Source organism: Mytilus trossulus, chromosome 2 (assembly GCF_036588685.1).
Source record: "Mytilus trossulus isolate FHL-02 chromosome 2, PNRI_Mtr1.1.1.hap1, whole genome shotgun sequence".
NCBI classification, from domain to species: domain Eukaryota; kingdom Metazoa; phylum Mollusca; class Bivalvia; order Mytilida; family Mytilidae; genus Mytilus; species Mytilus trossulus.
This window is the reverse complement of record NC_086374.1, coordinates 10,898,474-10,970,562: the sequence shown is the minus strand read 5'-3', so window position 1 is coordinate 10,970,562 and position 72,089 is coordinate 10,898,474. Positions and strand designations below refer to the sequence as shown.

Below are 72,089 nucleotides of genomic sequence, written 5' to 3'. Positions count from 1 at the left end.
ATAATCAGACGAGATGACGGGTAAACGTCAATTAAATAACAACTCAGTGTCATGAAAAAGTTAAATATAAATACATCCGCTGCTTAATTCTATCTTCCTATTTTAGAATTAAATTTTGTTAAACTAAATCTTTTCTTAATAAGCTATGATGATACAACTTTTATTCCACCTTTTCCCCTTGCGACATAAAAAATCTTAATAAGAGAACAGAATGTATAAACGAAAACGTACTGTAACAAAATGAAATAATAAAAACGAAAGCAAATAGGATGTTATACAATAAAACTACTACGGTACTACTATTATACATGTATTAAACACAAATACTCTAAATATACGAATGTGCTAATGTGTTTAATTGGCTTCAATAAGATTCTGATTCGTTATTACTTAATATGGCCTAGTGTACGCATAACTCGTTCTCCTCTTAAGAAACCCGATGTAACACAACATTTTTCACCATCATATAAACATTGACTATGAAAACTAAAGATACATTGTTTATGAAATAAAACGAAAGAAACACTATTACTAGTAACACAATAAAAATACTACTGGTGCTTTATTACTACTATTAAACACAAATTCTCTTAAATATTACAATGTGTTTACTTGACTTTATTAAAATTAGGATTATTCAGTACTTAATACATAATTCGTTTATTGGTTTAACTTATGCCACTTAAGAAAACGGATGTAACGCCACATGTTTAAACATCATATAAGGATTGTTATAATGATGATATAAAAACTAAAGATTGCTTTGAGCAAAACTATTATAATGAAGTCATATGTTTTTGTCGACATAATACCTATTAATCCGTGAATAGATACCTTACTGCTTACGGCAAAACACCAGTTTCACAGTGGTAATTCAAAACATTCCGGATTCAACTGAATTAAATCTATTGTTCACAGTTGTATTTACATTGTAGTGTCTTCGGACTTTTACTTTTAAAAATCAACTAATTAAATCAAAGAGATATTCGCTTCAGAACAATAGAAAATTAACCCATTATTACATACCAACTTTCGCATAGTAGTTTTTCAACTTGACAATAACTACAAGATCAAGATTCACCAATTAACCTTACACTTCAGGTGGGTTTAAGCAACCATTTTCACCCAAGAAAATGTATGTACCAAGTCAGAAATATTACAGATGTTGTCTATTCGTTTGATGTGTTTGATGTTTTGATTTACCATTTCATTAGGGATTTTCCGTTTTGAATTTCTTCGGAGTATAGAATGAGTTTGTAAGACAACCTTAGACTTAACCTGGCTAGCGTAACCTCTCACTTGTATAACAGTCGCATAAAATTTCATTATATTGACAACGATGTGTGAGCGAAACAAACATACATAATATGTGAAATTGTCAAAAATGTACAGCAGTCAACATTGTGTAATAATATTAATAACTAAAAATTCAAACAAATGTGTAACAAAGAGACACAAAAAAAGCAGTAGACAAAAGCACATTGGCAAAAATGAAAGACAAGAGAAACATGTACCACAATAACATAATGACGGGGTGTATAAGAACAGAGCCACGTCATGTGTATCAAGGCATATAGGCAAACCAAATTAGCTACTAAGATAGGGAAAATAGAAATCGTGACGATAGTTATAGATTATGGTACTGCGATGACTGTGTATGTCAAATTCGAAGTATGCGTCTAAAAATGAGGCGGAGGAAGCAGTGTCTATTGTTTCGTAAATCTCTAGTTCTGGAGAATATATTAATTTAATCTATTAAGAAAAATTCGGATTGTTAATGGAAAGAACATTATCAAAGTATCTAAACGTGAAATCAAATATTTACCTGGCTTCTTCGGTCTTTTTGTTTGTGACAAGTGACTATATGAACTTCAATTCATATGACGCTAAGAAGAGGTTGGCAAAGAGAGGCGCACTGTATATTTCCATAAGAATACCGACAATATAAGTAAAAATGTGGGTATATAAATATATTTTTTTAAATAGGAATATGGGTTTGAATATATTAACAAATACACATATGTGACTATTCTGATATACCAATTTAAAGTGGGTATGTAAATAATAACGATTTTGTTTTAAATATAAATCTTATAATTTTCATTTATAATATTTGTAAAAGAACAATTATTGTACCAACATGTTGCTTTTTATAATAAGCGATGGATTGTGGTATCCTAATTCTTCTATGTGTAGTTTGTCGATAATAGAAATGTGCATACATCAGCAAAATTATGTGTCCAAACTGTCAGGAGAGAGTCTATACTGATTCGGGTTAAATTTATACTGGTTAGATAATGTGGAGACATCCTCGAGATAGCAAGGAATGTGTTGACGTATGTTCAAAGACAGTCAAGAATATGTAAAGACTTATTCAGTCATAAATAAGAATTTCAAGAATATGTCAAGACTTATTCAGACACAATTAAGAATATCAAGAATATGTAAAGACTTATTCAGTCATAATTAAAAATATCAAGAATATGTCAAGACTTATTCAGTCATAATTAAAAATATCAAGAATATGTAACGACTTATTCAGTCATAATTAAAAATATCAAGAATATGTCAAGACTTATTCAGACACAATTAAGAATGTCAAGAATATGTCAAGACTTATTCAGTCATCAATATGAATGTCCAGAATATGACAAAAGGGTGCAAAGTAAATCAGAATAACGTCCAAGACCTTAGAGTTTTGCATGAATGATTAATAATCAGAATATGTTTGACCTTTTTACTTATTATGTATGTGTGTTTTGTTTACATATCGTTGTCAACATAGTGGAATGTGATGCAATGGTTGTACAAGTAAAAGGTTTAGCTAGCTATAAAACCAGGTTAAATCTGCATAAAAAAATGCCTGTACCATGTCAGGAATATAACAATTGTTATCCATATTCGTTTGATGCGTTTGAGCTTTTGATTTTGCTTTTTGATTATGGAATTTCCTTTTTGAATTTTCGTCAAAGTTCAGTATGTTTGCGATTTTACTTTTTTTTTTGTGGTACAGAACGGTGAAGAAAACCATGTAGGTTTATTATTATTGAACAGAACAATCTTTGAGTGTTTTAGATAGTATAGATATGTTAGAAAATACAAATATCGCTTAACATAGCACACAGCTTTGATACGAAACATTCAGTCAAGATATACATATTTACTCTATCATATCAACATTATTGTAACAATTCAATTAAAACACAGAATGAAGCATTCCAGTGAGAAACTTGAACGATCATACAAAAAAAGAAATTAGAGCAATGCCATTGAATTCCGTATGGATATAAAACTATTGATTACTAAATAGACTATTCCGTCTAAATTTTATTACTTACATAAAACTTGTATTTATCATCGTATTTAATTTAATTATAATTACTGCTTTATATATATCGAATCAATATATTTAATACATTTGTGACGTAGATGATATTTCATTACACAAAAGTTCAATTTCGGTCGCACTCTAGAATTTAATATTTTCAATTCATATAGTTTTACATAATATCTTTAACAGACGAAGGCATTTTGGACACAGCAATTTTTGAGTGGGCACAAAATGATATTTTAATATATGCAATTTTAAGTTTTTAATAAATAAACTCATCATAGATACTAGGACTAAATTTTGTATATACGCCAGAGCATAGATAAAACAAAAAAGCAAAATCCTTCAATTGATCCCATCTCCTTCTCAAAAAGTGAGAAGGAGAGGGTGTTGATCTGCTAATGTTTTACATATGTGGCAGTGCAAATATGTAAGAAGTAAAAGTACACCTATCATCCATCTGAAAACATCGTATTATACGTGTTCTAACAAAATATGCTACGCTTCAGTTCACTACTTCAATTAAAAAACAATATTAATCTTAGAAATAAATTAAGCCTGTTTTTAAGGGACTTCTCTCCTATTTTTATTTACATTAGAACTTGGTATTTTGTTACATATTCTAAGCGTTTAAGTAATCCTTATGGATACAATTTGCACTTTATATTTATGTTGCATAACATCTATTGTTATAATCATAGAAATACAACTGTCTTCTTCAAATTGTATTCATTGCGTTATAAAGCATTCCTTTGATTAAAAAGCCCTCACTTATAACAAAGAACCAATATAACTAGACAGGGCGTGAACAAAATGTCAACATTAAGACACGGCGACAATTTCATAAAATTGAAATAATGCGGACTTTGTTAAATGAAATTATCCGACGACCTGATGATGTAGAGGATGATCAATAACTAAGTTAAAGTATACTCGGCATATGCTTCAAACAGTAGGTTAATGAACAATAAAACTTCAGAACAGCAAATAGGTTTATTTAGTCTTACCATATATTATGTTGAAGAGGGTACATTCAAGAACAACCCCTCCCCCCAAAAAAACCATCAACGACATAACGTGCAATTATGTTAGCAAATTTGGAGAAAAAAATCATTCATTATGTTTTTCGGTCCCTAATTCTTTTCATTATGTTTTACGTTTATAAACACAAAAACAAATAGATTTTATACTAAAGCATTAAATCTTAAATTTTTGCGTACAACATTTCCAAAGAATTAGATGAATAGTGATCGTAACAATAAAACCCTAAAGACAAGACATTAGACGATTATATTGTCCCTATTTTATGAGTGTTATTGATTCCGTAGAAATCGTTTTTCTCTCATCATTAATATAGCTATAATTGTTTTTATCACCTCGTTACAAATAATAACCAATACAAGATACGAAAACAGATTTCCTAATCTATTAAGTTTCCGTCTTATAATTACGTTTGGTGATAGAATCCATCTCCTGGTGTATAAAAGAAGTATTTGACGGTCTTCCATTAAGACGGATTTGACAGTGTTTTTACATTGTTAATCATAACACTGAATAGTTGTTTATTAAATGTGATAGTAAAATAAATAGCTTGTTGAAACCTAAGAATTTTTATGAGTCAATTGTTTGGACTAATGACAACCACTAGTCCTACATAATGTACATCTAATTGTTAATATATAAATATAGTTGCTGTCCAATAGAGCCAGTATCCTTGATGATTTTTATGCTTCCTTTTGCAAACTAGAAAGTTCCTTTGAAACGTTATTACACAATAACCTGACATGAATCGTGAACGAATTTTCAAACAAACTTTTTGACGAAATGGTCTCTTTGGAAACTAATGTTGATTTACAATTATTTTCGAGGGTTGTTCGCAATTAACATATGGCATACATGTATTTGTTATTCATACAACCACGAACACAAAACTTATCATTGATGGACGAACACGATCCCACTTATAACAAAATATTAAAATGTAAGAAGTTGATGTTTGAACATATTTTTTTTGGTAATTTTAGAATATGAATTATATTTTATTCTTCAATGGAGAAATAAAATGTATATCGTAAAAAATACACATATATCGGAGAATTACTGGTCTATACAACTTTTAAGTTAATAGAATTGTAGTCTGTTGAAAACACAAGACAGCTTTGTCACTCAGGAAATTAAGAAACAGATTACTGTAAATATATTTGTTAAACATGAAAATGTTGACGTCATCTGTTGTTATTTATAATAGTAAATATTATTCTGTAAAATGTCATCTGTTGTTATTTATAATAGTAAATATTATTTTGTATTATGTTATATGTATATATATAATGTATTTGAAGGTACGTGTCACAGTGATACTAAAATACCCCGTGCTTTTAAACTTCTATAATAAATTTGACTGTAGGAGGAATACGTACTTGTTTAGAAAAGGAATTAAATCGGACTAGGTTGTTAAAACATTAAGTTAAATGACGTTAGGTTATTATCCATAAAATCCCTTCATTGTTCAATCCGTTTGATAGTTGAAAGTTTAAGTAGCAGAAAATTATACAAAAATGACAACACTATAATCGTGTTTAATTGAAATTGTTTTAAAACCTAAAATATTTCTTTTTCTATAAACTCCAAGATAATTTCAAATTTAAAGATTCTAAAGATAAAATAAAATAACCAAACATATCAAACAAATGAAAACAACTGGGATATTTCTGACTTGGTACGTGCATTCCATTGATAGAAAATAGGGAAATAATATGTACAGAATTTTTTCAAGATTAAACAACACTATAGAAAATTCGTCTACATTTTTATAAGTACATTATTTACTGTTTAAGATATTTACAATACGACAACAGGCTTTTTCACAGCTACAAATCATATATCTATATCTGGGAATAAAATACGTATTTTCATTTAGAATTATAAAATAACTATAAAAAATAAAATCACAAAAATACTGAACGCCTGTGAAAAGTAAAAATGGAAAGCCCATAATTAAATGGCAAAATCAAAAGCTCAAACATATCAAACGCGTTGATAACAAATGTCGCATTCCTGACTTGGTACAGACATTTTCATATGTAGAAAATGGTAGGTTGAACCTGGTTTTGCACCTAGCCAATCCTTAGGGCCGATGACACTTTTTGACCCAACTGTGATTTGTTTATAGACATATGCATGCAAGAGCGAAAAAAAGATACCATAGGGAAATTCAAACTTATAGGTAGAAAATAAACTGTCAACGCCATTGCTAAAAACGAAAAAGGCCAACAGACAAACAATAGTACACAAAACACAGTGTTGACAATTAAAGACTGAGCAACAAGGACCCCACAAATAACATGGGGTGATTTCATGTGGACACTAAAATAGGTCAAATTGACATATTAAACTTAATAAATTTCAAATCATTTGATTTATCTCCTATCATTGAATATTTCTTCTCGAATGGTCGGTTTGAATTTCAGAAAAACCACTTCTAGACCAAAGTATTTATACAAGAAACAGCTAAACGTACAGTAAATTAACAGTTTACTGTCAGAACATGCATACATTGGACACCATTAGTAATTACTTTCACCAAAAACATTGTCTCCATGTAGTCTTATAGCAAGTGTTGTGACTAATCTTTTATCTTTATAATACGCTTTCACACGAATAAATGCATAGTATCAACGTTTCAATCATATATATAGACAGTGTCTGTTAGTACATAAATTAACAAGCTTTTTCCACTTGCAATGGTGTTAAATTGTTTGACTTTTCTACTTGTTCAGGTATTCGCAATTACAATCTTAAAAGACAAATTAAATGAATTGAGCCTGCTTTGTTTCATATAAAAGAAAAGCTAACGCAGATCATATCTTGTTTTAGGATCAATCTTGATTTAAAAAAAAACACTCTGATACAAACGAAGAATTATTTTGACTGTCCCTTTGGTGTCTTTCGTCCCTCTTTTAAAACTGTTTATTAATTCGCATGTTTTACTTTTACATTCCAATGAAACTCAGCGCCGACTTGTTCCTTTATGCCTTTGGGGCTGACTTCAAATCTGAAGGAAGAATGATATGAAACAGGCCTAACTTAAACTTCACTTTCCGTTATATAAATGATGACAGCTCACTGCGCACCTCGAAGTGTGGTGACTGTTGAACACAATAAATAAGGAGCAGTATCTGCTGTTGGGATTTTTCTCTGAGTTTAGTATTTTTGTGATTTAATTTTTTTCCAGAGCACATATGATCCCATTTGGACTATGACAGTTGTTATTCATACGTTTGGTGTGTTTGAGTTTTTGATTTTACCATATGATTTCGAACTTTCCGTTTAGATTAGTTTAAACATATTTATTTATTGTGGATTGGGAAACAAGTTTTGCAACTCATATTAATTTCTTTCCACTTTGCAAGTGCTGCTTTGTAGCGGCATTAGCCCGCTCTTCTTCGAAATCTGCAAGTGTGTCTTTAACGTGCAAAAGATACGACTCCCTCTTAACACGGGTCAGCCATTTATTGTCCCCTTCAAATGGACTATCATCGTTTCTTAAAGTCCATACGCGCAAATGGTGTAAAGGGAGAGCAGAAAATTCAGTCCCTGAAATGTTTATCCCGGACGAGGAATCGAACCAGGAACCTTTGTGTTAGTAGTCGTCCGATGCAAAAACCATAACACTACAGCTCTCCGTTACAATTTTTGCTCTGAGTTCGTTATGTTTGTTATTTTACTTTTCGATAGGATTTGTGTTGCTGAGACTTCTTCAGTTTTTGATGGGTTTATTGTAGGTGGTTGCTGGAATTGTGTTTGTTTGTGCCATGTGACTCTCTATTCGGTTTGGATACATGGGTTCCATATCCCTTTGGCATCTTTAACCTCTCATTAACAGTGTACATGGTTGTATCTAATAATATGAGTTCAAGATACGGCGTAGTAGCCAGAAGGGACAAGAGGACAATGTCCTCACTTCTTACAGTTGGGGTTGCTCATATTATAATCTGTGATTAAACTATCTGATTAAACGTCAAACCTGTGTCCACGCTTTGCTCAACAGAAAAGCGTTTACAAAGGATCTGAATTTTTATTGTTGCAAAAAAATAGTGGAAGATGCAAATAAAATATTAAAATTGATAGCATTGTGTTGACCTTGTATGGTTCGTCAGTTATGCTGCAAAATGTTTCTTCTTATCTATCATAGTTGTCGAGAAAATTGACAAACTTATATAAACAAGTAATGAAATTAAGAATATGTAATGTGTACTGAAAACAATAGAATTTAGTAAACTATCGTCATAATTCATAACAAAATGATTTACGAAAAGAAAATATGGTTGGTGTTGCTCAGACTTTTGTTTTGATGTTTTTGACAAAAATGAACAAACGACAATCATTAAAGGCTAAGTGAGCTAAGAAGGCAAAAAGAAAAACACCATTCCACAAAACAACACTCTAAGATATTAAAGTGCCTGGATATTATTCTTTTGGGGTACAGGTATTCAATAAATAAAGGCAACAGTAGGTTACCGCTGTTCGAAACTCATAAATCGATAGAGAAAAAGCAAATTTGGGTTACAAACTAAAACTGAGGGAAACGCATCAAATATAAGAGGGGAACAACGACACAACAGAAACACAACATTAAAATGTAACACACACAGAAACGAACTATAATATAGCAATAGCAATTTTTCTGACTTGGTACAGAACATTTTAAGAAAAAAAAGTTGGTCGAACCTGGTTTTGTGGCATGCCAAACCTCACGCTTTTGTCGCAATGATAGATATAACATTAAAATTACAACATTTCATACCAAGACTACAATACAAATAGATAAGAGAACAGAAAAGACAGAAAAAAACAAGAACAAAAGGTACCAGGTACTAAAATTTAATACGCCAGACGTGCGCCTTGTCCACACAAGACCAACCAGCGACGCTCGGACGAAAAAGGTCAATCAAATGATGATATCATCTAGATATTTGCTTATATCAGTTGTTTGTGAGGTTATTTACACCGAAATATATTGCATCGTCAAATACAAAAGAAATAGAAAACGCCAATAACTAGGCTAATTTTATAAACATTATATGTCATACCCGCCCACCTTAATTACTGTCATGTTCCCCACACTTGTGCAACATTATTGAGTAGTACTTGTTGCTTCAAATACGAAATAACTAGAGGCATTTACCATAGTTTTGAAATAAAAGTTGATGAATGTATTGACTCGTGAATTATAGGAATGCATTTGGATATAATCTTATTTTGTTAACAAGATTGTGTAACCGTTATAAACTAATGATGCGTTGTTGGTTATGCAATTATTTTAATTTTGTTATAAATAAGGCACATGCAATTGCAATTCAACACTTTTAATAAAAATGTGAACTTTGCAAATACTTCTGAAATTGAAAGGACTGCATTTTGTTATTACAATAACAATAACAATATCTCCTGTAAATGTGTTTACATTCGTTTTTGCTCGACATAAGGATAGTAATCCGGCGGCTGCTGTGTTAGCTTACTTCGTAACAGCTTAATATTTTAGAAGTTTGAAGACTGGATGCTTCATACTTTGTTTATAGATGCTTCGTGTTACGAAGTTTCAGTCTGTTATATGTTCAGTGACCTCATTTACATGGTTCAGTGACTACTTAAAAAAAGTTGTATTTTTTTGTAATGTCAATTTCTCTCTTATTATGTGTAATAGGATGGATAACCATATTTGGTATGTGCGTATCTTGCAAGGTCCTCGTGCCCGTCAGACAATTTTCACTTGACCTCGACCTGTTCTCATGGTTCCATAAACAGGGTAATTTTTTTTGTGGTCAAGTCCATATCTCAGATACTATGAGCAATAGGTCTAATATATTCGGTGTATGGAATGATTGTACATGTCCAACTGGTAGGTGCCATCTGACCTTGACCTCATTTCCATGGTTCAGTGGTTATAGTTGAATTTTGTGTTTTTGTCAGTTTTTATTATACTGTATGCAATAGGTTAACTATATTTAGTGAATGGAATGTTTGTAAGGTGAACATGTCTAGCTGGCAGGTGATATCTGTAGTTGACCTCATTTTCATGGATCAGTGGTCAAAATTAGGTTTTGAGATTTTGTCTTGTTTTTTTTTACACTAAATGCAATAGGTCAACTATATTTGGTATATGGAAATATTTAATGATGTGCATGTCAGTCTCGCAGGTTTTTTTTACCTTGACCTCATTTTAATGGCTTAATGCTTAGTGTTAAGTTTTTGTCTGTTTATCTTAGAATATAAGAAATAGGTCAACTATATTTGTTGTATGAAAGAATTGTTAGTCCGTCTATTATTCATCTTTGTATTCATACTGTAAGGTGTACATAATTTTTTTGTTTAATTAATATGACCTTGGCATCATTTTCTTGGATCATATTAAGTTTATGTGATAGTTGAAGTAAAGTTTTATATTTAGGACTATCAAAATAACATCAATGATAAGGAAAGAAGGCATGACAATCTAGCATACTTTGTCCATTACTTGTGTTGACAATCTTGCATACTTTGCCCATTCCTGGTGGTCACAGTTTAACATACTTTGTCCATTCCTTGTGTTGACAATCTAGCATACTTTGTGCCTGTCCCAAATCCGGTGCCTGTAATTCAGTCGTTGTCGTTTGTTTATGTGCTACATATTTGTTTGTCGTTAAATTTTTTTTTTACATAAATAGGGCCGTTAGTTTTCTCGTTTGAATTGTTTTACATTGTCTTATCGGGGCCTTTTATAGCTGACTATGCGGTATGGGCTTTGCTCATTGTTGAAGGCCGTACGGTGACCTATAGATGTTAATGTGAGTGTCATTTTGGTCTTCTGTGGATAGTTGTCTTATTGGCAATCATACCACATCTTCTTTTTTATATTTGTCCATTACAAGTGTTGACAATCCAGCATACTTTGCATATTCATTGTGTTGACAAACTAGCATATTTTATCCATTTCTTGTTTTGACAGTTTAGCGTACTTTGTTCATTCCTTGTGTTGACAATCTAGCATAATTTGTCCATATCTTGTGTTGACAATCTAGCATACTTTGTCCATTCCTTGTGTTATCAATCTAGCATACTCTGTCTATTCCTTTTGTTGACAATTTGGCATACTTTGTTCATTCCTTGTGTTGATAGTCTAGCATACTTTGTTCAGGCCTCGGGATGACAATCTATCATACTTTGTCCATTCCTTTTGTTGACAATAAAGCAGACTTTTTCAATTCATTTTGTTGATAATTTAGCATATTTTGTGCATGTCTTGTATTAACAATCTAGCATACTTTATCCAGGCCTTACGATGACAATCTAGCATACTTTGTTCATGCCGTGTGATGACAGTCTAGCAAACTTTGTTCAGGCCATGTGATGAAAGTCTAGCATACACTGTCCAGGCCTCAGGTCGACAGTCTAGCATACTTTGTACATTCCTTGTGTTGACAATCTAGCATACTTTGTTCAGGCCATGTGATGACAATTTACCATACTTTGTCCATGCTTAGTGTTGACAGTATTGCATACTTTGTCCATTCCTTGTGTTGACAGTTTAGAATATTTTTTTCATTCCTTTTGTTGACAATCTAGCATACTTTGTTAATTCCCTTTGTTTATAATGTAGCATACTTTGTTCCTTCTGTGTGTTGATAGTTTAACATACTTTGTCAATTCCCTTGTGTTGACAGCTTAGCATAATTTGTCCATTCCGTGTTTTGATAGTCTAGCATACTTTGTACATTCCTTGTGTTGACAGTTGAGCATACTTTTTTTTATTCCTAGTGTTGACAGTTAAGCATAATTTGTCAATTTCGTGTTTTGATAATTTAGCATACTTTGTTCAGGCCTTTGGATTTCAATCTAGCTTACTTCGTCCCTGTGTCATGGTGTAAATTTCTGTGACTTTATTTCATAATCAAATAAAATAAATGTAATTTCACTAACCTGAGAACAATCCAAGAGAAACTTGAAAAATAGATGTCTATTAATTGGAAACGAATCAGTAAGTGATCTGTTCCCAAGCAATAGTATTTTAATTTGCTCTAGGATTATTTTATTTATTCATTTCTTTACTTTCATAGAAAATTTCCAATTTAAGGTTGTCAAGATAAAGATTTATTTATATCTTATATAATAGGTTTGAAGTTAACATTTTGAAGCGTTTAAGACGGAACTAAGTTTTTATTGTATTTACTTTGATTCTTGATAGTAGATTCCTTACGGAATATTTTTAATACCTTTTTTTAGAATTTTGTAAAATAGTCTTTGTCATGAGATTAACACCTTTGACTGAACACTATTTAGCTTTGACAGATACAAACTTGTAGACAGAGATTTAATTAAGTTGCTATTGTTATCGACCTGAATTTTAGGTAATTTCAATTAGCACTTTTGACCAGGACACGCTATTTAAGGACCGCCCTTATTTTTTTTTAAATTGACAAGTCCCCCTATTTTTCTAAGGATCTAGAAATCCGATTGGTAAAACAGATTGAATATAAACCTAGTTGAAATTGAAATACTATTTCTTGGGTACAAATCACTTACTGATTTGTTTCCAATTGATAAACATCTATATTTCAAATTCTCCATTGATTGTTTTCAGGTTAGTGAAATAACATTTCTTTTATTTGATTATGAAATAAAGTCACAGATTAACACCATGACACATGCCTTTGGATGACAATCTAACATAATTTGTCCATGCCTAGTGTGGACAGTCTGACAGTTCTAGTGAAGTAGAAAATCACGTTTCGTTATTAAATAAATGTTTACTTAGAAAGATACATTAGTTGTATCATAAAACATCTAAACAGTTATTCCAGTAGTTATCACTTTGGAGACGTGCCTTCGAGCTGGGTCGATTGTCTGTCGGCAGCTGGACAAACCAAAAACGATAGGAAACCAATTTGAATGCATACGCTACGTGTGTCTTGAATGTCCATCATCAAGTACATTGTAGATGTAAGTCTTGGAGAGTTCTTTTTGTTTGCCAACCCTCCGCACGTGCACGGGTATGTGCATGTATCAAGTACGCTGTTGATGTACATGTATGTCATGGAGGTTTCTTTTTGTTTGCCTACCCTCCGCACGTGCACGTGTTTATGCATGTATAAAATATGCTGTTAATATAACTCCTGGAGAGTATCTTTTAATTGCCTATCCTTCACACGTGTATGTGTATGTGCATGTTTCAATTCATGAACCTTATATATATGTATTAGTTGTTGACTTTTGTCATACATTTTTCTCACTTGTTTTGTTATGTTGCCATTTTCGAAAAATTGTTGTTGATTGACGGTATTAAATTTTATTCACTGCATATCCAGACACATTATCCGTCAGTTATTACAGTTTTTAAAAGATATTGGATTGGTCTAGGTACATTAATTGTATGCTTAGCTATATTCTTAGATCAATATATATTCATATTTTGAGTCTAGACATTATATATTCTGTCATGTGTTTTCAGATTTCTGACATTGTACAATTTGCTGTCATTGACATAGTGACATTTGAATGCAGATTAGATTTTATTTTGGTAGTGATTTATTTGTATTGCAATAGTCATATTATATCATTATTGTTATTTGTCAGAGTTTTAACATGGGATGTGAGACCGTATCCCTTGTGAAGCCTGAACAAAACCTGTTTTATAACGGAGTGTTCTGATATCCACGTTGAATTATTCTAAATTCCTTTTTGTTTTGTTTACATGAAATATAGGTGTATATCATAAAACCAATCAAATGACAGGGAAAGACCAAATATCAAATTCAAGAAAAGGACATGTTAACATTAGATTTGCGTAAAGTCCGATCAATGAAATAAAATTTCAGTACTACGATAATAACACAATGCTTGATTGTTTGAAGCAAAAATGTGATCAATTAGCTAATTTCTCTTTCAATTTAATACACTTTACACAGATATTAACTGAGGTAACCATGAAGTGTAAATCACTACACTACAGGAACATACATATTATCTACGGTGTGCAGCTGATGTCCACAACCTGTCGAGACACAGTTTATAAGTCTAAAGATCGGGATACAAATCCACTAAGATTAAGTGATCAAAGCAAAGTAACTCATCCTTATTAATCCCTGACAATCATCAGGTTACAATTGTCATAGTTTTATTTACCAATCAAACGGTATTTAAACATCTTATTATTTTTTACAATCTATGATAATTATAGGAATAGAAAAATAAAATGCGGACTGAAGAATTAGAATAGTGTCATTGACCATTGCATAATTTGGAATTTTAAGTTTTAAGCTTTGGACTTTAATTGATGACAACAATAGTTAAGTATAAGACATTAATGCTTTATAACAAAGACTTATGGACGTAAAACAGAATGTATAGCCATGATAAGTATAATGTGTAGATAAGAACAGCAAGGTATTTATTCTAAAGTATTCGAGAAAAAAAACAATAGATAAAGTCATACCTTTTATTAGAAACATTTCTTCAATTTGATAAATATGCATAAAATATTTGCCACTGGACGTTAAGCAACCAGCAATCAATCAAAGCTGGTCTGTTTAAACTTTTCTTTAAGTTTATTTTATGTTATATTTGAAAAGAATATTTCATGCGTACCTGAGAATATTCTATTGACGACATCTATTAATACAAACAATATATAACTAATAGGCTTTTCTAATGATCAATATTGATATAGGAATGAATACAAGTTATTATATATATTCCATTTAATAAGAATACAAGTTATTATATATATTCAATTTAATAAGAATACAAGTTATTATATATATTTAATTTAATAACACGTAGGTTTCTTTTCTGCGTATTTAAATAAATGAAATACACAAATATTTATATTTATATTTGTTAACAAGAATTATCTCATTCATTTCAAATAGAGAAAAAAACAAAATAGTCTTGTCAATGTACAAGTAGAATTTGCGTAATCCACATAAATTTAAACTGACCACTAATATATTGTACTGATAATCATTTAGGATACTCGCCAACTGGGAAACAGAACATGTAGTGCTCAAGATCCGTGTGAGATCTGTGACGCAGAAATGAAATGAACTGATAATCATTTGGGATACTATTAGTCGATTATACGTCAACTGGGAAAAAGAACATGTACTGGTCAATATTTGTGACGATGAATAACGTACATCGCCAGCTGGTATTAAATTTGATCTGTTTGTCTTTTCTTGTAAAACTGTGTAGCACATATTCCTATACTGATGTAGACATATTATATAAAAATCTAACAAGTGGATACAATAAACAAATACGGCCAGTAATTGACCAGTCCGAAATTACGTATATAGATACGTCTTTTAACCTTATTACTGTCCAGGACATCAGTGAAGTGCAGGGGACTGTAACGTTATCTGGTTTCTTTAGATTTTCGTGGATAGACAAGAATTTAGTATGGAATCCAGCAGACCATAATAACATATATAGCATGGACTTTCCGGAAAACATTTTATGGAAACCTCCCATGGTTAATGGTAACTCCGCAAAAAACATAAAGATTATGACTGTGGAGAATATGATGTTATCGGTGCAGGAAGACGGACAAGTATATTATTTCCCAGGAGATAGTTTTACATTTACATGTGATATTGATAGTTCAAAGTTTCCATTCGATACACAGATATGTACAATGGATCTATTGACATGGGGTTATTCTAACAGTACGCTGGTGTTTAATGACGGTCTCGTAGCTACTGATCTGATGGGTACTAACAGTGGATGGGAACTATTGAGTGCAACAATTACCGGTAATGTCTTTGGACAATTAACTATTCCGGGAGTCCAAGTCAAGTTCAATTTTAAACGACGGTCTTACTTCTTTATCATGAATCTTTTACTTCCGGTCAACTTTTTAGGATTCCTCAATATCTTTGTTTTCATTTTACCACAGGAATCTGGAGAAAGGATCGGGTTTTCAATAACAGCTTTGTTAGCAGTGGTAGTTTTCATTACTATAGCTGAAGACATCCTACCGGCAACTGCTACCCCCAAATTAGCGGCTTTGTATGAATTACTCATCCAAGATATGGCTTTAAGTGGTTGTATTGTAATTTCTGTTATCATAAGCTCGAGGATATACTATAAGAAGGACCAGCAAGCCATACCTGAATGGATTCGTAAGTGCGTGGAATTTAAATGCTGCTGCTGCAAACAGAAACATCCTAACTTTAATAGACATTTATCAGAACCAAATTCTGTACATGTATTAAAACCAACAGATAAAAGCAAGGTGGACTTACAAAATGATGAAAATACCAACGAGCTAACTTGGGAGACAGTCAGTAAATTCTGGGACACAGTTTCACTTTGTTTTTATTTATTGTGGTTTATAGTAGGCAATATGAAATTTTTCTTTGATACGCTATAAAAGCTTTAAGAAGTTATAAAAACATATCTATAATATGTATTTAAAGACATTTTTCCTTAAAGAATTTTAGAGAATTTTAAAGATGTAGTTGCTTCTTCTATTTTTGTACACATACATATAACAGTTCGTTGATACATTTTGCAGATTAACCTACTTATTAGTTTGAATGTTCCTTGGTAGCTTTCGCCTTTTCTTTTTATATTCGGTATTAAATATTATGTATAGACACTTTATTACACAGAAGGTCGTATCCTTCACCTCTATATAACTGTCTCTTATTTTGATGGTTTCTTTTGAGTTATTTGTGTTGCCATCTTATTGTCAAATACCTTCCATGTCCTTTTACTTATAAACGTTTGTTTATAAGTCATATTAAAGTTTTCAGATATTTTCTGCATGTTAATTTGATATATAAAAATTGAAAATACACAGAGTTCCTTTACTTTGATAAAATTTTAATTGATATCATTCATTTATTAAATTAAAAAATGATATCCTTGTGCAAACGTTGAAAATCGTTCTGTAGAATCCTTTATATATCTAAAATTATGAAAAAGTTCAGAATTAAATAATGAATATACATTTGTGTAGCAGTGACATTAAAGAACAACAAGATGTGGTATGATTACCAATGAGACAGTTATCGACGATAGACAAAATGACACAAACAATAAGAACGAAGTCATCGAACGGCCTTCAACAACATATAACCATATAGTCAGCTTTAAAAGACCGTAAAATTAAACATGTAAAACAATTCAATCGGGAAAACTAACAGCCTGATTTATGTACAAAAAATGAACGAAAATCAAAAGCCGATATGTTACAAAGCAACAAACACAATCACTGAAATACAGACTCCTGACTTTGGATAGGCTCATGGTGTAACAGTATAAAAAAGGTACAATCACAAAAATACAGAACGCCGAGGAAAATTCAGAACGGAAAGTCCCTTATCAAATCATAAAATTACCAGCTCAAACACTTCAAACGATTAGATAACAACTGTCACATTTTTGACTTGGTTCAGACATTTTCTTACGTAGAAAATGGTAGATTAAACCTGGTTTTATAGCTAGCTAAAACTATCACTTGTATGACAGTCGAATAAAATTTCATAATATTGACAACGATGTATGAAAAGACATAAAAGTTAAAATTTCAAAAGTCAACATTATGTTATAATCTTATCACTATTACTACAAATACATGTGTAACAAAAAAAACCCACAAAAAGGCATATAGGCAAAGCCAATTAGTAAAACATTAAAGACAAGAATACAAGAATTTACCATAGCACAATAACAAAATGACGGGATGTATAAGTATAGAGTCGCGTCATATGTAACAAAGAAGAACAAAAGCATATACAAAAAGCACATTATCAAAATGAAAAACAAGAATTATTTATAACTTAAGAAAATCTATAAAAATCAGTTGAAAAAAGGCTTTCCTCGGCAGACAGATACACATAGAAATACATCTTACAAAAGATACAGTGTGGACGTGGCAAGGTAATTTTACATCCCCACAACAAAAATACATTGAGTAAAGATCTGAGAGTACTGACAGCTAGTTTAAAGCCAGTAACACCTAATAAAATAAATTATCCATCGAAGACTTAAAAATCTATTTGTCACATGTATAACAATAACATATGTGCTTCTCAATATATTTATCATATGTATGAAATGATTTATATGTGCCCTAAATCTTTGTCTCACCTAGATGACAAAGCATCATGATGTGTCTAATCTATTTTCATTATATATGACAATAAAGTTTATTATACCTCAGTATGTTTTTTTCTATATAAAAAGTAATGAAATAGTTGTGATATTTCATCTTTCCCGTACTTTTCATGCTTATTTTTCATTGGACGATAATGATGTCATTGACTATATTGCTTGGTTACGTATGATTTGCAACGTCAAACTTACCTTTATATTGTAAACGGTGGAATCTGTTTGTGTTGATTGTAATTTCACTTACAAGAAGCAATTATAAAAGAGAAAGAAAATCTTCAATGAAATGTTTTTAGAAGAACTAAAATATGTATAGATTATTACATGGCATTTTTCATATCAAACCCTTTATCGGCCCAAGGTTGTGATATCAGCCCAAGAGCCGTAGGCTCGAGGGCTGATATCATGAACGAGGGCCAATAAAGGGTCTGATATGAAAAATGACATGTAATTATCTTTTTATCATATACTTCAGCAGAAGAAATACAGACAAGAACTATTAAAATTTAATTTTGTTTGCCTTTGCACTTTCAGATAACATTCACAGACAACCAAAAAATAAATCTTAACTTTAATTGTTTTTATTGATATTACAAGCATTTTATTTATCTTTTCCCAACAATTATCATGTTCTTCAATAATATTGTAAAAAAGTGAATCAAATTTGCATTTGTTGTAATTTAATAGCTAGAATTATTATAAGCACGGAAAGTTTAACACAAGTATTTCTAGTCTTGATTGAAATTAATGAAATATTATAAATACAAAACGAATTATAAAAAAAAGTATAGTTCATCAGGTGCATGTATAAAAGTTATGTGACAATTTTCTTTTCTTTCAGATGATATATTTACACTTTTAAAAAATTAGTTATTTGGTATATGAAAACTCTTAATGGCTGTTTTGTTCAGTATAATAAAACACCTAATGACTGGTTGTATTGGTAATAGCAAGTTTTTTGTCCCTTCGCATACCAACTATTGCTCTCTGCTTTGCCTCGAGCAATAGTTGGTACTTCAGGGACAACAAACTTGCTATTACCTTCACACCCAGTCAATAGGTGTATAATAGTGTATCCTTCATATTTCTCTATGACGATAAATATTATATGACCTTTCTGTTTGATTTATGAATGACAATGAAAATGTTTCAACGTTTTCTAAGCATTGTTTAAATTATAACATGTATAAGTTCAAGTTGTTTTACGTTTTAATACAATTTTTTGTCAGTTTTAAGGCAATCCTGGATTTGAAGCAAATCCCGTTAAAGATGATGGGATTTTATTCTGATTGGATGACCACGCTGGTTTAGTTGGTTTGGTTTTCTTACCAGATGACGATTCGGGATCTTCTTCCGGTTCAGGTTGTTTGTCTCTTTTATTAGATGGTGATGTTGCTAACTCCGATTGTTTATCATTCTGTTCAAATGATGGCAATTGTTTATCCTTTTGGTTTCTTAGAGTAGACAATGAAGCTGGATCAGATAACCGATTGGTCTTTTCAGCAGTCGATACAGATTCATCTTCTTCGGTTGATGGTTGATTGGGTTTCTGTTTTTTCTTATCCGATGTCAACGCTGGCTCGGTTAAGTTGCTTTTCTGATCAGACAGCGCTTTTGGTGGCTGTTTATTATTTTTGTTTTGTGGCTTATCGATAGAATCTATTTGATCTTGATCGTCTGTTGTAAATATGCCGGACTTTGAATTACCTGTAAAGATATGTTAACGCTGAGAACAAATGCAACTGTTATTTTTTATTTATTCACTGAATTCACTAAAATTGTGCCTTCTAACAAAACAACACGCCAGCAAGTTAATGTACTTTTCTTGAAATACAAAACTCGATGTGAGTTAAAGATGTGGGGTATATACTACGACTTCTTTTTGCAAATAGATTGAGATGAATAAGTTTAAACATCGACTGGTCTAATTAGTTATCAAAGGTACCAGGATTATAATTTAGTACGCCAGACGCGCGTTTCGTCTACATAAGACTCCTCAGTGACGCTCAAATCAAAAATATTTATAAACCCAAACAAGCACAAAGATGAAGAGCATTGGGGATTCAAAATTCCAAAAAGTTGTGCCAAATACGGCTAAGGTAATCTATGCCTGGGATAAGAAAATCCTTAGTTTTTTCCAAAAGATCAAAGTTTTGTATACAGGAAATTTATAAAAATTACCACATTATTGATATTCATGTCAACACCGAAGTGTTGACTACTGGGCTGGTGATACCCTCGGGGACGAAACGTCCACCAGCAGTGGCATCGAACCATGTGTAAATAGTTATCAAATGTACCAGGATTATAATTTAGTACGCCAGACGCGCGTTTCGTCTACATAAGACTCCTCAGTGAAGCACAAATCAAAAAAAATTATAAACCCAAATAAGCACAAAGATGAAGAGCATTGGGGATCCAAAATTCCAAAAAGTTGTGCCAAATACGGCTAAGGTAATCTATGCCTGGGATAAGAAAATCCTTAGTTTTTCAAAAAGTAAAGCTGCTATTGAACATTCCAAATATTCCAAATATGATATTGTATTGACCCGAAAAGTACACAATAAACCAAACAATTAATTGACAAGTTTTGTATCTGATGACCAGTAATTGGTCTACTGCATCTTTGGCGAATCCTCGTACTAGCCTTTTTATTTTATATTTGTTACAAAAAGAAGTACATCTATGTTTATGGCTGTTACCGTTGTTAAAATTGTTTGAATGTCCTGGATACGAACGTCTTTTATGATGTAAGCTCTAAAACGGGTATTGTTTAAGAATGAGCGAAAATCGGAACTGATTTAAATATATTAATTAATTTCCTGAGACAGATTATAGGTGTAACTTGACTTGGGAAATTATGTTTATTCCAATTTTTTTTTTTAATTAAACGGCAACTTCTTTTATAGGAAAACTATTTTTGTTTTAAAAAAATGAAAGAAATTAAAAATAATCAACTAGCATCAATATACATACCTTCTGTGCCATCAGTAACACAGGTATCATATACAAATAAAGAAAAAAGTAAACAGCAAAGTAGTCCATTCATTTTGATATGATTGTTAAAATTACATTATAAACAAGCTTACTCACAAAGAAAAAATAAAGCTAACTTGTATAACTGTAACAGGTGCTCTGTAACCATTGTTCGTTTGGTCTACTTAAATTTGTAAGTATGACTGTTAAAGGTTAATAATAAAACCGTACATAATATGATCATTGGACATGTTTAGTAATGTTCTTGAAGCTGATAAGATGTATAATCGCTTACACTTGACATACATAAAACAATGTATTATACATTCTAATAATGCTTACACGTATATCATACAATGTATCTAGAGAAAATCTCCATCAGTTGTCTTATCAATAAATGAGCTGTGTTGCTTTTAATTGCGTATGGAGTATAGAGCTGTGTGGCTGTCAATTACGTTCATGCTAAAGTATGGTTTATCATAAAGACGAACGGCTTAGTATACGACTGTTCTATTATCTTTACGGCGGATGGTATGCATAATCCACCCCTAAGGCAGAACATAATTTTATTATTTTTTACCAAAATATCACATGTTTTGCCTTCTTCATTTATACAATTAAACTCAGCATAAATACCATGATTAAAATTATGTATTTACGCCAGATGCGCGTTTCGTCTACGAAAGACTAATGATCAGTGACACTCGAATCCCAAAAAGTTAAAAAGGCCAAATAAAGTATGAAGTTGAAGAGCATTGAGAACCCAACATTCTTAAAAGTGTTGCCAATTACAGTTAATTGGGTAATCTAATCCTAAGGTAAAAAAGCCTTAGTACTTAATTTGTAAACCGTTAAAAGTTAAATACCGAACTCCCAGAGATATTTTAAACGGAAAGTCCGTAATTAAAAGACAAAATCAAAAACTCAAACGAATGGATATCAACTGCTTTATTCCTGACTTGGTACATGCATTTTCTAATGTTCAAAATGATGGACTAAACCTGGTCTTATAACTAGCTAAACCTCTTGTTGCCGCTTATATGACAGTCGCAAAACAAAACATTATATTTACAACGATGTGTGAACAAAACAAATAGACGTATAAGGTAAAATGTCAAAATTAGGGGTACAGCAGTCAACATTGTGTTTTAATTTAAATCACTATAAACATGCAATTATGTGACAAAGAAACACAAAAAGGCATATATCGAAAGCACATTAGCAAAAATACAAAAATGTATATGGCAAAGATTAGAAATATTTACCATAGCGCAATAAAAATGACGGGGTGTATAAGTACATATGTACCAAAGAAACAACAAGGCATATAGACATAGCACATAATCAAAAATGAGAGATAAAAATACAATCATTTACCCATAGAACAATAACACACTGACGGGATGTATAAGTGCAGAGCCACGTCGTATGGATATCAGTATAATCAATAAAAGAAATATACATCAAGACAGATTAAAAAAATAGTATATCAAGTTATCAAGATTATAAACAACATCAGTACCAATAAATTATACTTTCAGACCATCATATATTATTTATGAACATGGTCTTGGTAACTTCCGATGAACTTTTTGTTTTAAAAAACCGACTAGACGTTCTTTGAAATAGCCTGGTTCATCAACATACTCTGAGACTGGCGACGTTTAACAAAGTTTGAGCAATAGCTGCAACTCGTGAATACCTAATACGTGTTGAGATATATTGACTGTCCCTCTGGAATATTTCACCCCATCTTTTATGTATCCCATCTGCCGGTGGAGTTTGTATATTGCTTCTTAGGTTGGGGGATTGGTAATTTCAAAATTAAAATCGTCTCTTTTGGCACAGATTCTGGTATTGAGATGACCGCGTATTTCTAATGCATAAGTCTAAAAATGAGGCGAAAGAAGCTGTGGCTGTTGTTTCTTTAATTTCTAGTTCTATGAGATATATTAATAGAATCCAATCAGAAAAGTTTGAATTGTTAATGCAAAGAACATTATCAATATAATTTATCTGAATGTCAAATTAAATGATCTGGTTTCTTTAATCTTTTTTTGTTTGACCATAGTCTTAAGGAACTATGACTCATATGAAAATAAGAAGACGTCGACAGGAAGAGGCCCACAGTTTGTTACCACAGGAATGCTAACAATTTGTTGTAAAAATCTAGCTCCAGCATACTGATCACTAGTTCCTCTGTGTAGCATGTTTTTATCTTTTGGTTCACTATTATCAAAATATACCTTATGGTGTCCCTTATTACTAGTATGCTATAATTTTTATGTTAAAATGCATCGTGGATTATTCGAGGGATTATTTCTTATAGCCGATTTTTCAACTTCACATGGGGAATGGTGGTATACAAGGTTGAAAAAACAGTTTTGATAGAACTAATTTCTGAAAAAGATTGAGATTTAAATTATTAAGAAATGTTTTGAGCTTGTAGAATCCATATATGATTAGTATCACTTCGAGAGTGAACAGTTTCGCAGTGTTTCTGAAGGCCCTTTTCACTGCAGACATAATTTTGATCATTCTAGTGTACGTATAGTAGGACCGCAGTTAACGTGAAATACTTTATTCGTCGAAGATGCAGAGGGGCCGGTAATGTATTGTTTTTTGTGCGGAAATTTGATCCTTGGGTTTAAAACATACAAGGTACGCCCTCCGATTTGCTTTTCAATGTAATGTTCATTGTGTCGTTTGTTTTCTCTTAAATTTGAGTGTGAATTCACATTACTATAAGACATGTCACGGTACTTTTCCATCCCAAATTCATGTATTTGGTTTTGATGTTATATTTGTTATTCTCATCTGATTTTGTCTAATGCTTTAATAGTCCGTTTCTGTGTGTGTTACATTTTAATGTTGTGTCGTTGTTCTCCTTTTATATTTAATATGTTTCCTTCAGTTTGAGTTTGTTACCCCAATTTTGTTTTTTGTCCATAGATTTACGAGTTTTGAACGGTATGCTACTGTTGCCTTTATTCCTTGAAGCCATAACTTATAATATATAATGATGACTATAACAATATTCATAAGTGCATGCTGACTACTGCAAATATAGCGTATAGTTGATAATTTTAAAACCCAGGGCTAACAGACAGTCTCAACAAATTCCGTTATATTTACAATGATGCGTGAACTAAACAGACACAATATATAAAACAGTCAAAATATGGTTACAGCAGTCATCATCATGTAACAATTTTAAAAGGAATAATTTAACAGAACACAAAAACATCTATCTACAAACACATTCATTCATTTGTGTGTCTAACGTCAGAAAATTTCAAGTTATCATGACGTCACATATATTTGTCGTTCAATATACATACAAACAATTTTGAAATTTCACATAGGTAATGTTAGCATACAGGATTAAAAAATCAAAAGTATGTAAGAATAAATTTCAGAAAATGACCGAGATTTAAAATAGTCCAAAAGTTCTATAGAATTTATAAGAATCCAAAAATAGTTAATTCCACTACGCGATAGAATGATTTTGAGGTTTGTCGTTCAACATATTTTAAAATAGTCTACAAGTTCTATAGAATTTATAAGAATCCAAAAATAGTTAATTCCACTACGCGATAGAATGATTTTGAGGTTTGTGGTTCAACGTATTTTGTAATTCATAATAGAAATATATCATAATGACATATAATAGAGTGATTGGTTTAACGACGTCACGTGGTGACCCCAATATGGGATTCATGACGCGTTAATGGCGACGTCATCTATTAATGTTGTTGTGTTTCATTGTTTATTTTTCAACAAAACGCAGCAGAAAAAGTCCAGCGTCCGATAAATTACTTATACGGATAACTACCGACCCCCTACGGATCCATAGAGGGTGAATAAAATAAAAAGGGACTCGGCCTCCGGCCTCACCCCCAAGGAATTTACTAACCCTCTATGGATCCGTATGGGGTCAGTAGCGAACCATATAACTTATAATATAATACGGACGGGATCTTTTAAAGTACAGAGTCACGTTATTAGAACCATAAAAATACAAAAAGTCGCATATATAAAACACACCAGCAAAAAATGAAACACAATACAAACACATTGACGGGATGATTAAGTACCCAGCCACGTTAAATGGAAATCACATAAAACAATCCAACAGTAAAAGCAATATTAAAAATGTGTAAGGGTTCCGCGGAACCCAGTGTCTCGCCTACTTTTGCTGTAAATCGCAGGCTCAACAACAATGAGGAAAAAAATCAATAAAAAAAATTCCTCTTGATACTATCTTATGATTGTAAGAACCTTCTGTCCAAGTTTGGTAAATATCTAGGATAGTTAATGAATCTAATAAATGTTTTAAAAACTTTTACTGCAGACTGTATGTAATATGTTAACTGAAAGAAAATCTAAGTCCATTTAAAAGTAAAATAATTAAAATTTTAAAAACTTTAACCACAGAGTAAATGTAATGTTTCCCCACAGAAAAACTAAGTCCATTTAAAAGTAAAATACAGAAAAAATAGATTTATTTTTTTACAAAATTTACTTCTGAATACTATCTTATGATCATGAACAAGCTTCTGTCCAAGTTTGGTACAAACCCAGGATAGTTTAAGAAAGTTATTAAAACTCTAAAAACTTTAACAACAGAGTGAATGTTATGTTTCCCCGCAGAAAAAAAACTAAGTCCATTTATAAGTAAAATACGGAAAAAATGGAATTTTATTTTTACAAAATTTACTTCTGGATACTATCTTGTGATCATAAATGAGCTTCTGTCCAAGTTTAGTAGAAATCCGGTATAGTTTAAGAAAGCTATGAACATTTCAAAAACTTTAACCACAGAGTGAATTTTTGTGTACGCCGCCGCCGCCGACGACAACGGAATGTAGGATAGCTTAGTCTCGCTCGACAATAATAGAACAAAGACAAACAAAAGAACAAAAAAAAAACGTTGTTAAGATGATAAACAACATCAGTACGCAGAATCTATATACGAGGACCACCATGTATTATTTGTGAAGTTGATATGGAATATTTATCAACAAGTGGTACCTTCCGATGAATTTTTTTAGAAAAAGAATGAGACGTTCTTTGACATACCCCTGGTTCATCCCATATGCAGGTGAAGTTGGTAAATTGCTACTAAGGTGGGGGGAATTTATAATTTCGAATTATAATTGTTTCGTTTGTCATAGATTCTGGTACTGAGATGACTGTGTAAGTCAAGTTCCAGATATAAGTCTAAAAATGTGGTAATCTATTCCTGAGGTAGAAAAGCCTTAGTATTTTAAAAATTCAAAGTTTTGTTAACAGTTAATTTATTATTATGAACATATCAATGAGAACTAGTCAACACGGAAGTGCTGACTACTGGGCTGGTGATACCCTTGGGGAAATAAATCTCCATCAGCAGTGGCATCGACCCAGTGTTTGTAAATTAACTCATCATGAATACCAGGACTAAATTTTATATTTACACCGCATGCGCTTTTCGTCTACAAAAGACTCATCAGTGACGCTCGAATAAAAAAAATGTTAAAAGGACCAAATAAAGAACGAAGTTGAAGAGAGTATGGAATGAACAAAAACATATTTGTCTTTAATTCTCAGTTTATCATTAAATTCTAAGCGTAAACCTAGAATTTAAAGTGTTTCTGTGGTATCCACCAATATAAATAATTTTAAAAAGTATACATACATTAAATAATTTAATGATGAAACCTCTGCAACTGTAGGACATTCCAGTTCATGTTTAAGCACAAGAGTGTTCAATTTCGACATGATTATTAGCTTATCGCTGAATTCAATTTACCAGATACACCACACCTTCTTATCTGGGTGAATTATAATAATACCAAGTTTCAAAACCTCAACTCCAATTAGTTGATAGACAAAACGTTAGAGAGCGGAAAATATTTTTCTATATAGCATGGTAGACTCTATTTTTGATTTATGAACCCAAATGTAGTATCTTCATCAGAACTTTGTTTTGGTGTTTACTCAAGCACAATGTCACATCCCACAAAACATTACTTTCTTGAAAGGTTTACTTTGAAGTGGTGATATTTGAGGTTAATCAAAAAGCTGCTTAACGTAGTATATACAGGTACCTTGACCACCTTGACCACTTTGCCATTCTGTTTCTAGACTTCCAACATTCTTTAAATACATAGATGTTATTTATGTTTGGCTTTGAGCGTTCCAGAAAAACGCTACGGATGCAAGAAATTAATAAACGTGTTGTTTTCATTTTTTTTATTCTGGTATAAAATATTATTAAGATTGCTTTTGTGGCATGTATCACTACTTTATTTTTCCTGTTTTGTAAAAAAATTGGCAGCCATAAATGACATAGGTATGTTTCAAATTGACCACCTTTTTTTTTTTTTTTTCAAACATAAAATGGGGCAAGTGTTGAATCATACTTTTTTCCAACTCTGATGCGAATCAGTAGGGTCAAATAATTCATCACTTTTCAAAAAAAATATTCTAACACTGTTTTTGTAGGCTGTAGTAAATAAGGCTGATATAATTCATATTTACCATTTTTTATTTTTACCAATCTATGCATTGAAATTCATCTACTGTTAACAATAAATAACAATACAGAATTATCATCTAAACATTGACCATCTAGTTAAAAGAAAGACAAAAACTATCCACAGAAGATACTTCAATGGAATGCAAAAAAATAAATATAGCTCTTCTTTTGAAATAATGATTTTTATATTCTAAAAAGCATGGCATGTTATTTTTATAACACATTCTAATATATATATATATATATATATATTCATATAAGATATTTCTTCGTTCCTTGTAATGATATTGAAATATCAGGATTGCAAATTAAGTAAAATGTGAATCATTGAATGGCCAAAATATAATAAGCAATGAAAAAACTCCAAAATCCATGTGGTAAATTTGTTTAAAAGGAATAAAACAATTTTCATATAGTCATACACATACATAGTACTGTATTAAGATAAAATGACCAAGGCTATATCAATGCTTAAACATATTTTGTAAGACTTTTCAAATATCAGCAACAAAATCCATTTTGTCACAAAGAAAACAAATGTTCAAAATTTAATTTCTGTTACAACTTTCACACTCTTCATTGTCCCAAAAAGACCATATTATCAAAACTGTAGGTTTACTTTTTCAAGTATAACTCATCCTCTTGAAATTTCAATAATATAAGGTTTAATTGCATTTTTCATTTTTTTTTATAACATGAACATAGTAAATTAGACTCTCTTGTCTCACTTTTTTCTTAAGTGCATACATAGACATACTGATACAGTAACATAACATTTTAACAAATCTTATCTATTAGAACCTGCTGTAATTCAGACAATAAAATCAAATTCTAAAGGTGCCTGCATATAAAGATATAATTATAGTAACAACTTCAGTCTACATAAATAACTGACAAGCAAAAATAATCAAGTATATATCCATTTTATTTTGGTGAGAAGTTGTAAAAAATAAGGTGTTCTCAAAACATATCTCAATTCAAACTAACATATTCTAAGATAATTTAAAAAAAAATCAATTTAATAACATTTATATATTTAATCAAAATATCAATTGCTGATTTTTAGTGTCATGATTTTACCGGAAATTTTGTCTCATTTAAACTGTTTAGGTATGAAGCAGAAAATTTATATCGTTCATGAGAATTTCAATTTAACTGTTTGGATAATAGCGGAAAGTGAGAAATGCCTTTCCAGTTCTAACCATAACAGTTATATATCTATTTAGGCATGTTCAATAAGTTTATACAATAATAAGCATATCACAAAAGGGTTTTGATTTTATAATCGGTGGTATAACCATTTACCATGCATAACCTTCTAAAAAGAATAAAAATGCTCAAATACAAACATATAAATGTGGTGAGATAGAAATCATATTATAATATCTTTAATCACCTTATTGGTTTAATAACACTTTCATATCTCTGAGCCTATACATAGAACATCATGTAAAAGCTCTAAACATTTTATGAATATAACTTAAAAAAATTATACATTTTCACTTTCTTTACATAATCAATACAACATATACAAAATCTTTAAACATTTCTATGTTTTATTATTCTTCCATCGAGACATCATATACAATAAACAAAATGAACAAATTATTTACAATCAAAATATTTAAAAAATAGAATATATGATAAAATTAATATAAAATAATCAATCAATTACATCGTTTATATAAATGGTTAGGGAATGTTTGTTTTTTCATTTTAGTACTCATTCTGTACATATTTACTTTTTTCCCTCTGTATAAAAATAACCAGTTACTTTTACAATAAATGTAAATGAATCCCTATTATAGGCAATGTTTGTATCTATATTATGTTGCATGGAACAAAAGCTAGTGATTTCATTATGCTGTTGGCAAGATCAAATGAAAACCTATACACTAATATCTGCACCTTTATATGTGAATTCAGAAATTTACAAAAACTTTTGACATCCCAAATCTTTGAATATCAACTATCAAAATAGCTACTAATTATGATCCAGTTTTAAAGACTTGCTTTTCACAATTAAATTATCCAAAGTTTTGTAGTGTGTTATTTGTGTTGAAGGCATATTCAACTACAAAGGTATTCCTAAAGTAACTGACAGGAAAACAAAAATGTGGTTTACCAAAATGTAAACAAACTAAAACTTGTCTAAGTAGACAATGAATGAGAAAAGAAATATACCTTAGTATCAAGGGCAAAATTTAAACTTGTTTTATATCCCAAATGATGCATCAGTTTTATGAAGAAGAAAAATGATATGATAGTCATTTCTGAATTCCCAGAATTCTACTTTAAAGTTGACTAGATTTGTGCCTTCAATAAAATGGCTGACACATAAAGTAATCACTATCTATTCTTTTGAAATATAATTCTTTCATTGCTGTATTTTCAAAACCTTGGAACACATCAAAAATCCTTATACTGGGAATCAGTGCCATATTATAATGCCTAGCACAATATATCAAATATACAAAGAATACATGGTATACACTGTTTACTTTTAGACTCTTTTACTGAATTTTAAGAACTTATTTATTCAGTTCAAAGTATTCTATTGTATAAAATCCTCTGAACATTTAATGCAATATATTTAATTATGAACTGTATAGCACTAAAACATACTGAATGAATGTGACTAGATTAACCACACTGTAAATGCCATGAATTATCTACTAGGATGTTCAGCAGCCATCCTTTATCAATTATCTACAGAGGTTAACGTGCACCAACAACAATATACAAAGCAAAATATGATAATGTCCTAATTTGCGTAAATTCATCTGCAGATATAACTTTAAGACTTGATATTTCAGCAATGAGGAGGGCCCTCTGAAAGGGCGTTACCTGGCTTTTAAATGATTTTTTTGTGTAAATATCATTGACAGATGAGATCCAATCTGTACTGCTATGTCCTTCAACATGTTCAAAATAAATATTATACCAACTAACATTTTTATACTTTACAATGGCACATCAGTGTTAACAAAGAGAAGTATATATCATGAATCATTATTAATAGACACAAGTTTATAAATGTTGAAATAAAGTTTGTTTTATGAATATAAATTATGTCAAAACATTACACCTGGAGAGGGTAAATCTTGAAGCAGGAGACCTTCACATTTGAAAATAAATAATATAAGCGAGTTATAGAAAGCCTGTGTGATGAACTTAAGTAAACGACTCACTGTCAACTAGGTCCCTAATTCTATTTATAAGGTATACATAACATCATTGATAAAGTTATTAATCAAAATAACAAATCTTACCATATCAATATTTCTTTTCTGTTGATTTGTTTTATGCAGGAGTTTAATCCATGAAGGGTAAACATGCAATAACTAAGTTTTTAAAACCATAAAAATTCATTTCAATAAAATAAAAACAATTTAGTAGTTGATTTTCATAATGCATGTAATGTGTCAAAATGATTTTTTTCTTCTTGAAATAGAGAGATTAATTGTAAATTTGTTAGTGGAAAGTAAAAAACTATTCATTGACTACAATACTGCACCTTACAATAAACACTTTCATTAGTAAATTTACTTTAAGCTTACTATTTACGTGATCTCCAATATACCTCTCATTTTTTAACATTTCAAAATATACATTTGAACTAGCGGTGGGAAATTCTTCTAAAATAACTTTTACAATAACAATTATTAATCTCCAAAATTCGTGAAAAATAGAAATAGGATTTTATGCTATAAATTGGACTGAAAGTATGCATGTTATGAAGTGTGTTTGGTTTTTATTATTTAATTTGATCCCTGAATTCAAAATTTAAATTAGCAGACCAATAGATAGTCAATGAACCTGATAGGTACCTGAGCCTTATATTCTACAATCCCTTAATACTGAGACAGCATGCATTCCTCAAGTCAAAGTTCTCAAAACAACCTAAGAAAATGACAATAAGTTCACTATGCAAACATTTTTCATCTAACTTGACTGGTTAAAAACATGTTTTTTAAAGAACAGAAGTTGACTGATGGAAGTTCAATTAAAACACATGTTCTATCCAGATAGGAACTGCATCTAAATAATAATGATATTGTGATTCTTCAAGCCATGTCTAATCCTTCCGCTCTTAGCTATATATGTACAAGTTGTTTAGAAAAAGAAAAAGCTATAAAATACTGCATTATTAAAAAAAATACTGATAAGTTTTCATGGAATTCAAAAGTACAAGTACATAGTATAGCATTTAATAACCATATCACCTCAAAAATATCTAATTACATTCAATTCAATCACAAATTATCAATCAATCATTACAAATAATTAAGTTGTATTAGAATGCTGACAAAGAAAGAACTGAATGAGACCACACAACAGATCTTTGTGAACTAGATAACTTCAACCAGAAGAAAACTGATTTTAAATATAACTGTTGACAATGGCTTAATAATTTAATACAGGTCATATTTTCTAGACATGACTGTATTTATGTTTTTTTTCAAATAAATGTCTGCATAGATATTCTTTAAAATACTAAGCACATTTTGTATACTATTCAGAAAAAAGTCAAGATTAAGACTATTTTGTAATAGACTTTAATACTTTTCCAGTTATATATATATTTTAATGAGTGAAACTAAATGATGCATCTAAAAGCTTTTGAAAAACAGAATTTTAATGTCAATTATCTAATGCTCATCTACTTTTTTTTACTAAAAAGAATTACATGAAAAGATTTCCAAGAAACGTTTTTAATTTCTAACTGTCAACATTCAAGTATCAGAATACCATTTTTTTTAAACAAAATTCTTAGTGTAATTGCATTACAGAAGATCCAATAATTGGTAACATTCCATATTAACATTGACGGAGGTAAACGTTCGTTGTGTGACCAAATACCTTGCCCATGATTTCTCAGTGGCTACCTTATCTAACATGAATGTCAAACTACAAATTCAAACAAGGTTAAAACTAGATAAAGAAATGTCCTGCAAATTCTTTTTCTTAAGAAAAACCATAATACATTTACATGAAAACTGAATATGTGATGATGAATTATTTCTATCCTGACTGATATGTTCTTCTTTTATCTTTACTATAACAGGTTTTTGTTTATAGAACACATTCCCTGTTCACACAGCTGTCCATCTTTACAGGACAATCATGTTTTATCCACCAATCACTATTGACGGGTAAATCACATTATTACTCCATTTTATCACAGATATTTTTTTGGAATTATTTTAACTTTTTTTCACCATTTCATATCTTTGATTATCCATTTTTGACTTTGGCTACCATCACAAGTACCTGAAAGAAGACAGCAGAATTGAACAGATTTTCGTAATCATGTTGCAATAATTCATACCACTGAAAAAATATGTTGTTACTCTTTTTAATAGACTCTGTATACATTGTAATTTCACTTTAATAAATAACAAAAGTGTACATGCTGAAATATCTGGTCTGTTTAACAATCACTGAATTCATATTGAAAGAATTTAATATGAACTTTTCATACAATAAAATTAACAGTACCAACTTTCTTGCACCAGATGTGCATTTTGACAATACATGTCTCTTCAGTGATGCTTGTGGCCAAAATATTTGAAATCCAAAGCTTATATAAAAGATGAAGAGCTATAATCAAAAAGGTCGAAAAAGGATAGCTAAATCCATAAAAGGAATCAGAGCTTTGCATGAGAGAGATACATTCCTTAATTTATAATAATTTCTAATATTTTGTAACAGAAAATTTTAAAAACACAAAAAATCCATATTTTTATGCCAGTACCGAAGTATTGGCTACTGGGCTGGTGATACCCTTGGGGACTAATAGTCCACCAGCAGAGGCATCGACCCAGTGGTAGTAATAAATACAAGTATCACGTAAACTTAACATTATCAATGTTCTTCAATAAATGAGGTCATGGTCAGATGAACCATATGCATGTAATACACTTTACAATCATTCCATACATCAAATATATTTGATCTATTGCTAAAAGTATTTGAGATGCGTACTTAAAGATGTACATCACTGAGGAGACATAAATCTTGAATTAGAACTTTTTTTCTTAACCTGATTTTTGGGCTTAAAAATAATAGTTGAAGAAAAATAGATAGGGTGGTGCTCTTTCTTTTTTATTGACGGTGATTTTAGTCCAGCAGCCAATATTACAGGACTTTATTATACTAACCCACAGTTGGTTCATTATCATTTTGTTTTCCTCCTAAACACTGTTTACTGTTAACATGCTTCAGTTCTAAGGTCTGAAATAAAACAACATCTCCATTATGTAATTCTATCAATTCAATTATCATGGTTACTTTAACAATAGTAAAGACACTGATAGTTGATAAATATTTAGTAATTTTGACTGTTGAATCCTTACAAACATTCAGAGATTGAAAAATCTCACATAGTCTTTTTCCTAGAGTGAGTTAAAATTATACATATATATGTATAACATGTACAATGACCTCTAATGAATTGAATATTAAATTTTGACAATACAATCAACTTGAACCATGCAGTATTAAGGAAATAACCCTTTGGTTGTCTAAAGTATGTGTTTAAAAATATCAATCTTTGTGAACTTAAAATAGTTTAATAAGTGAAATATACATCTAAATTAACATAAAATTTGATTAGCTAGTTACTATTAAGGATGATAATACCAAGCATATAATATAAAATGTTCCAGGAGTATGGCAATTGCCACTAAATAAGACATCAAAAACTTAATTGTGCTAGCCTTTTCTAGGGTTCAATAAAAACATATTTATATCACAGAAATACTTTTCTTCTTATAAAAGAATGAAGTAAATATATTTTTTTCATGTGTGTATGTTTTTTTCTATTTTTAGTTATATGTCATATTTAGAAAAGATGATAATGTTGGAAAAACTTATAAATATAAACACAGAAGTCTGGATTTTCTCAGGATGACATATATCTTAAATATCTAAAGGTATTAAAAACACTTCACGTAATCAATGATCCATGAGAATGGGGTCAAGGTCAACAGTTTGCAACGCTCATCAGTGTCATGACAGATGTCAATTTGATAATATAACAAGTATGTGTCCCTAGTTCAAGGAAGCCCCATCCGCATTATCATTTTCCATGTTCAGTGGACCATGAAAATGGGGTAAAAACTCTAATTTGGCATTTAAATTGGAAAGATCATATCATAAGGAACATGTAAACTAAGTTTCAAGTTGATTGAACTTCATGAAAAAATACCTGGACCAAAACTTTAACCTGAAGCAGGACAGACGTATATACAGATGGATGGACAAACGAACAGATGGACGCACAGACCAGAAAACATATAATGCCTATAAATGGGGCATAAAAATAAGAACCTGGATAAGTAGCAAAAGTTATTTCATCAACATCCAGATTATATGCCAAAAGAAACCCTCCTTAATAGATCTTTATTTTCTCAACCAAATATTAATACCTTGTTAAGACAAATGGCTGATAAAAAGAATAATGGCATTACTATTTTTTTATACTAATATCATCTTGTCGAAGCAGGCTCTCTTCATATTCTAGCTAATAAAGTCAATATCAAAAACAAAAAATGTTATTATTCAATATATTTGTCTTGCTTGATTTACAGAAAAATTAGACGGGGACTAGATGGGATGCTATATAATTTATATTAAATATTAAGTGAATGTCATTAAAATAACTTTTCAAAAAGATGCTTATTTGTACCATCTAAAAAATTCAATTTACTGAATCAGTGACCAATGAGATAGAGCCTTATATCTTGCTAGAAAATGCATCAACTAAATGGTAATGCATCGATGTACTATTTAGCAATGTTTGATCCTATTTCATAAAATAACAATGGGGTCTACAAGATAAACAGTTACAAGAGTATACACCAGATGCTCCGCAGGGCGTAGCTTTATACGACCGCAGAGGTTGAACCCTGAACGGTTGGGGCAAGTATGGACACAACATTCAAGCTGGATTCAGCTCTAAATTTGGATTGTGATTAAATAGTTGACACAGCATAGGTTTCTGACACAGAATGAATGTGTTCTAATGAACTTAAAAATTTTGTTTTCTCTTAGAGCAATTCACTATGCTGTTGAATATTAATCCTCTCAAAAAAATGTTTGAAGAAATTTTCTTTTTATTTATGAAATTTCAAATGAGAAAAATTGAACCCAATTTTTTTAATCACATCCCCCTTTCCCTTATTCCAAAACTAATCTCAATTAAAATTTCTAATGGAGTTTGCAACAATAACTACTCATTTAAATACATCATAAAATATTAAGATGTAAAAAAACTGCTTGTTATCACTGAATGGTAAAGATTATTTTAATTTATCAGTTGGTAGTAAAAAGTGAATATACATTGTATATTATATATAACAAAGATTTAAGTTGATTCTGGACAAAGAAAGATAACTCCAATTAAAAAAAAATCTTGCTATTGCACAATATTGTGCAATTAGATATTTCTTGCCATTGTGCAATACTGTGCAATTGAAAAGACTTGCTATTGCACAATACTTAATATAATAATTTAAGATCCTGATTTGGACCAATTTGAAAACTGGGCCCATAATCAAAAATCTAAGTACATGTTTGGATTCAGCATATCAAAGAACCCCAAGATTTCATTTTTTGTTAAAATCAAATTAAGTTTAATTTTGGACCCTTTGGACCTTAATGTAGACCAATTTGAAAACAGGACCAAAAGTTAAGAATCTACATACACAGTTAGATTCGGCATATCAAAGAACCCCAATTATTCAATTTGGATGAAATCAAACAAAGTTTAATTTTGGACCCTTTGGGCCCTTTATTCCTAATCTGTTGGGACCAAAACTCCCAAAATCATTAGCAACCTTCCTTTAATGGTCATAAACCTTGTGTTTAAATTTCATAGATTTCTTTTTACTTATACTAACGTTATGTTGCGAAAACCAAGAAAAATGCTTATTAGGGTCCCTTTTTGGCCCCTAATTCCTGAACTGTTAGGACCTAAACTCCCAAAATCAATACCAACCTTCCTTTTGTGGTAATAAACATTGTGTTTAAATTTCATTGATTTCTATTTACTTCAACTAACGTTATTGAGCGAAAACCAAGAATAATGCTTATTTGGGCCCTTTTTGGCCCCTAATTCCAAAACTGTTGAAACCAAAACTCCCAAAATCAATCCCAACCTTTCTTTTGTGGTCATAAACCTTGTGTCAAAATTTCAAAGATTTCTATTAACTTAAACTAAAGTTATAGTGCGAAAACCAAGAAAATGCTTATTTGGGCCCTTTTTGGCCCCTTATTCCTAAAATGTTGGGACCAAAACTCCCAAAATCAATACCAACCTTCCTTTTGTGGTCATAAACCTTGTGTTCAAATTTCATAGATTTCTATTCACTTTTACTAAAGTTAGAGTGCGAAAACTAAAAGTATTCAGACGACGACGACGACGATGCCAACGTGATAGCAATATACGACGAAAAATTTTTCAAATTTTGCGGTCGTATAAAAATAGTATCAGATGCTGTTCAATACAATTAAGGAATGACTAATATTTTTTCTGTCTATAAAGAAATAACATAGCCAGATGCTCCGCAGGGCGCAGCTTTATACGACAGCAGAGGTTGAACCCTGAACAATTGGGGCAAGTATGGACACAACATCCAAGCTGGATTCAGCTCTAAATTTGGATTGTGATTAAATAGTTGACACAGCATAGGTTTCTGACACACATGAATGTGGTCTGATAAACTTAAAATTTTTTTTTTGCCTTTGAGCAATTCACTTTGCTGTTGAATATTAATCCTCTCAAAAAAATGTTTGAAGAAATTTTCTTTTTATTTATGAAATCTGAAATGAGAAAAATTGACCCCCCCATTTTTTTTTTCACATCCCCCTTTCCCTTATTCCAAAACTGATCTCAATTCAAATTTCGAATGGAGTTTGCAACAATAACTGCTCATTTAAATACATCATAAAATATTAAAATGTAAAAAAAAGTGCTTGTTATCACTGAATGGAAAAGATTGTTTTAATTTATCAGTTGGTAGTAAAATTGAAAAATTGTATATTGTATAAAACAATGATTTAAGTTGATTCAACTACAATTCTGGACAAAGAAAGATAACTCCAATTAAACAATATTGTGCAATTAGATATTTCTTGCTATTGCGCAATACTGTGCAATTGAAAATACTTGCTATTGCACAATACTGTGCAATTGAAGATTTCTTGCTATTGAACAATACTGTAAAATTAAAAATTTCTTGCAATTGCACAATACTGTACAATTGGAAATTTCTTGCTATTGCTGAATACTGTGCAATTAAAAATTTCTTGCTATTGCACAATACTTAATATAATAATTTTGGATCCTGATTTGGACCAACTTAAAAACTGAGCCCATATAAAAAATCTAAGTACATGTTTAGATCCAGCATATCAAAGAAGCCCAAGAATTTAATTTTTGTTAAAATCAAACTTAGATTAATGTTGGACCCTTTGGACCTTAATGTAGACCAATTTGAAAACGGGACCAAAAATTAAGAATCTACATACACAGTTAGATTTGGCATATCAAAGAACCCCAATTATTCAATTTTTGATGATATCAAACAAAGTTTAATTTTGGACCCCGATTTGGACCAACTTGAAAACTGGGTCAATAATAAAAATCTAGGTACATTTTTAGATTCAGAACCCCATGGATTCAATTTTTGTTAGGATCAAACTAAGTTTAATTTTGGACCCTTTGGACCTTAATGTAGACCAATTTGAAAACAGGACCAAAAATTAAGAATCTACATACAGTTAGATTCGGCATATCAAAGAACCCCAATTATTCAATTTTTGAAAAAGTTTAGTTTTGGACCCTTTGGGCCCCTTATTCTCAAACTGTTGGGACCAAAACTCCCAATATCAGTCCCAACCTTCCTTTTATCGTCATAAACCTTGTGTTTGAATTTCATAGATTTCTATTTACTTATACTAAAGTTATGGTGCGAAAACCAAGAAAAATGCTTATTTGGGCCCCTTGTTGGCTCCTTATTCCTAAACTGTTGGGATCTCATCTCCCAAAATCAATCCTAGCCTTCCTTTTGTGTTCATAAACCTTGTGTTTAAATTTCATTGATTTCTATTTACTTATACTAAAGTTATTGTGCAAAAACCAAGAATAATGCTTATTTGGGCCCTTTTTTGGCCCCTTATTCCTAAACAGTTAAAACCAAAACTCACAAAATCAATCCCAACCTGCATTTTGTGGTCATAAATCTTGTGTCAAAATTTCATAGATTTCTATTCACTTAAACTAAAGTAATAGTGCGAAAACCAAGAAAATGTTTATTTTGGTCCTTTTTGGCCCCTAATTCCTAAACTATTAGGATCAAAACTTCCAAAATCAATCCCAAACTTCCTTTTGGGGTCATAAACCTTCTGTTTAAATTTCATAGATTTCTATCTACTTAAACTAAAGTTATAGTGCGAAAACCAAAAGTATTGGGACGACAACGACGACGACGTGATACCCATATACGACCAAAAAATTAAAATTTTTGTGGGTGTATAATAATGATTCACATAATAAGTCCCATCAGAAATGTGTCTGTTGGCATTAAGAAATCATGCTGTAATACTTGTTAATACTTTTATAATAAGAATTAACAAAAACACAGTTGGGTTTTTTTGGTTTTTTTTGACAATCGAAGAAAAATGTGATTTTTAACAAGTTGGTTTGAAATTAATATCCCTTTGAAATAGTTTACAGTAAACAGTACTTGATTGACTGCAAGCAAGACATCTGACAAGTACTGAAATAACAGCAAGTCAATACTTGAAGGACTACTAACCAGATTTTTGCACAGTTCTTGAAAGACTGCAGGCAATATTTTTGAACAGTTCTTAGTTGACAGCAAGCAAGTTTTAAACAGTACTAAATGGACTGAAAGCTCCATGTTTGAACAGTATATGATTGACTGCAAACTAGATGTTTGAGCAATACTTGATCGACTTAACACCAGTTGTTTGAAAGGAACTTAATTGCCAGAAAGCCAAATGTTTGAACAGTACTTGACAGACTGCATGCCATTAATGAAAGAACAGTAATTGATCGACTGAAAGCCAGATCTTTGGAGTTCTTATTTGATTGCAATGTCAGGCCTCTACAATAACTTATTTTTCAACTTTTCCTGTAGGACAAGTACATACCAAAATTAAATTGTCCAAATGAAATTGTTACTGGTCCAATAAAATTCTATTAAAAAAAACCTTTTTACATTTTTAGTTTGATTAAAGGTCAAAATGAATTTAAACAATATAACAGAATTTGATGTTTTTCTTTTGAAATAATTTTCAAAAATATGGGTCAAGTACAACTGCGAAACTAGTCATGTCACAAGAATGAAGTTCTACTTTTCATCAATGCTAGTCTCACCAGACTCTAAACATGAGGCACCATCTGATAGGCCTGTACACTCATTGGATTTGTATTCTGTTTTGTTGAAAAAAGTTTTTTCAAATGCAATCAATAAAAAGAAGCAGATAAGCCATCATAAGATCTGATTGCCAATGAGACAACTCTCTGCAAGAGACCAAATGACACAGAAATTAACAACTATAGGTCACCATATTGCAAGTATTGATTTTTTCTACTTATGATCAAATATGATTTTGTGAATTTTATGGTAAATATAAAAAATATTTTAGTGAAATACGCATGGTATTTATTATAAGGAACAGAATAAGGTAGCAAAATGAGGTTCTGATTTGTCTTGGTCCGAAATGTCTCCTGCCTTGTCAAACTGTCTATCAATCATGTCTACTAAATATATGTCTCCTACGGTGCCAAACTGTTTACTTGGAGCTGAATCTTTTGAGGCGACGAACTGTCCTGTAAAGTTACCTTATCTACAAAGCACATCATTGATTCGGATCAGTAAGACTGGATACCTTTTACCTGTTAAAAAGTACCCGACAAAGAACCAGTTAAAAGTTATCGATTGCAAGTAAACATGTTGAGGGAAAAGGTTTTGCATTTCAATAAACAGAATACAGAAACATGTCAAATTAATATTTGTTTTCTTGTTTTTTGTTTATAATAAATTACTTTGTTCATCAAAGTTGGATTAAATTTATTTTCTGCAGAATAATTGTACTTGTCCCGACGGACAAGCTTGATACAGCTTTTACTTATCCGACCTTTTTTCCCTCAGGTACCGGACAATCGGACAAGTGTTATTGTCGAGGCTTGAATGTTTGAACAGTACTTGATTAATAGAAAGACCAATATTTGAAAAATATGGAAAGGAAAGCAAACCAGGTATTTGAATAGAACTTGATTGACAGCAGGCCAAATGATTACTGTCAGAAATATCTACAGCACTAAATATTTTTATGTTTGTACATTTGATGCTGTTGAGATCTTTAATGCTGTTTCAGTTGTTATACATTCCTTTGTTGTGTTTGAGCTTCTGATTTTGCCATTTGATTAGGGACTCTACATTTTGAATTTCCACGAGTTCAATATTTTTGTGATTTTTACTTTTTTCAGACTAAAACTAAGTAACTTATGTTCAACCCATAATTTTTTCTTAAAATGTCCTGTGCCAAGTAAGGAATATGACAGTTGTTATCAAACTGTAACAGTTCAGTGTTTCTGTTGTTCTGCTGTTTGTGCCCCTGACCCCCCCCCCCCCCCCCCCCAATTTATGACTATTGAACAGCAGAATACTACTGTTGCCTTAATTTACCTTTGAATGCATTTTTCAGCAAAGCTTATTGTTTATATCATAAAACTTGCTCTTAAAAAGTCAAAACTGTCTGTACATGTCATTAAAATGGTTAAAATACAATATAAATAAACAAAATATAAAGACAATCAATTATAAAAAAGCCATTACCCCTGCCAGAACATGCCCTCTGCCAATGACATGCGTACTTTCAAAAGCAACATAATAAATTCTGTTAGATAGTAGGTATCAAACATTCTTTAAATGAGCAGGTAAGCATACAGCTCACTTGAATTGAGGCAAAGGGAAGGAAAGCATTTAGAATTAAAAAGGAACCAATGCTGATTTTTATCTTATTTTTAAATAAACTGTTATCACAGAGATATGTCTTGCCTTTTTGTAATTTTGATTATGCAAATGTTGAAATTAAAATAGCAATACTTTAACATCTTACACAAGTTTTGCAAATATTCAAAGTCAATGAACCATGACTGAGTTACATGGCTAAACAATTTCCATGTAAATGAGATGTGCCAATGCCAATAAAACTGCATACCAAATACCTTTGACTTATTATAAGTCTTTCCCAAACCTAAATACAAACATCAACTTGTAAACTATGTAAAAGTTTCAAAGTCAATGAACCATGAAGAGGGGGTAGGGCTATATAATCTCCATGGAAACAATACTTTCAAATGTCAATAAATTTGTATACCAAATATCATTGACTTAACATTAGCAGTTCACCAAAAACTGATCTAATCGCAAACAAAGACATGTAAACTAAGATAAAATTCAAAGTCCTTAGACTTTGACTGAGGGGCGAGGCCAAATATTCTCCATGGAAATTAGATGTACCAATGCTTATTCAACTGAATACCAATTAACATTGGCCTACCACTAATGGTTCCCCTTGAACTGACCTAATCACAAACTGAGACATGTGAAATAAGCAAAAGTTTCGAAGTTAATAGACCATGACTGAGGGGGAAGGCCTAAATAATCTCCATGGAAATGAGATGTGCCAATGCTTATACAACTGCATACCAAATATGATTGACCTGACACTTGTGGTTCCCCATAAACTAGACATTGTTGACACCATCGCCGCCGATGCTGGAAACAACATACCTTTATCTCCCTATTTGACTCAATCAAGGCGAGACAAAAATATTTATGTTTTGGACTTATCCACCAAATAATATGCTATTGACCTTGTAAAATTGAACAAATACAAAATAATCAAAATGCCCTCACAGATTTGTTTAAGATACATGGCATATGTTAGAATCTGTCTTGTTCCAGTATAATTACATGAAAAAATCCACTACAGGAACTTTTTAACTAAATTAAAAACTTTCCTCCTATTTAAACAAATGACACTTAAGTTCTATAAAAACTTTAATATACATACATGAACTGAATATGCATAGTACTTTAATTTCAATTTATCAAAAGGTCTATCGACAAGTGTTTAAGGACAGAATTACATTATAATTAGCTTTGCTAGGATATACAACAGCAATAACTTTACATAATTTACTATGTTGCTTTATGAAGTACTCCCAAGTCTAGAGATAATGATTATTGCATGTCTACCTGTCTTATATATTGCCATTCTCCATGACTGGAATCACAGTCTACCAACATTACAGAATAGTATTGCACATCGACACACATGTTATCATCTGTTCGTAGCTGTTTACTCTGGGTGTAGCTGAAAACCTAACATGCGGAGAGGAAAGAACTAAAGTTATAATCAAACAAAAGTTACACCTAGTAACACAAAGGATATGTGGTTTGTATTTGTAACTTCAGTAAGAATGTCCTACATATGAAAGCATTGTATTTACCATAAAACTTCTAAGGAATTTGTTCTTCATGTAACCTGGCCAAAATGTGTTTAAGATGTAATTGATATACAATATGTAAGTATTACCATGATTACAAGTTGTTTTCAATGCTTTTAATGTCATTTGGTACAGAAAAAATAAATTTGTTAATCTTAAATCAATGCTTTATTTGTAGAATTATTTTGTCTGAAGCCACAAATAAAACTATACAAACACACATACAAAGGAACCCAAAGCATGCAAACAGCCATCTGAAATTAAGAGATAAATATATAACATCAAACATGTCTTTGTCACAGCAGTGTTTGATGATCAGAGGTGCACAGAAGCAGATGTTTAGAGAATTAATTAATTTACATGTGACATTTGAAAAACTGAATTTTGATTGGTCATCAAACACCACATGACAAGAACATATAAGAGAACAACAGTAAACAATGTTATACCTGTTGATCATATTCCCATTTTTGATTACCCCCTAAACCGTGACACTGAAATAATTTAACAGGGCCGCCTATGGCTGACACATCCAAACAAACATCATCAGTCTGTAAAGCTTTCTTTTTAGTATAAGAGAAAATCTGAAATAGGGTTAATGATAGATAACATATAATATTTAAACACAAAAGCTTACTACTCATCTAAATCATGTCTGATGGCAGTTGATTTCATTTTTATGATCATAAGAGTGCAAAAATGATTCAAATATTGTACAAATTTTAAGACATTTTAAAAATTGGGACCGGATAGGGTTTTCAAAAATAAGAAGTAATTTTTCAGTTGTTCAACAATAGTAATTATAAATGGACTCTGTCCATCCTCTAGACCTATCACATGTATTTTATCTTCTTTTAAGCCAAGTTATGATCATATCAGATTTATTTGAGAAATCTTTTTATGAGTTTCCCTATATTTCAGTTAATTTAAATCCTCATATGTTTAATTATAAAGGACTATGTTTACATCTTAGTGTTCATGTACAGTTCAGTTGCTCAGTAAAGTTTAATAAATTTCATTACAGGTTAAATAAGGACCCTTGACATGCTTAATTATCTAATATTGATGTCTTATCATTTACAATATAAATTTTATTACCAATTAATCAAGTCAGTCTTTTGAGCCAAAATATTGATAAAATGGGTAAGGGGGACAGGAAATGATTTTAACAGAAACATGACTTCCCATATCACTTTCTTTCTTTTCAAATTTCTTAGATATGTATTGTTTCAATCATTTAAAACAAAAAAGTTGAAATAATATGCATTCATTCTTAAAATCATGAAAATAGAGAAAAATCACATATTTACAAAACTTTGATAAAACTTTGTTATATAAACACCTATCTATATTTTTTTCGAGTTGAATTTATTCTGATTGGTCCACTTCATCTTTATTGAAAGTATAAAAAAAAGTTTCTAAAAAAAACTGATTTTTTTTTCACGAAATAGACCCCAAAAACTTTAGCAAAAGTTGACAAAAAAGGGTACTTTCAAAGGGCAGTAGTAAAAAAAAGTGCCCCCCATATGATTTTTTATTCACCAATTTATTTTTAGTCAAACAAACCCAAACATCAGGTTAACAAAAAAAGTTAAATTCTAGAAATGTTTGGAACCCCAAAGGTGTACATCCTTATGGGCATGCAATACAGTTTCGATCCCATAATGAAATATTGATAAAAATTTGCCTAAATGCTAATTATTTTACCCGATTTAATCAAATATGTTATAAAAATATACCTTCATGTGCTACTTTCGGTATATTTATCAATTAAAAAAAATTACATTAATAGCGACTTTTTCATGAAAACTGGTACACATAACCTTTTGACGTTATCAAACCAAATGTCATTAAAAAAAGAGGGTTCCATGAACTCATTTTCAAGTTATATCAATTTGAATGATAACAAACAATCGAAAAATGCATCTTTGCCAGATATTATGTGTGACGTAGCAAAAATAACAATTTACATTAGCAACGTCATTACCTCCCCTGTCACTGTATTATATGCCCTTAATGTGCCGAATAATCATACCCTGGCTATAAGTACTCTGTAAACAAGAAAATTATCAACTAACAATGCAATTGTTTACTTCACTTTGCTAAGAAGGGATATAAACCATGTGAATGATTCAATAAACAAACTCCTGAGAAGTAGTAATATACAATCATATTTCAATATTTCTATTTAACTTTTACAAATTTTTTTAGTAAGTAATCATATTTATTTTAACTTGGTCAGACAACGCACTATAGATTTCTACAACCACTGTAAATATATTTTTCAGATAACCAAGGGAACAACTTAGAATTATCTCTCCTTAATGATAGAACATTTGGAAAAACTATTTAAAAATCATTGGAGAATATAATGGGATATTCTTTTGTAATAATTTAAGTTAATTTCCAAATGTTATTCATTATCCGAGAACACTCTTTCTCACCAAACCATCTCTGTATCTATAACATACGCTTACCTGATTTCCTCCTTGACTATGACAGTGGACAAGTCCAGTTTTTTCACCACTTTTTCTACCCATGCTGTCTATACATTTATTAGTTGCTTTATTTCTTATCTGTAAAAAACAAATAAATCGTTCAAGTAAGTTCAAAATATTCACAAGTCTGGATTTTTTTTACTTTTTGTTTTTATTCCAAGCAAAATACATATATAACATGAGGGTTCCTAAATTTTACATGTTTTGAAAGTTTTCTTATCTTCTTTTTAAGAAATAAACAAAGGTATCCATTCTGTGTTTATTTTTTATATATGTCATCTTCCTTTCTATAGAGAACAACAATTTAAGTTGCATCCATAATGAATCACAGAAAAATGTTTGAAATTAACTCCCTACAATAAAGATTTACTTTAAAACATTTCCCCATTCAAAAGTAATGTGTACTCTCCCACAAAACATTACTTCTTTACTCATACCAACCTCTCCCAGTGCAAAATAATCTAATGGTAACTGTGACTCAGGGTAAACATTTTCTAGGTACCATCTAAAACTTTTACATTGTAGTCTTTTTCTCATACTTTGTCTTTCTTTCACATCTCCATAGCTGGTACTTCTAACACCTAGAAATAAAACAAAAATAGCACAAGTTTAAAAAGAAAAGAATGCATCTGTATGCATGAATTAATAGCATTAATTTGATAAAAGAGATGTATATTGCCATGAAATGATTCATAGTTTTTTTTCTAAAACAAGATCGATACAGAGTCCAAATTACATAGAACTGGTTGGAAGAACTACTATCTGAGCTATATGAATGAGAAAATGTGAGAATAAACAATGTGAATTACAAATGAAGCAATAAAAATTAATGAATATTACTGTAGTTCAGACAATTCTCACACTGAAGACTGTATTATCTTGACAGCACTATAGCCAGACGAGTGTATTATCTTGACAGCACTATAGCCAGACGAGTGTATTATCTTGACAGCACTATAGCCAGACGAGTGTATTATCTTGACAGCACTATAGCCAGACGAGTGTATTATCTTGACAGCACTATAGCCAGACGAGTGTATTATCTTGACAGCACTATAGCCAGTTATAATTTATTCATAGCTAGACTTTTATGATATGTAGGTTTGTTTTACATTTTGGTAAGTATCTGAATATAAACTTAATTTGGACATTCAGGATCAAATGCAGCTTGACTTATGAAGAAAAGAAACTGTTGAAGTGTAGGATGACCAAAAATAGGTACACACTGATAACCTCAACTCTACATGAGCCATTAGTTTCTGACTCTGGCATATTACATACCTGGATTAATTTTATAAAAGAAGTCTTTATATTCATCCATCCAAACTTCTACAATTCTCTGTGTGTTGTGATTGATAATTCTAGCCACACCCCCTGGCCATGAATAAGGTGATGTTTTACGGAAGACATGGCCCACTCTGGAACAGGTAACAATATACACTTTGCCTCCACACATCCATACCTAGGGAATAATCAGATATCACATATTTGTTACGAATACGTTACGTTTTGCATATGTAATAACCTCAAAATTGCATGGGGCAAAAAAGAGTATATTGGTTATTGTGCCTTGATTTCAAATATTGTGACGTCATTGTTTCATTAATGACAATTGAAAACACTTTAATGATAAAATGTTTCATTTTATCCGTTATGTCTCATTAAATTGTTTCAATTGATTTTTTTCTCTCTCATTTCTGTAGAACTTAAATGTGATAAATAGATTATAACATATCTTTTCCATATTGGCCCTGGTATCATCCCTTGGCCCATATCAGCCCACAGCTACAGCCTCAAGCAGATATGGGAGTCTGGGGCCCATATGGAAAAGGGCATGTTATAATCTTCACACATTAAATGATTTATTTTTTTATTCGCTTTGTTCTTGATAGGCACGTACTGAACATACTGAAGAGACAGAAGGCCCCTGCAGACAGCAATCAACTTCATTACTATGTCATCTATATAAAATATCATTTATCAAGAGCACTTATTTGGAAATCATTTACAGTAAAAAGTATGTCTGGTCTGTATTTTGCATTCATTTAAAAAAAGGTGTCATATTACTCCTTGTATACTGTATATTTTGTTTTGTATATCACTTCATAAGTGTATCTATAATCTACTAAATAAGGATACTTTGCCTATTACTATGTTTCAACTTACCCTGAATGACATTTCTAAATTCTCCCCTCCCCATATGTCCATTCCTTCATCATAGGATCCTATCTCATAAAAGTATTCTCTGCTTATAGAAAATAGTCCTCCTGCCATTGTAGGTGTTCTAAAAGAGATATATCAATAGTGTCAGATAAAAAGATTCAATAAACAAGTTAATCTTTGTACTATAAAATGAGCCTGTCTATTTTAGTTACATTTGTTGACAACTTCAATATTTATATTAACATCCATTTATTTTTTCTATTAAAATAAACGCTATCCATGTTTTTGATCAGGTTAACTTACCATCCTAATGTCATCAATGATTGATATATACTCATATAATGCTTCAAGTTTTCAGTATTCTGTAGCGCGTACAAATAGTTATATAGTTATCGTTAAAGAAAACAAAACAGTTATTTCATTAAATTTAAAACTTAAAAAAAAAAAGTTAAGAATATTCCAACATACAAGAAAGAAAAAAATACATGTGTTCGAGATACAATGAGATCCTATGTTTTCCGGATTTGTTGCAATGCAGATTTTGTAAAACTGTATAGATTGTAATATTCTATTAACATGATTAACCACTTTTGAAACTTAGGCCAAAAAAAAATATATGTTTGTTTCCTGTTTCCAGACCGACCCTAACTCAAACCCCCGGCCCTAGATCTTTTTATTCAAATCCAGAAAAAAACAGAAAAAAATCGTTTGGTCCGATCCAGATCCGTATCTTACTATGCCCAAATAATCAAAATGGCTGCTCCCAGCACAAAGTGCTGCAAGTAAGATTTAAAAAATTATTCAATTAAAGCTTCTTTAAAGGGATGAAATTATTTTGGGGTACAGGACCCTAACCAAACATGACATTTGATTGACTGCAAGTCTGACAGGGAGTGCAAAAAAAAATAAAAAAATCCTCACCTACCGACCCTGATTTATTTGCTTTGGCAGTAGGAAACAGACATACATTTTTTTTTGGCCTTATAATAAGTTTATCTTGTTGATCCCATGGTTCGTTTGATATTTCACACACAGGGATAAACCTATTTGGGATAGTTGTACCTTTTAGAGTTTTTGTTAACAACCAATTGTGCAATAAACTGAATAATTATTAAAAAAACAAAAAAAAACAAAAAAAAACTATCTAGACAATATAATCTACAGATTTTTTTAAAATTTGCTTTTGAAAGTTCTACTTCAAACTTTGATTTGCCAAAAGACTTTTAAGTCATAGTGTGATTCAGAGCTTTAGAGTAGAAGCATTGTTTATAAGTTTCATTACATTTAGTTGAGGCAAACTTAAGTTAGAAAATGGAAAAGAAAAAAACATAAGCATTTTTTCAATTTGTAAAGGGACATAACTCTATAATAAAGGTAAAGCCACCCACATTCAAACGTGATCTTTGTTTTGTAGTAATAAGAATTGGGTATAAGTTTCATAACATTTGGTTGAGGCAAACTAAATTTAAAGAACAAAACCAATTGTGAGACGTACAGACAGATGGACATACAGACAAGGGTAAAACTCTGCTATGGCGGGTCATAAAAAATCAATTAAAATAAGAGTAATTTATATCTAATATGTAACAAACCTTGTTGGGTTACTCCTTTCTCCACCTCTCCTGTCCAACTCTCTCTGAGGAACTGGGTACCAGCGGAAATTTAATTTCCAATTAAACCCTCCCCATGTCATATCTGATCCAGGAATGTATTCAAATGTATCATCACTGATCACATCAATAATGGGACATACAACTGCAGTTCTGTAATAGAAAAGATATCACTGATCACATCAATAATGGGACATACAACTGCAGTTCTGTAATAGATATATATCACTAATCACATCAATTATGGGACATACAACTGCAGTTCTGTAATAGATATATATCACTAATCACATCAATAATGGGTCATACATATATATCACTAATCACATCAATAATGGGTCATACAACTGCAGTTCTGTAATAGATGTATATCACTAATCACATCAATAATGGGTCATACAACTGTAGTTCTGTAATAGATATATATATATCACTAATCACATCAATAATGGGACATACAACTGCAGTTCTGTAATAGATATATATCACTAATCACATCAATAATGGGACATACAACTGCAGTTCTGTAGTAGAAAATATATCACTGATCACATCAATAATGGGACATACAAATGCAGTTCTGTGATAGAAAAGATATCACTAATCACATCAATAATGGGAAATACAACTGCAGTTCTGTAATAGAAAGATGTCACTAATCACATCAATAATGGGAAATACAACTGCAGTTCTGTATTAGAAAGATATCACTAATCACATCAATAATGGGAAAAACAACTGCAGTTCTGTAATAGAAAGATATCACTAATCACATCAATAATGGGACATACAACTGCAGTTCTGTAGTAGAAAAGAAATCACTAATCACATCAATTATGGGACATCTGCAGTTCTGTAATAGAAAAGATATCACTGATCACATCAATAATGGGACATACAACTGCAGTTCTGTAATAGAAAAGATATCACAAATCACATCAATTATGGGACATACAACTGCAGTTCTGTAGTAGAAAAGATATCACTAATCACATCAATTATGGGACATCTGCAGTTCTGTAATAGAAAAGATATCACTGATCACATCAATAATAGGACATACAACTGCAGTTCTGTAATAGAAAAGATATCACTAATCACATCAATAATGGGACATACAACTGCAGTTCTGTAGAAGAAAATAAATCACTAATCACATCAATTATGGGACATCTGCAGTTCTGTAATAGAAAAGATATCACTAATCACATCAATTATGGGACATACAACTGCAGTTCTGTAATAGAAAAGATATCACTAATCACATCAATTATGGGACATACAACTGCAGTTCTGTAGTAGAAAATAAATCACTAATCACATCAATAATGGGACATACAACTGCAGTTCTGTAATAGAACAGATATAACTTATCACATCAATAATGGGAAATACAAATGCTGTTCTGTAATATAAAATATATCACTAATCACATCAATAATGGGACATACAACTGCAGTTCTGTAATAGAAAAGATATCACTAATCACATCAATTATGGGACATACAACTGCAGTTCTGTAATAGAAAAGATATATCACTGATCACATCAATTATGGGGCATACAACTGCAGTTCTGTAATAGAAAAGATATCACTGATCACATCAATTATGGGACATACAACTGCATTTCTGTTATAGAAAAGATATCACTAATCACATAAATAATGGGACATACAACTGCTGTTCTGTTATAGAAAAGATATCACTGATCACATCAATTATGGGACATACAACTGCAGTTCTGTAATAGAAAAGTCATCACTGATCACATCAATAATGGGACATACAACTGCAGTTCTGTAATAGAAAAGATATCACTGATCACATCAATTATGGGACATACAACTGCTGTTCTGTTATAGAAAAGATATCACTAATCACATCAATAATGGGACATACAACTGCAGTTCTGTAATAGAAAAGATATCGCTGATCATATAAATAATGGGACATACAACTGCTGTTCTGTAATAGAAAAGATATCACTAATCACATCAATAATTGGACATACAACTGCAGTTCTGTAATAGAAAAGATATCACTGATCACATAAATAATGGGACATACAACTGCTGTTCTGTAATAGAAAAGATATCACTGATCACATCAATAATGGGACATACAACTGCAGTTCTGTAATAGAAAAGTCATCACTGATCACATTAATAATGGGACATACAACTGCAGTTCTGTAATAGAAAAGATATCACTGATCACAACAATTATTGGACATAACAACTGCTGTTCTGTAATAGAAAAGATATCACTGATCATATAAATAATAGGACATACAACTGCAGCTCTGTAATAGAAAAGATATCACTGATCACATCAATAATGGGACATACAACTGCAGTTCTGTAATAGAAAAGATATCACTGATCATATAAATAATGGGACATACAACTGCAGTTCTGTAATAGAAAGATATCGCTGATCACATCAAGAATGGGACATACAACTGTTGTTCTGTAATAGAAAAGATATCACTAATCACATCAATAATGGGACATACAACTGCAGTTCTGTAATAGAAAAGATATCACTGATCATATAAATAATGGGACATACAACTGCAGTTCTGTAATAGAAAAGATATCACTGATCATATAAATAGTGGGGCATACAACTGCAGTTCTGTAATAGAAAAGATATCACTCATCACATAAATAATGGGACATACAACTTCAGTTCTGTAATAGAAAAGATATCACTGATCACATCAATTATGGGACATACCACTGCTGTTCTGTAATAGAAAAAGATATCACTGATCACAACAATAATGGGACATACAAAGCAGTTCTGTAATAGAAAAATATCACTAATCACATAAATAATGGGACATACAACTGCTGTTCTGTAATAGAAAAGATATCACCGATCACATCAACTATGGGACATACAACTGCTGTTCTGTAATAGAAAAGATATCACTGATCACAACAATAATGGGACATAACAACTGCAGTTCTGTAATAGAAAGATATCACTAATCACATAAATAATGGGACATACCACTGCAGTTCTGTAATAGAAAGATATCACTGATCACATAAATAATATGACATACAACTGCTGTTCTGTAATAGAAAAGATATCACTGATCACATCAATTATGGGACATACAACTGCAGTTCTGTAATAGAAAGTCATCACTGATCACATCAATTATGGGACATACAACTGCAGTTCTGTAATAGAAAAGTCATCACTGATCACATCAATAATGGGACATACAACTGCAGTTCTGTAATAGAAAAGATATCACTAATCACATCAATTATGGGACATACAACTGCAGTTCTGTTATAGAAAAGATATCACTGATCACATCAATAATGGGACATACAACTGCAGTTCTGTAATAGAAAAGATATCGCTGATCATATAAATAATGGGACATACAACTGCAGTTCTGTAATAGAAAAGATATCACTGATCACATCAATTATGGGACATACAACTGCAGTTCTGTAATAGAAAATATATCACTGATCACATCAATAATGGGACATAAAACTGCTGTTCTGTAATAGAAAACCGATCACTATTCACTTGTTTCTTGTTCACAGTGTTGACTGCTGTACCCCTATTTTGACAATTTTACCTATTATGTCTGTTTGTTTTATTCACGCATCGTTTGCAATAAAATGGAATTTGATGTGACTGTCATACAATAAAAAGTTCCAAAAAGTATAGCCAAATCTGTGAAAGGCATCAGAGCTTTGCCATGTTGCATATTATAAGGGAGATACATTTCTTAATATATTATATTTTGTAACATTTTGTAAAAGCAAGTCATACAAGTGAGAGGTTTAGTGCTATAAAACCAGGTTTAATCCACCAATTTCTTCCTAAGAAAATGCCTGTACCAAGTCATGAATACGACAGTTGTTGTCTTTTTGTTTGATGTGTTTGTGCTTTTTAATTTGCCAATTGATTAGGGGCTTTCCCTTTTGAATTTTCCTCAGAGTTAAGTATTTTTGTGATCTAACTTTTTTCTATAATTAATATTCCATTGTAAGGACTAAGGAATGGATACACACATTAAATCTGCCATTGGTACTTTGATTAATAATTAACTTCCTTACCTATCTTTGTGTATTTCTGATAGAAGTGGTTCAAGCCATCCCTCTGTACATTCACAATGGGCATCCAGAAAAGTAATGACCTTCCCTTTAGAAGCTGCAGCACCTGTTTTAATGGAATACACATAAATTGTACAGAAACATTGCTTACAGTAAATAGGCAAACAATTTCATGTTATATATAGTATACACTTATAATTCATTTGTTTAAAGGAAAATCAGTAGTCTAATGTACCAAGAATTCAATTATTTCTTACAGAAAATAGCCTGAATGTATATTTTTTTTAAACAATTTAGCTGTACTTCAACTTTCTAATTTTATAACTTTAGTATTCAAGACAATCAAGGCAAACATCAGAAACCAGAGCAAGTTATTTGGTAACTTAACATGAAAAAGTGACGCCCTACTTCGAAAACTTGGTTCTTCTAACTAACATTGCACATTTAAAGTGTGTAAGATTTAATCTCAACTTTAAGCTTTCATCTCTATAATAAAGATACAATATCACACTTTTCTTAAAGCTTAGCTTTAGTCATAAATCTCAGAACTGAATCTGAATACATTCTTTTAGTACGGTGACCTAATGTTTGTGTCATTTGGTCTCTTGTGAAGAGTTTTCTCATTGGCAATCATTCCACATCTTCTTTTTTTTTATATATATATGTACCTGAAATCTATGCACATGCATGTTATGCATCCTCTTATTGTAGTTATTCTTATTACCTTACTTTGTGTAAATACTTCGAGTAAACACGATAACATGTATAAATGTTGAATTATTTTGAAACACATAAACACCATTAATTTTTAGAATATATGAAGTGTTTTAAAAACCCCTTTATTTTTCAATATTTTCTTAAAACCCTGTGTTTTACATAAATCAACTATTTACAGTAATACTAACCTTTCAATCTGGCTCTTATTAAACCAGTTCTTGATTCTGATCTTAAAACATAAGTCCTAACTGGTAATTTTGCTACATAGTCATCTAGCTGTTGTCCTAAATGCTCTGTAAAAAGTAACACAATATATTGCATTTGTTTTAATGAGTCTGAAGTCTCCATCCTAATCAGACAGTAGAACTATAACTGTCAGGTATTTTACTTCATTTGTATTATAAATAGAATTAAAGCCTTCAAATGTCCCCTGCCAATCAGATATCTTAATTATATCTTCATCATGTTTTTCAAAAGTTTTTCATAAAAATCCTATAAGGAATATAGGCTTCAGAGGTCTTATAATGCAGTCTTTCATTTAAAGTATATTTCTAAGGGGTAAAATCCTTAGCAATAGTTGATCATCACTAATTTCATAAAAACAAATTTATGTGACTTATTTTTTCTAGTAAATTAAAGACATCACCTTGGCCACAAAAACTTAGCATTGGTCAGTGAACCATTTAATGAGACATGTAAACCTTGCAAGTATATCATATATAGAATGATAGACCAAAGAAAGATATTGATTTACTGAGTGAAAAATTTACATTCATTCATTTTTTAAAGCAAGCAGTCACTGAACCATGAAACGAAGTACATGTAAAGGACAATGGACACATGACTGATGGAAATTAAGGAACATAAGGCTTCAGCATATTTACAAAGTGAGAAGTATCCAGGATTTTCCCTCCTTACACCGAAAGCCTTTTTTTAAAATAGTTTACACCACTACCTTATTAACAGTGTTACCTATGTCTTACAATCTGTCACAGGCAACACAAAAAAATAAATAAAAAGTGCAACTTGTCCATTAACTTTTAAATCAGCCATACATATTTATAACCTGTTTTAAATAATTCTGTGTTGTATGATAAATAATAATAAGCTAGTATCAAACCTCACAATATTTCTCATTATTACCATATAATAAAATAATTTGTGCGTAGAACAAATAAGAAATGTGAACACACCATAAGCACCCACGCTTATTGTTAGTAGCTAAAACCCAAACAGGATAAAATCTAAAATTAGTACCAATAACTACATACAATTAGTATCAATAACTTAATACTTAGTATCAATAAATATTAAAATATAATTAGTACCAATGACTAACCTATTAAATATATCTAATGTTAATTAGTGAATATCAGATTTTTCAAGGTTTTCTTTGTCTATAAGGATGGACCATATAACTATAAAAAACAGAAATGTCTAAGGTCTGTACAAAATTATTAATCATTAGGTATATATGTTAGATTTTATAAAAAAAAAAACATTCCCTATTAACTTTCAAATTCATCATAAAGTTTAAAAAAGAATCAATAAAAAAAGGAAAAAAAGTCCAATACAAAACTTATAAAATGCATGCTATCAATTTAAACACAATAAAACTGAAAATTTAAAGCAAAATAGGACCATTGACAGTTCATTGTGAAATGGAAAACAAACATTTACATTAACAAAAATCAAATTTAAAAAAAAGCACAAAAAAATTGAACTGTAATCTGTGAATCATAGGTGAATAGAGGTATATCTATGCTTGACTCAGGCTGAACACAAGTGCTTCACACTGGGTGTTTCTCAAAGCAAACAGAGATATCTATAGAGCCACTTAAAGCAGCACACAGGACCTGTGATAAGCATGATAAGGTGTATGTCAAACTAAACTTAACATTAATCAGTAAAGACTATTATAATTAAAATAGTAATCTTTCAAAATCTATTAAATAGTAAACAAGTCATTTTGTTTACAGGTGCCATTTCAGCATATATTGTATAGAAAATAATTCAGAGTTAAAAAAAAATGGCTGACAAATGTTTAATAATTGGAATAATGGCAAACTTTAGCATTGAACTAGTTTATGTATAATAAATATGTGTGTATGGTTAATATATAATGCTAACCCTATATCACCTCTAAGAAAGAAACAATGGCATTTAAAACCTGCCTACTTACCCATATGGGCCTTTGTATTATCTATAATATTATAAGTCTTTCTTGCAAATCTTGTAAATTGTTTCAATATTCTAAAAGTATGCTCTTCTGTAGCTTGTCATTGTGTTTAAACAAAGTCATGTTTTTATCCCAATAAAGCATGAAGTATGTGTGCTGGATATTACAATTGTAATGTCAGTTTTAATTTGAATTGTGCTAGAGGTCAAAATTAACAAATTGTTTGAAGATGCTAATAATGAAATTTAAAATTAATCCTTAACAAAGTCAGGCTGTTTGTATACTTTCACTTTCATATTGTAAAACTGTTGTTTTTTTCAAAATTTTTCTTATCAAATAAAAGACTACCATGCCAAATATTCTTAAAAAGGTATGCTTTGAACAAAGAGTTGTGAATTTTAAAAGCAGAATCAATACATTTCTCTCATGTACATGTAGCATTATATTTGTAAATATTCAACACCTTGCTTTTAAAAGCTCAGTATACATATAAGATTGCTATTAAAGACTGATTTCTTGATTCAATATTTTGGAACTTTTAAAAAAGGGGTCAAAGAGTCCTACGGCTGCAAATCTACATTTAAATCTCTTTCAGCAATATCCAACAAAAATCTATCATGTATGAATTTTAAAGTCAACGTTTCTTAAATATTTGTAATACATAAACTAAACACATAATATTTTTTGCCTAATGGCTGCTGAAAACTAAAAAACACAGAACTCAATCAGCTGAGAAAAATAATGTCATCTTTAAGCAGCATATTTCTCTTATTGTCATAAGAACATAAGGCTAAACAATCACAATTATGATACAGACAACTAGACTATTTACCTCTTTCACTGGCATCATCCACCAGTATAATTTCTTCTAAATATTCTACTGGAGATCTGTTTATAATACTGTGTACAGTACGTAATAACGTTGACCAAGCTTCGTTATGGAAAACTATTACTACACTCGTTTTCGGTAAACCTGTAGGATAGGACTTTCTTTTACAACTGAAAATACAAGTGTTTGAATATACTTTTACACTGGTATTTTGTAATGTTTGTTACACATGAACATTGACTCTAATTCTGGATTTCCATAAAAAATATTGAAAGAAAAAAAAACCCACTAATGTTCATCCAAATGACCAAGTATTTGATTAACTCTTTTTTCTAGAGGTTATTGTTGGGAAAATTCAGCCTTAGCACTCACAAACTTTCTAGATACGCCTTTAGTAGATCTTTGTCAAATAAACCTACAAGTTACACATGTTTTGCAATTAACCTTTCCAACCCTAGGCAAGATACAAACTATTGCCTGGATAACTTACCCGTCCATTCTATAATCAGGCAAACTTCTATTTAAAGACATCATATCGCTGGCCAGTAAATTAAACTGATTAATCTTAAACTTTTCCTTTGATTCCGCCTGCTTATCTTGAGGTATGACCACAGCTTTACCCATCTCTCCTGGTCCTGTTGGGTTCCGCCTCAATATATCTGACAAAATATAATTAGGATAATGTGTTCATTTTCTTCATATTTATATTGGTATATATGTGGATAAACGTGACTATCTTAGTTTCACAAAAGAATGATTTTAATAAATATGCTTCATATAGCTGTGTCATTTCATTTATTAAATGGATGTTTAAAACAAGTTAAGTTGTATTTTAACAATGATTCAGTGATTAATACAATATTGTTACAGTGATTACCAAATTTTGCAGCAACTAACTAGCTAAACATATTTAAATTTGGAAATTATATAAAATGTATTATTATCTACATGATCTAGCAGTACCACACTAAAGGAGAGGTATGATAAAAGCCAGAATTTGGTCCCTGAAATCGTGAAAAAAAAAAATCATCAATTCCCACTTTAGTGATCTAAATAATAACTGGGTCAATTTAGATCACTAAACAGCAGATTCATCATTGTCATTTGTGATTTGAATAAGACCCAGAGTCACCTTTAACACATAAATTTTCAGTTGAAAATCGTTCAATGCAAATATAAATTTTGAGCAATTACCTCAAACAAAAAGATTATTTTTATATGAAAATCTTACATGAGTGATGACTTATATGACTAATAAAATGCAGCAGCAAAAATCTTGTTAGATAAAGCTTATACATGTATAAAAGTTCTGTTCGGAGTAGTAAGTGTTTGCAAAAACTTGATTAAACACATAAGAAAAATATTAAAATAATGGGTTCAGACTAGTATTTTTAGAAAAAAATTTGGTGCCGACTGTCATACATAAATTCATGGTACATGTATCTAAATATGGTTTAAAAAATAAGTATACTTTGACAGTTATTTTAAGTGTAACAAATGTCTAAAACAAATATGTAAGACAAAATTCAAATATTTGAGTATCAAAATGGAGACTTGTGTATATAATGTCAACTCATGCTGGATATTATTCCATAGATTTATTGCACTTAGTGATATTTCATTTCAAGGAGCAAAAGGGTCTTATCATACCACCAGTTTAGCAAAACCCTAAGAACAAAATATTTTAAACCCTTGTAAGGTCCCACTCATATGCATTACCAAATTAACATCTTATTATTATTTGTCTTTTATTTTTCTTCCTAAGAAAACATCAAACGTCATCTCTTCACATGTTCAGCTGTGTGCTATAAATAAATCTCATGTCAAGTGTTGAGGAATACAAAATAGCAAGAAGTTTATATAATGCAATATAAAAATCCTTAGGACAGCTGATATTTTTGATTTTTTGTCACTTTCTTTTATAAATTCCCTCCATACAAAAATACACCACACCCATCACCATATGGGAGTACAATAATTGTTACTTCCAACATGCAAATCATTAAGCCACCTTGCTTGGGATACCTACGTTGTTTTTTCTCCGGTAAAGGAGAAATCCAAATGCTTCTTGCTTCAAAAGATTTAATTTCTGGGTCTGAAAATATGAATTGGACAAAGGAAACAAATTCAAACATTTCATTTTCTGAATGACTTGCTTCAAATGTTTGTATATATGTATATATTAACCCATTAGAAAATAAAACTTAATTGGTTGTAGAACATGTACCCCACCCCTCAGGCTCACATTCTTAGAAACCGCATATATAGCATGTATAGTAAACTTTTTAAATCCTACTAAATAATTTAAATTTTGGTGTAAATTAATCAGGACAAGGGAGGATACATTATCTGCTGCAAAAGGCCTTTTAAAAATCAGATTTCTGTTTGAAGGTTGAACCACTACTTCAAAATCGTGATGATTGTGAATTCCACAAAATACAACAATGTCTGGTATACGCAGTTTGAATGACAAAAATGTATATGATTTACATACTGTCGACTGTACATCATCATGATCATATGTACATTGTGTACAGTATATCTGAACATGTATATTCTTAGAAGCTGGAAATACAAACACAAAAAACTTAATTCTGAAATATAAAAACAAACATATAAAAAGCAACAACTCATCTATAGACCACAAGTAAACATGGTAAATGCAAGCACATAAATTTACATACTTTTAGGCAGAATTTTTTCAAAAAATCCTTTTTCTTCTTTTTTGTGTTGTTTTGTATTGTCTTTATTATTACAATCACTAGAGTTTCCCATAGCAGCACAGTCAGTGTAATACATGAGTAGAATGACATCTATCAGGAACCACACCAAGGATGTGGCCAAGATGATTTTACAATACTGCAGTTTTCTGTTGCTGATCATCATTCTGAATATTAAGGTCTGTTAGATTGGTTTTTATCTTAAGTTATAACCTCATGTCATGTTGACCTACAAAAGAAAGTGTAATTCATTATGTTTTCAATTGAAGCATTTAATTAAGTACATGAATATCAATTGTTCTTTCAATTTCTTAACCTGCAACAATTGTCATATATGAATACATTGTGTATATTTCATGACCTCATATATCAACATGATCAATGACAAATAAAAGTGCAAGTGTGGTTCTAGTTACATGTACAACCTGAAAACATGAAAAAAGGGTTGGTAATTTAGAAATGATTTTTTTGGCATTGTCAAAATCCTGGGAAAAATCATGTGTTTACCATGTGTACTGAGTCAGATTCTGGTAATCCTACATTCCTACTGCAAGTTCACCTATTTTCAAAAAATTGTGTTGTAAAATAAATAGATATGTTATATTTTTTGTTGATTTTGCATGTTTAGCCATAGTGGATACATTTTTGTACTTCTATCAGAAATTCAGATGTCAGTGGATTTAACTATTCCACAAAATGGGATTGTTTGAAAATTGTTTGTCAGAAATCATTCAAAAAGAATTAAAAGTTCTAGGGTCTGTAACTGGATCCACACATGTATACATTTTTGATCGGCCCTATAATGCTTTATAAGTTAAGTATAAAGGCACATGGGAAAACATGTTTCAGTGAAATTCAATTTATATTATCATAATAAAATATATAAATCTTTCATCAAGATGTATCTTAATGTTACTAGGAGATAAATGTTCAATCTTGCTGCTTATTTTGTTTGAACTTCTGACAACCAGATGCTCCGCAGGGCGCAGCTTTATATGACAGCAGAGGTTGAACCCTGAACGGTAGGGGCAAGTATGGACACAACATTCAAGCTGGATATGTACAGCTCTAAATTTGGATTGTGATTGACACAGCATAGGTTTCTGACACAAAATGAATGTGGTCTAATGAACTTAAAATTTTTGTTTTGCCTTTGAGCAATTCACTATGCTGTTGAATATTAATCCTCTCAAAAAAATGTTTGAAGAAATTTACTTTTTATTTATGAAATCTGAACATTTGAACCCCCCCCCCCTCCCCAATTTTTTTTCACATCCCTTTCTCTTATTCCAAAACTGATCTCAATTCAAATTTCTAACGGGGTTTGCAACAATAACTACTCATTTAAATACATCATAAAATATTAAAATGTAAAAAAGTGCTTGTTATCACTGAAAGATTGTTCTAATTTATCAGTTTGTAGTATAAGTGAATATACATTGTATATTGTATAAGACAATGATTTAAGTTGATTCAACTTCTATTCTGGACAAAGAAAGATAACTCCAATTGAAAATTTCTTGCTAATTTGCACAATATTGTGCAATTAGATATTTCTTGCTATTGCGCAATACTGTGCGATTGAAAATACAAGTTTGCTATTGCACAATACTGTGCAATTGAAGATTTCTTGCTATTGCGCAATACTGTGCAATTGAAGATTTCTTGCTATTGCACAATACTGTGCAATTGAAGATTTCTTGCTTTTGCTGAATATTGTGCAATTGAAAATTTCTTGCTTTTGCACAATACTTAATATAATAATTTTGGATCCTAATTTGGACCAACTTGAAAACTGAGCCAATAATAAAAAATCTAAGTACATGTACATGTCTGGATTCAGCATATCAAAGAAGCCCAAGAATTCATTTTTTGTTAAAATCCAACTTACAAAAAAAAAATGTAGTTTAAAGTCATAAGAAACCTCAAATAAAAAAAAAATAATGCATATTTGTTTTTATAACTCAATGGATAGTTTTCATTATTAAACTTATGTCCATATACTTTTTTCTGAAGATTTTTTTTTTTAATTTATTCATATTTAGAAGAAGTTTACTTTTTTTAATATTTTCTCGTAAAAATTCGGTGATAACAATAAGCATGAATGTCCTTAAACTTAACTATTATCTGAATTTACATGTTAAACACATGCTCAATTTCCATGTTTTAGTTGATTTTTTGTCGATTGTTGACAAACAGGTGACAATCGTTAAACTTTGGCTTCAAAACACAAACTTTTAATTACCTGCCATATTTTCACAACAACACTGACCGATTGAAAAAAAATTGACAATTATACGAAATTTACACAAAAAAAATGATAAATATGTGCACAGAAGACTAAGTTTATTATGTTTGTATGCATTGGTTCAAGAATTGGAAGAACATTATTTTTCACCGGTCACTCGTTTCTTATTTTTAATTTTGGACCCTTTGGACTTTATTGTAGACCAATTTGAAAACGGGACCAAAAATTAAGAATCTACATACACAGTTGGATTTGGCATATCAAAGAACCCCAATTATTAAATTTTTGATGAAATCAAACAAAGTTTAATTTTGGACCCCGATTTAGACCAACTTGAAAACTGGGCCAAAAATAAAAAGTTGAAGTACATTTTTAGATTCAGCATATCAAAGAACCCCTAGGATTCAATTTTTGTTAAAATCAAACTAAGTTTAATTTTGGACCCTTTGGACCTTAATGTACACAAAAATTAAGAATCTACATACAGTTAGATAGGCATATCAAAGAACCCCAATTATTCATTTTTTTATGAAATCAACAAAGTTTAATTTTGGCCCCTTATTCCTAAACTGTTGGGTCCAAAACTCCCAAAATCATTCCCAACCTTCCTTTTATGGTCATAAACATTAAACATTGTGTTTAAATTTCAAAGATTTCTATTTAGTTATACTAAAGTAATGTTGCGAAAACCAAGCAACCGCTTATTTGGGCCCCTTTTAGGCCCCTAATTCCTAAACTGTTCGTACCTCAACTCCCAAAAATCAATCCCAACCTTTCTTTTGTGGTCATATAGCTTGGGTTTAAATTTCAATGATTTCTATCTACTTATACTAAAGTTATAGAGCGAAAACCAAGAAAATGCTTATTTGGGCCCTTTTTGGCCCTTATTCCCAAAATGTTGGGACCACAACTCCCAAAATCAATCTTAACCTTCCTTTTGTGGTCATAAACCTTGTGTTAAAATTTCATAGATTTTCTATTCACTTTTACTAAAGTTAGAGTGCAAAAACTAAAAGTCCTCAGACTTTTTAATTTTTGCGGTCGTATAAAAAGTCAAGACAATGGTAACTTCATGTACTTTCTATTTGATTAGGATTTTTTTGTTAAAAATCATGAGAAGCTATTAATTTCCTGTAATTTAGTACCAAGAGCACAGGATCTCATATTTTCCCAAAAAAAGCTGCAATTGGAAGATCATTACCATCCAATTTTTTTGAGTTGTTCATATATGAATGAGTTACATGTACACATATATACATTTGATTACATGAAAGCCAGCCAGATAATAAAAGTGGCACATATTTCAGCATTTATTGGGTAGAACATAAATCTAGGGTGCTCGCATAAAGAAGCTTAACTCCTAAAAAAAATGTCCTTTAATAGGAGCACGACTTATCAACATTGCAGGATATGTTAGTTTCAGCTCAGCCTGAGGCCAATTATAGTCGCCGTCAGCTGAAATTCGTAGCGGTTATCAATTAAAATAGTCTAAACTATCAACCACGTTCACTAGAGATATAGTTTTTCACATTCCATTCATAAATCGCAAAAAGAAAAACCACTACTGACCTACCTTTTAAGTGATTGCACTGTGATAATCCTGACCTTCACATTTTACAAGACTATTTTGAATGGTGGAATCCGCCATTGTTTTTTCCAGAAGTGTTCCCCTGGAGTTCAATTTCATAACATTTGCATAAAGCGCGGGAAACAGTTTCACATCAATGAAAAGAACATTTCAGGAAACTGCGTAAATGACGAATTTAACATGTAAACAAATGATCCTCATAGAAACGAAGATGGCGGAATTACAATGGAAAACATTCTGGAAAATGTGAAGGTCAGGATTATTACAGTGCGATCACTTAAAAGGTAGGTCAGTAGTGGTTTTTCTTTTTGCGATTTATGAATGGAATGAGAAAAAATATATCTCGAGAGAACGTGGTTGATAGTTAAGATTATTTTTACCGATAACCGCTACGAATTTCAGCTGACGGCGACTATAGTTACATGGGAAATTTGCTTGAAAAAAAAACAGGTATTTGTAACCAATTCCTGCATTTTTATTTGATATCAACCAATATTTAGATGAGTTATAAACCAATTGTTTTAAACAGCTCATCAGGAGCACTGGCCTCTTTTCTAGGAACATACATGCTCTGAATATCTACCCGGTGCGAACGGAAAAATAACGAAAAAATAAGTGAAGACTGAAGTCTTGGTTATGTTGTTGATGATGTATTCGTGTATGTTAGGCTCTCTGTTAAGCAAGCTAATGCTTCCAATGCAATTTTAATGCTAAAAGGGAACAAATCAAAAAGTTAGGAAATTGACTATCAAAACTTACAACAAACTAATCATTAAGTTTATGCGGACGTATTTTTTCCACGTCCGCGGTTCGACTTCTAAACAGGAAGTGACGGTCTATTGTTTCTAATCTGCAGTTAATAAATCTCAAAATTAAAATAAAAATAAAAAACATTCATTACATACAAGGTTTAAAAAATCTATATTCACTTAATACTCGGATTTATAAACGTTATAAACGCTAGTTAATTACAGTTCATATTTTGTATATACATACAACACCAATGATTAAAGTAAGGTAATATTACACCACAACGTACCACTAATATAGGGCAATAATTGTAAATGCTGAGACAACTATTTACCTGTTTACTAGACAGCAAATTACGCCAGTCAATGCTAGTTAAGGTCACATAACGGCCTTCAGAGATTAGAAAAATCCATACCGAATCGTAAGCAATTAAGATAAGACAAGATAAATGTTATCAGCCACTTGAATTTTTCAAAAAACAAGCAAAGTTTGCTTTTACAAATCTGTCTGCCTATCTATCATCTTTCTATCTATCTATCTTCCCGCCAAGGAGTGGACTAATTTTTGAGTGTATCTTCTCCAGCCAATCTGCTCTTATCTTTATCCATAAAGTCTATATCACATTCTTTTGATGTGTTTTATCATTTAATTTTGTCAATTGATTAGGAACTTTCCGTTTTGAATTTTCCTCGAAGTTCAGTATTTTTGTGATTTTACTTTTCACATATGAAGATATATTAACTTATTATTCAAAACACTGATAGGATAAAAGAAAAACAGTAAAACGGACCAAACTGACCATGGCCGAACTAGTGTATGGCTTAAAGTCCCGTCACAACAGATCGTACGATTTTTTTGTCGTGGAAGATCTATAAAATAAGTTGTCGTGGCACTGTCGTGCAATATGTCAAAAAACATTTTGAGTGGTCACATCAGCTACGACATGTCCACGATAGGTACACGACAGAGAAAAAAGAATTGTAATAGTACTGTCGAAGGTCAGTCGCAAGTCGGTCGTGCGACAGTCGTACTACAGTCGTGAGTTGTTTGGTGCTATTTTTCAGTTTTTTCATGACATTGGATGGGCGTTACTGTCTTGTCACTGTCATGCCACGGTCTTGAAACATGACAGCGTCCATCCTCATGAATTCAACACAATCACCGGCAGATTCTCCAACTCTTGCATCAGTGTATACTATTCTGCCCAAACATAAGGCGCCTTCCGATCCATAACCTAACCCACCAATGTTGGGCGTTTCGCTGGTTCCTATATTGTTCACGGGCTCAAATTAACGCTAACAGGACCATATTTTGCTCTTATTGGAGTCCAGCGAGGCGCATTTTTAGCAGGACCAAGCGTAATCGATCTGTTAGAATAGTTGTCCTCTTTAAACGGCAGACGGTATGTTTTTTTCCAAACATTTATTACCGACGAATTGTATTCTGAATAAAACAAAAGTATTTTGCACGACTAACGTACCACTGTCGTACGACAGATAATCAATGTTGTGCGAGCATCGTACGAAATTTGGTATTCGTGAGACAAGCGTGCGGACTGTATCACAAGTGTCTTGCGACAGTGGTAGGATTGTCGGACGACAGTCGTGCAACAGTTGTACGATTTTTCTTTATTAAAATGGTTTATGTTGGTACCCACGACAATGGCTTTGTGGTTATCGCACGACAGTGGTAAGACATTATCCGACGACAGCCACAAGACACTGACACGATAAAAAATCGAAGAGCAAAAAAGGTGCATGTACAATTTTTACGGTACCCGTGACGACACACGACAGCATCACGATGCTCAAAATATCGTGGGACTGTCGTACGATGATCATAAATGACCCACGATTTGACCAATTTTCATGTGGTGGCGCTGCATAGATTTATCGAGTGTTCGTTGTGACCAGGGCTTAGACGACAAAAGACGGAACATGTTCTTGGCCGAATCGTCTCGGTAGCACGAGGGTTCGGTCATGGAGATAAACTGGACCTTGGTTAGCGGAGCGTCTTTTTACCACAAACACCACAGAATACCACAGACAATCAAAATATAACACAGAACACTCAAAATATAACACAGAACATAAAATTAAACAACACAACTTAAATATTCAACATAACAAATATTAATTAGATGGTAGATTTTTTCATCACCGAACACAACCGCACATCACCGAACAACCCGAATTTGTTTTCTGTTTTATTGTGATAATTGTGACCTAAATATAATATTTCAGTTATTAATTCAACAAATCATATTAAATTATAAGATTAAAATATCAAATATCTACATTGAACACGCCGAACAGACAGGGAAAGTCCCGATGATAACCTGAAAACACATATATATATTATTCATTTTCTTCTTATTATATAAAATGGTTATACCAAGGATTTGTATAGTTATATCATGGAAGTAATATTTAAAATTCAATATTACTTCCTAGCCCGAATAATTCAGTCGTTATATTCCGCGATCTACGAAGACCACATTACCTCGTGTGGGAGAAAATCGGACACGGAAAGGGCTTGAATAATATTACTTCCATGGTTATCTATACAAATCCTTGGTTATACCAAAAGTAAGAAAAGAGACAAATATCAAAATCTTACCAACGGAAAGAGGATGAGGACTTGCACGGCATAATCCTGGTTTAATCCCACGTGGGACGAAACTTTTTTGAAGATTCAAGAAGTACATAAAAAGTGAATAATTTATTTTTAAATATTTTATTTAACATAAAAATGATATATGTTTTCAAGTTTTTATTGTTATTAAAATTGAGAATGGAAATGGGGAATGTGTAAAAGAGACAACAACCCGACCAAATAAAAAAACAACAACAGAAGGTCACCAACAGGTCTTCAATGTAGCGAGAAATTCTTGCACCCGGAGGCGTCCTTCAGCTGGCCCCTAAACAAATATATACAAGTTCAGTGATAATGAACGCCATACTAATTTCCAAATTGTACACAAGAAACTAATATAAAAATAATACAAGACTAACAAAGGCCAGAGGCTCCTGACTTGGGACAGGCGCAAAAATGCGGCGGGGTTAAACATGTTTGTGAGATCTCAACCCTCCCCCTATACCTCTAACCAATGTAGAAAAATAAACGCATAACAATACGCACATTAAAATTCAGTCCAAGAGAAGTCCGAGTCTGATGTCAGAAGATGTAACCAAAGAAAATAAACAAAATGACAATAATACATAAATAACAACAGACTACTAGCAGTTAACTGACATGCCAGCTCCAGACTTCAATTAAACTGACTGAAAGATTATGATTTCATCATATGAACCTCAGGCACAATCCTTCCCGTTAGGGGTTTAGTATCATACCATCATAACATATATGAGAAGAACATAACCCGTGTCATGCCAACGGGGTTAGTATCATACCATCATAACATATATGAGAAGAACATAACCTGTGTCATGCCAACAACTGTTTTTAGAATAAATGTCTTTAGTTCCGAATTGTTTATTTTCTTCTTTTCCATTCCTCGAAGTATCATCCTCCTAAAATGAAAATTCATAATTTTTATAATTCAAACGATAAAGGAAACTATCCTAACGATCTTTTTTTTATCAAAATTATCTGATTTTTTACAGGATTGGTAAAAAGTATAATTCAAAACTATATTTAATATAATTTTAAAAAGACAGTCGTATATACATATGTAACACTCCCAAACGTGTCCTTCCCCCCAAACGTGTCCGATTCCCCCAAACGTGTCTTTTCTCCCTAAACGTGTCCCAAATGTACAATATTCCCCAAACGTGTCCGATTTCATAACACCCAAACGTGTCCGATAAATGTTATTCGCCAAAACGTGTCCAATATTTAACGCCAGAACGTCTCACGTCTTTTAGCGTTACTACATGTAACTCCTAAATAAAATCGCTGATAACGTTAACTTTACGGCAATTCTATGATGGTGACACAGGTGACAAACTTTTTTATTTATTAGCTTTAGCTAATTAAATGTAGGTTTTAAATGAATATCATAATTCCAAATTTAATCTGTAATTGTTAATTATTTTTTGACTGAAATTACTTATTGTTCAGTTCAAGTATTTCATACTCATTTAGAGCGAACCTACACTGAATAATTATAGAGTTTAATTAATCGGTAACTTTGTGAATTATTTTGTACTTATAAACTCCGTTGATCCTTTTTATATTTATCCGAATATTGCATGGCGGGTGTTAAGCAGCTTTTTTTTGAAATTTTTGTTTGTTAATAGTTCTCCACCTGAATTTATGTGTATTTCAAAACCTCATCAAATCATCAATTGGTTATCCGGTTTTTTTTTAATAAATTTTAGGTTTCCAGCATCACTAAAGACACACGATCATGAGACATAACGTCCAGTGCCAAATATTTCATGCATTGGTTTTATAGATTCTTTTTATTAATATAAATAGTATGTGATCAACGCCGGTTAATAGTGGTTACCGAAATTGCAAATTTAATTTGTACTGTATAAATTAACTTTAGACTGTTGATTTCCAGTTGCAAGTATTTCATGCATATTTAGAGAACATACATGTTTTAATGATTTAACTGTTCTATACTGTTTAAGTTATCTTTAAACTGATGATTGCGTATTGTCCATGCAGTTGCAAGTATTTCATAGATATAGGAAGATGTGGTGTGAGTGCCAATGAAACAACTCTATCCAAATAACAATTTAAAAACTAAACCATTATAGGTTAAAGTACAGCCTTCAACACGGAGCCTTGCATGCGTATTTAGAGAGAACATAGGTTAGAAGTTTTTATTTTTACATTTGTACTGTATAAATTTACTTTAGACTGTTGATCGTCCAGTAGCCGGGATTTCACAATATTTAGAGGGAAAAAATTTAATGTGCAGAGAAAGGGACACTTTCATCCGTTAACTTTACATTTTAACTAAATATGTTTGCTTCCTATTTACATACGACATAGCCGAAATGACGCCCCCACTTTTATCCAGTTTTTCGACCGGTTTGAAAAAGTACCTTATCTATATTTTTAATGAAATGGTAAAATTAGTATAAATTAGTATTAATGGAATAGCACTAACCAAATAACGCTTGATATGGACACGTTTTTGGCATTGGACACGTTTGGGGTAAGTTTAGAAATGGACACGTTTGGGCGTTTATACATTTTCACACGCTTTGGCGATGTTTTGATCTAGACTTTTGCAGATCAGTGACGTCAACATGGACACGTTTGGGGACTCGGACACGTTTGGGGGGAAGGACACGTTTCTGAGTGTTACATATATATTACACAAGTATATGTAAGTGTCTTATATATAATCCCGGTTTCGTCCCACCCCTATGGAAAATCAGACTTATTTAACATTGAGGTGGGACTAAACTGGGATTATCTATAACACAATTATATAGATTAGTGTCTTATATATAATCCCGGTTTCGTCCCACCCTTATGGAAAATCAGACGTATTTAACATTGAGGTGGGGCTAAACCGGGATTATATATATATTATCCCGGTTTCGTCCCACCCCTATGGAAAATCAGACTCATTTACCATTGAGGTGGGACTAAACCGGGATTATATATAAGACACTGATCTATAAAATACAGTTGAAATGCAACTGAAAATGACATATATTCAACAATATAAGAACGCCATGAAAAGGGTTTTCTTTTGGGGACAATTATATTAAAAAAAGGGGCTTGGAATATTTTTTGGGGAAGAAAAGATTCTTAAAATGATCAAATGGTGGGACAAAACTGGTACCCTAAGGGTAACAATTTCAAATCCAGACAATCCTTGTATGATTCTTACAATTATTAAATGGTGGGACAAAAGTGGTACCCTTAAGTAAGGGTAACAATTTAAATCCCTGTATATATATTATTCTTACAATTATTAAATGGTGGGACAAAAGTGGTACCCTAAGGGTAACGATTTAAATCCCTGTATAATTCTTAAAATTATCAAATGGGACAAAACTGGTAGCCTAAGGGTAACTCCTCAATTCCAGGGTATGAGATAGGAATATCAATTATTTAATTAGAAGAAAAGGATATGATGAAACTGTACTATAAGCCCTAGAAAACCAGGGTATGCAATTGAAAGATATGTAAAATAAAAAGTTGGATCTAAAACGGTAATATATTGTTAGTTCACGTTAACGGATAAAGGGTCTTCTATATTCTAAACCTCATTTAATAGGTATTCAACTGTATTTTATAGATCAGTGTCTTATATATAATCCCGGTTTAGTCCCACCTCAATGGTAAATGAGTCTGATTTTCCATAGGGGTGGGACGAAACCGGGATTATATATAAGACACTGATCTATAAAACACGCTATATTTAATCCCGATTTAGTCCCACCTCATTGTTTAATCAGCCTGATTTTCCAAAGGGGTGGGACGAAACCGGGATTATATATAAGACACTTATCTATATAATTGTGTTAAATATAATCCCGGTTTAGTCCCACCTCAATGTTAAATCAGTATAGTTTTCCATAGGGGTGGGACGAAACCGGGATTATATATAAGACAATGATCTATAACTATAATTAATGTTACAACAGTTACATAAATTATATATAAGACATTTAAAAAATTAAAATGTATTATACTTTTACTTTAAAAAATGAGAAAATTATAACGGTTTTTTAAGTGTAAAAAAAAAGTAATATATATATATAAAAAAAACAAAACAATTTTAACAACCTTAATTAATATAGAGAAATACTAATAAGAATGGTGGGACAGAACTGGTACATTATAGGTCACAAATCAATACCGTCTAAACCAACGGTAAACTAAACGTAAAGTGCCTGTGGTCAAAGTACGGCCTTCAACACGGAGCCTTGGCTCACACCGAACAACAAGCTGTAAAGGACCCCAAAATTACTAGTGTAAAACCATTCAAACGGGAAAACCAACGGTCTATTAATCTATATAAAAAAAAAATAAAAAAATATTAGACATAATAATATCTTTGAAAAAAAGTTCTCTATCAATTTTATACACATATAATTACATTAGATGTAAGTTTCATTATAATACGCTATTCTGATTGGCTAACATGTTATTCCGTAAACAATTGCATCAGACAATAACATTTATCATGCATGATGACACGAGGTCCCACAAAAAAGTGCA

The 72,089-nt window shown here is 31.3% G+C and overlaps 3 protein-coding genes across 8 annotated transcripts; 1 reads left to right on the top strand and 2 right to left on the bottom strand.

Moving 5' to 3' along the window:
* Positions 1-15,225: 15,225 nt before the first annotated feature.
* On the top strand, positions 15,226-17,437 carry LOC134706467 (neuronal acetylcholine receptor subunit alpha-7-like). Its single transcript, XM_063565434.1, has one exon. The coding sequence runs from the start codon at positions 15,468-15,470 to the stop codon at positions 16,737-16,739; it is 1,272 nt and encodes a 423-aa protein (XP_063421504.1). The 5' UTR covers positions 15,226-15,467; the 3' UTR covers positions 16,740-17,437.
* A 1,758-nt stretch (positions 17,438-19,195) lies between these two features.
* Positions 19,196-21,539, bottom strand: LOC134704894 (serrate RNA effector molecule homolog). The gene is made up of 2 exons (XM_063563679.1): positions 21,461-21,539; positions 19,196-20,191 (listed from the first exon to the last, which is right to left on the bottom strand). Exons 1-2 carry the CDS (start codon positions 21,531-21,533, stop codon positions 19,716-19,718), a joined length of 549 nt encoding a protein of 182 aa, XP_063419749.1. The 5' UTR covers positions 21,534-21,539; the 3' UTR covers positions 19,196-19,715.
* A 10,915-nt stretch (positions 21,540-32,454) lies between these two features.
* Positions 32,455-65,028, bottom strand: LOC134706465 (polypeptide N-acetylgalactosaminyltransferase 13-like). Of its 6 annotated transcripts, none has more exons than XM_063565428.1 (16): positions 64,941-65,028; positions 60,310-60,574; positions 59,655-59,720; positions 58,116-58,284; positions 57,629-57,795; positions 56,800-56,820; positions 54,806-54,910; positions 53,904-54,006; positions 49,790-49,960; positions 48,201-48,318; positions 47,316-47,496; positions 46,476-46,615; positions 46,014-46,112; positions 43,986-44,120; positions 34,148-34,220; positions 32,455-33,257 (listed from the first exon to the last, which is right to left on the bottom strand). In XM_063565428.1, exons 2-16 carry the CDS (start codon positions 60,509-60,511, stop codon positions 33,202-33,204), a joined length of 1,806 nt encoding a protein of 601 aa, XP_063421498.1. In that variant the 5' UTR covers positions 60,512-60,574; positions 64,941-65,028; the 3' UTR covers positions 32,455-33,201. The 6 variants fall into 6 exon arrangements, with proteins under 6 accessions (XP_063421498.1, XP_063421499.1, XP_063421503.1 ...); XM_063565429.1 differs by lacking the exon at positions 43,986-44,120 and adding an exon at positions 43,286-43,411; XM_063565433.1 differs by lacking the exon at positions 43,986-44,120.
* Between the last annotated feature and the right edge of the window lie 7,061 nt (positions 65,029-72,089).

Bases quoted from the DNA above. Each gene is read 5' to 3' on its own strand.
- LOC134706467 (XM_063565434.1), top strand. From the start codon at position 15,468: ATGTACTGGTCAATATTTGTGACGATGAATAACGTACATCGCCAGCTG.
- LOC134706465 (XM_063565428.1), bottom strand. From the start codon at position 60,511: ATGATGATCAGCAACAGAAAACTGCAGTATTGTAAAATCATCTTGGCC. The intron at 49,961-53,903 runs GTAAGGAAGTTA...TTTCTATTACAG, and splicing joins TCAGAAATACACAAAGATAG to AACTGCAGTTGTATGTCCCA. The intron at 34,221-43,985 runs GTATAACATTGT...GTTTTATTTCAG, and splicing joins AATGGGAATATGATCAACAG to ACCTTAGAACTGAAGCATGT.
- LOC134704894 (XM_063563679.1), bottom strand. From the start codon at position 21,533: ATGAATGGACTACTTTGCTGTTTACTTTTTTCTTTATTTGTATATGAT. The intron at 20,192-21,460 runs GTATGTATATTG...ATATCTTTACAG, and splicing joins TGTTACTGATGGCACAGAAG to GTAATTCAAAGTCCGGCATA.